Source organism: Gracilinanus agilis, chromosome 2 (genome assembly GCF_016433145.1).
Source record: "Gracilinanus agilis isolate LMUSP501 chromosome 2, AgileGrace, whole genome shotgun sequence".
Taxonomy (NCBI): Eukaryota; Metazoa; Chordata; class Mammalia; order Didelphimorphia; family Didelphidae; genus Gracilinanus; species Gracilinanus agilis.
Genome location: NC_058131.1, coordinates 543,831,936 through 543,904,024, shown reverse-complemented (window position 1 = coordinate 543,904,024; position 72,089 = coordinate 543,831,936). Strand labels below are relative to the sequence as shown.

The 72,089-nt window shown below is 36.6% G+C and overlaps 1 protein-coding gene across 1 annotated transcript; it reads right to left on the bottom strand.

Moving 5' to 3' along the window:
• Positions 1-39,736: 39,736 nt before the first annotated feature.
• On the bottom strand, positions 39,737-65,868 carry LOC123234102 (aromatase). The gene is made up of 8 exons (XM_044660049.1): positions 65,724-65,868; positions 62,523-62,673; positions 50,833-50,987; positions 48,460-48,636; positions 46,523-46,637; positions 43,577-43,827; positions 42,831-43,072; positions 39,737-39,985 (listed from the first exon to the last, which is right to left on the bottom strand). Exons 1-8 carry the CDS (start codon positions 65,866-65,868, stop codon positions 39,737-39,739), a joined length of 1,485 nt encoding a protein of 494 aa, XP_044515984.1.
• Positions 65,869-72,089: the final 6,221 nt, after the last annotated feature.

The following is a 72,089-nucleotide window of genomic DNA, read 5'->3' as shown; positions in this document are numbered from 1 at the left end:
TTATTCCTTGGCCATGAATTTCTTTAAAATATTTTATTTAGACTCTTATTACTTTTAAATCTATCTTTTAGGGGATTTTATTGAATATAATTTGTTGCACTATAATCAGTAAGTAAAGTATTTGACATTTCTGCTTTTCTACTTTTTTTTAATGAAGTCTTTATGCACTAACAGCTGGTCAGTTCTTTTGTAAAGATGCCATGTACAGCAGAAAATTATGTAAATTCTTTTCCATTTCTAATAATTTCCAGAAATTTGATTTTCCTAAAGTCCTATTTAGAGCTTGAAATTTTTTCTTGTTCATCTTTTGATTAAATTTGTCTAGGTTTGAAAATAGTACATTAAATTTCCCTATTATTATGATTTTGTTCTCTAGTTCTCCCTCCAATTCAATTCATTTTTCCTTTAAGTATTTAGATGCTATGCTATTGGGTGAATATATATTAAGTATTGATATCATTTCACAACTTGTGATGCCTTTATGTATAAATGTTTTCCCTGCTTATGTCTTTTTATCTTGCCTATATTTACTATAACCTTATCTGAAATTGTGACTTCTACCTTTGCTTTTTTGAATCCACCTAAAGCATAATGGGTTTTTATCCACTCCCTCTATAGAATCTTTGTTTCTACTTTCTCTCTTATCTTTTTCTGTTTTATGGATGAGTTCATCCCATTTACATTCGCAACTAATATAATATATTATAATATAATATAATATAATATAATATAATATAACATAATATAATATAATACAATATAATATATAATAATAGTATCTTGTTGTATTCTGAATAACAGTATCCTGTTATACTTTTTTTCTCTCTTGATTCTTACCTCCTCTTTACAAGTGAAAAGGTGACAGGAGAGAGGGAGTTTTACTCTTGTGATTTTAGAAATGAAACAACCTATTTCTTTTCTGTTTCAGCTCTTCTTTTGCCCTCATCTTGGCACTCCGACATTCTTATTTTTTCTTATTTTCCTTTAAATCTTCTCTCCTTCTTCTTCTTTCCAAAATTAAAGTTTGTTTTGCTTTTCACTATTTCCTTATNATAACATAACATAATATAATACAATATAATATATAATAATAGTATCTTGTTGTATTCTGAATAACAGTATCCTGTTATACTTTTTTTCTCTCTTGATTCTTACCTCCTCTTTACAAGTGAAAAGGTGACAGGAGAGAGGGAGTTTTACTCTTGTGATTTTAGAAATGAAACAACCTATTTCTTTTCTGTTTCAGCTCTTCTTTTGCCCTCATCTTGGCACTCCGACATTCTTATTTTTTCTTATTTTCCTTTAAATCTTCTCTCCTTCTTCTTCTTTCCAAAATTAAAGTTTGTTTTGCTTTTCACTATTTCCTTATCTATTTTTTTCTCTTTCAGTCCTCTCTTTTCCACTCTCTTGTATCTGCTTCCCCTTTTGAGTTGAATATATTTCCCTTTTGAGTTGAATATATTTCTGTACTGAAATCTCTATATAATATATATGTAGTGGGGAGAGAGGGTAATTTTGTTCACTCTTTCTTTATCAAATTCAGATGAAAGTGGTTCATAAATACCCATCTCCTCAACACTTCCTTTAGGATTATGTATTCTTCACTCCATGTATCTCATTATGCAAAAATGATTTCTCCCCTCATTTCTTCTTTCCTTTCCTTGTAAATGGAACAAAGCCATTCATAGACTCTTTGTCATTTTAACTTTTCTCTGTGTTTCTTAAATATATTAGAGTTCTGAGAAGAATTTGTTTCTTCTTATCTTCCTATTATATCCTATTAACATCTAGTAATGTATCCCCATATATTTCCTTTTCAATGAAACATATTGTTTATTTTTCTATCTTTCTCTTGGAACCTATGTTTCTATTTCAAAATGTCTACCCAGTTCTGACTTTTTCATCAGGAATGCCTAGAAGTCCTTTATTATAATCAAAGATCCATTTTCCTTGCTGTAGAACTAAACTTAGTTTTGATGGCTCAATGATCCTTAGTTGAATGCCTTTATCACTTGCCTTTTCAAATATCATATTCCAAGCACTTCTCTTCTTATAGTAAGAAGTCTTGTGTTATTATAATGGTTCCTTGGTATTTGAAATCCTTATTTTTAAAAAGATTTTTTATAGTATTTTTCCTTTACTCTGGATTTTGACTATGATGTCTGAAGATTTTTTTTTATTTTGGAGTTTCTTTAAGATGACCTAAATAAATTCTTTTCATTTTTACTTTATCTTCTGGTTCTAAGAGTTCTGAGTAGTTTTGATTTATAATTTCTTGAAATATAGCATCCAGACTTTCCCCCTCCCTGCTGGATTATGGTTTTTAGAGAGTCCAATAATTCCTAAATTGTTCAGGTCAGTTTGTGGCTTATCTCATTCACCTCAACATCTAGATTGAAGTGCTTACAGTTGAGTGAAGTTCCCCAACTAAATGGTGTGGATAGGGTCAACTGGTCCTATATGCTTTAGTGTAGTGGCCCAGACTAGGCCAGTCCTTCTGGGGCTGCTCTGGTGCAAAGCTTTGCTTGGGACGCCTCTCTTCCTATTAAGATTTTAGGATCTAGACCAGTGATTCCCAAAGTGGATGCCACCGCCCCCTGTTGGGTGCTGCAGCTATCCAGGGAGGCAGTGATGGCCACAGGTGCATTTATCTTTCCTATTAATTACTATTAAAATTTAAAAAATTAATTTCCAGGGTGCTAAGTAATATTTTTTTTCAGGAAAGGGGGCGGTAGGCCAAAAAAGTTTGGGAACCACTGGTCTAGACTTTGTCTGATGTCCTTCCCCTTTTCTGCCATATTCAGGGGCTATTCCCTTAATCAGTTCTTGCCCAAGCTGTTATGGCCTGCTTGGGTGGATTTTGTTTAGTGTCTTTTCTTTTGCCGCTGGCTCACTAGTGTGTCTTTGGATCTTCTGGGGATGCCCCAAGGCTTGTCTTTCTGGTGGTGCTTCCACAAGGAAGGATCCTGGTGATGTTTGGCTCATCTCAGCTGATGTTTGGCTCAGGCAGGAAAGGTGTTACAGGACCAGCTCATAATGCCCAATCTAGAAGGCTCAGAAATGGTTCTTCCCAGTTTGGCTCTTACAGCCACCAGTTTTAGGGAAGATGTGGTCTGGACTGGAGCACTGCTTAATAGTAGGCTCAGGTATGGAGTGCTAGATACAATCCAAAGGTTTCAGGGGATACCTTTGCTCTGTCCTCTGCTCTTCATTTTTAGCTCATGACCTGTCCCTAATACTCTATTCTGAGATCTCTACAGAACTCTAGTTATTCCTCTTTGAATTCTTGGGTTGAGAAAAGGAATCTAGAGGTGATTTCTTCCTATGTCTTTCTAGAGGGTTGTATCTCTAAGTCTCAATGGAGTGCCTACAAAAGATCTGGGATTCTTTGCATCCTAGGAAGCCACCATCTGCTTTCAATCCCCTCTAAAGTCTATTTTTCTTTTACTACTGTCTACTTCCTTTACCACAAAGCTATCTTTATATTTTGCCTTGGGAACAAGACTTTGATAATGTTTCAGATTTGATTCAGGCCAAATTTAACAAAGATCTGAGAAGTATTAGGAACCACAGGATAAAGATATATAATATAAATGTTACCAGGAGGTACATCCATACCAGCTGCTCTGTCTGATAATAGCTGTCTTATGATACCCAGGATCTGATGTTTTGATAGTAAGCCAAATCTTGGGTTTATTTCATACTCTGGCATCCTGAGCAAAAGAGAGAGATTAGAGTGATAGAGCCTTGAACTCCTCTGCTGATACTAGTTGTTGAATATTTAAAGAGGAAGTTAGCACTAGCTTCAGAAAGCAGCTGTGTGATCTCTGTCCTAAGTGGCCTATAGGTCACTTTGAGGCCTTTGTGGAATTGCCTCGTGTCATGGAGGTCACTTCTTGCCCCTCTGTTTCTGATTCCCACTAACTATATCAGTAAATTTCATTTCATGCGTACCTTGTTTAGCTTAATGGCATATCAAGTTTTGTTATTATACACTTGATAATTTATCCAATCTATATGTCTGCATTTCCTGGAGTTGACTGTAAGCTTCCACTATTTCTGTCAATATTCCAATATGCCAAAACTCCAATGGGAGTTATCTTTGGACATATTCCTTTTAAAGATAGTTATTACAAGCCTCCCCAGCCTTCCTATGGGTATGATTCTTGTCCATAGGCTCCTATAAATTTACCTTAGAGAGTTTGTTCAGTGATTCTTCATACATTTCGATATTGTGGTGATATAGATGGGACAGCTAGGCTATTCATCAATTAGACATCATGCTGGCTACATGACTAGCCCACTTTTTTTTTTCTGGGCATAAAGTTCTTTGGTGGCATCCTTCACACCATTTTTCTTGCATAATTCCTAACTTGTGAAGCATTGTAGTCTGGGATCCTTTCATTTCTTTGTGAATGATCCTTAACTTTAATTCTTCAGAGACCTTAGTATTTTATGAGTCATGGGCCTACAACACCACCAGAATAATATTAGTATAAAAATGATGAGCTTTCATTTGAGAGAAAAGTTTAGGATGATTAAAAGACCTGGGGAATTTTCATCTTTAGTAGAAGAATTTGCAGTTGCCTTTGCTAGGTCACTGTTATTGACTGCTAAAAGATGAGAGAGAGAGAGAGAGAGAGAGAGAGAGACAGAGAGACAGAGACAGAGACAGAGAGACAGAGAGACAGAGAGAGAGAGAGACAGAGAGAGAGAGAGAGAGAGAGAGAGAGAGAGAGAGAGAGAGAGAGAGAAGAGAGAGCAAGGATGAATAAGACTAGAGATGGGCAAAGTGTCCTTGTTCTAGAAAGAGAAGAATATAGATTCTTTAAATTATAGAACACTGATCTTGATTTCAATCCATGTTCCTAAAGGCACTTAGAAAGAGAGAGTGATCATTACAAACCAACATGGTTTCATTAAGAGCAAGTCATGCCAGACTCACCCTGTGAACAGAGGCATTGAAGACACCCATTATGTTGTAAATATTATATGAAAGTGAAAACCATTAGGGCTGACTAAAAGCGATCCCACAGTATTAGACCTGCATAGTTCATTTAACTAAGAGAACAAACAAAGGTCAAAGTCCAAGGTTACTCCCTTCCCCTTGCATTTCTTCCTTCCTTCCTAGGAATGAAAGTGGAGCTCTTTTAGGGGGTGGGGACTGAACCTGGTGGCACGAGAGTAGACTCCACCTCCTGTACCCCATGTATCACCTAGTTCCAGACAGAGGAGAGAGAAAGTAAGTGGAGTGGCCTGAGTGCTAGTTGAGGGGAGTGAGTAAGCATACAGGGGTGGGGAGGTGTGATGGAGAGGGAGAATTGAGCAGCTCCACCAGAGTCTTTCTGCATTTCTAGTAACTAACTCTGCCAGAGATGATGTGAGCTCCCACGGAGAGTTCTCTGCATGACAGCTTTGGCACACATGCCATAGGTTTGCCATCATGACTCTAGGGTGAGAAGACCACAGAGATGGATGGATGTTTCATGGCTCTAAGCCAGGGGTTGGCAGCGTATGGCTCTCTAGCCATATCTGGTTCCACCTCCTGACCTGCCAGTCTGGGCAGAGCCCCAGGATGTGCCCCAGGGGGCTCTTCAGCCCCCACCCCATATTCCAGTGCCTTCCGCCTCCATCTTCCTCCTTCTGCACTCGTTTATGGCTCTCACAGCCAAAAAGGTTGCCGACCCCTGCCCTAAGCACAGAGAGAAGATGGAAGTGTGGGTCAGATAATCCGGATCTAATATAGGTTCAAAAATGGTTTAGATACCAGACTCTCCAAGTAATTATTAATGCATTAGAATCAATTAGAAAGGAGCCTCCATGGATCTGACCCTGGTACTGTTCTGTTCAACATTTCTAAGAGTGACTCAGATGAATTAATAGATGGAATGCTTATCAAATTTGTGGATGACCAAATCTTAGAGGGATGGTCAACATGATAGATGATGGAATCAAGACACAGCTAAAGTCTTGAGCAATAGGTTGTCAACTAAGATGAAATTTCATAAGGATAACTGTAAAGTCCTATGCTTAAATTTGAAAAGCCACTTGCACAACTATAGAATATAGGCCATATGGCTAGTCAAAGGAGAAAAATATCTGAGGTTCTAGAGTCTGTAATTTCAATATAAGTTAACAGCAGGACACAGAAACCAAAGAAATAAGACAGTATTAGGTGATACCAATAAAAGCATTAGATGTAGAACAATGGAGGAGATAGTCCTTTACTTTGCTATGGTCAAACCAGGCATATTGTGTTTAGTTCACATTTTAGGGAAGGAAATGGAAAACCAGAATATCCAGTAGAGGGTAACCAGGATTATGAGGATACTATGGACAATTTTATACAAGGAATGTCTAAAGGAAGAGTCAGATTCAATGAACATGTATTAAGTGTTTACTATGTCCTAGGTACTATGCTAAGTACTGACTTTATGAAGAAAGTCATGATAGTTCCTACCCTTAAGAAGTTCACAATCTAATAAGAGGGGACAAGGTGGGGTAGAACCAAGATGACAGCTTGGTAGCAGTGAAAGCTGAAATTACTCTGATAATCCTTCCAAACCAATCTTTAAAAAGTGCCTCAAAATGGCAGGAATCAAAAACCAACAAGATGGAATGAGGAGACTCTCCCACTGAAACAACTTGAAAAGTAGGCAAAAAGAGTTGATTTTTGGAACCGGAAGCAAAAGTGCACATAGAAGAAGGCTGGCCAACCACTTTCCCACCTATTGTGCCAGGTTCCAAGCCTGAGTATAGGTCAACTTTGGGATCCTGGAACCCTGGCTGCACCAACAACAGACCTCAGACCCCAGACCCCTGAAACCATCCTTCAGTGAGTCCTAGAAGTCCATAGAACTTGACCCTTTCTAGGTCAAGTTTGTGCTGTGAGACAGAACTAGCAACTTGCAGAATTCTCAGTCCACAGGCAAAAAAAAAAGTTTGGCAAAATGAGAAAACAGCAAAAGAAACATCTAACCCTAGATAATTTTTGTGAAAACAAAAAGCAAAGCACAGAGTAAATAGGGGGATGGTGGGATCCAAACAACCACATGCAAAACTTCAAAGAAAAATTGATATTAGTCTCAAGTGCTGGAAGAAATCGAAAAAGAATTAAAAATCAAATAAAATGGATTGAAGAAAGATGGGAAGAAAAATGGGGAAAAGAAATGAAAGCAATGCAAAAAGAAAATAGCAGGTTAAAGAGCAAAATTAGTCAAATAAAAAGAGGCACAAAAATCCAATGAAGAAAAGAGTTCCATGAAAAGTAGAATGAACCAAATAGAAAGGGAGGATCAAAAGATCATGGAAGAAATTCATTCTTAAAAAATCAGAAGTGGACAAATGGAAGCTAATGATTTCACAAGACAGTAAGAAACAATAAAACAAAATCAAAAGAATGAAAAAATAGAAGAAAATATGAAATATCTCATTGAAAAAATAACTGACCTGGAAAATAGATCCAGGAGAGACAATTTAAGAATTATTGGACTACCTGAAAGTCATGATAAAAAAGCCTAAACATCATATCACACGAAATTATCAAAGAAGACTGCCCTGATATTCTTTTTATTTTTATTTTTTAATTTTTAAAATTTTTTTAAAATTTCTTTTTTTTAGAATATTTTTCCATGGTTCCATGATTCATGTTCTTTCCCTCCCCCATAAACCTTCCCACCACTCTCTCCATAGCCAATGTGCAGTTCCACTGGGTTTTACATGTATCATTGATCAAGACCTATTTCCATATTATTGATAGTTGCACTGGAGTGGTCATTTGGAGTCTGCATTCCAAATCATATGCCCCTTAACCCATGTGTTCAAGCAGTTGTTTTTCTTCTGTGTTTCTACTCCCACAGTTCTTCCTCTGAATGTGGATAGCATTCTTTTCTCATAAGTCCCTCAGAATTGTTCTGGATCATTGCATTGCTGCTACTAGAGAAGTCCATTATATTCAGTTGTACCACAGTGTACCGGTCTCTGTGTATAATGTTCTCCTGGTTCTGCTTCTTTCACTCTGCATCAATTCCTGGAGGTCATTCCAATTCACATGGAATTCTTCCAGTTCATTATTCCTTTGAGCCCAATAGTATTCCATCACCAACAGATACCATAATTTGTTCAGCCATTCTCCAATTGAAGGACATGCCTTCATTTTCCAATTTTTTTGCCACCACAAAGAGCACAGCTATAAATATTTTTGTACAAGTCTTTTCCCCTGTGATCTCTTTGGGGTATAAACCCAGTAGTGGTATGGCTGAATCAAAGCTGCCCTGATATTCTTGAACAAGAGGGTAAAATAGAGATTGAAAGAATCCACAGATCACCTCCTGCAATAATTTCCCAAATGACAACTCCCAGGAATGTTATAGCCAAATTCAAGAGTTCCCGGACCAAGGAGAAAATACTGTAAGCAGGCAGAAAGAAACAATTCAAATATATCATGGAACCTCCATCAGTATTATACAGGATCTGGCAGCTTCCACATTTGAATAAATAGAAGGCTTGGAATATAATATTCCAGAAGGCAAGGGAACTGGGCTTACAAATAATAAGAACAAATAATATATACCTGACAAGTGGTTCTCTAACTCTTTGCCTGAATACCTCTCATAGGGCAGTGGTGGGGTGGGGAGACACATGATTCCCTGAATAATCCCATTCTATTTTTGGACAGCTATAATTGCTAGAAAATTTTTTTCCTGATATCAAGCCAAAATTTGCCTCTTGACATCTTTCATCCATTGTCCCTAGTTCTGACCTCTGGAGTCAAACAGGATCAGTCTAATCCCTCTTCCACTATGACAGCCTTTCACATACTTAAAGACAACTCTCTTATACCCCTAATTTCTTCTCTAAATATCTTCTCAAGACTAAACATTTTTAGTTTCTTCAAATAATCTTTTTCTTGCATGAGTTCCAGGCCCTTTGCTCTCCTGGTTGCTTTCCTCTAGATGCTCTCTAATTTATCTATGATCTTCCTGAACTATAGTGCCTAGAAATTAGCACAGTACTCCAGAGATGATCTGACTATCTACAGAACAAAGGCAAAGAGGTCAATGAGCCTAAAAGGTGTCCTCATGTTGGGAAATAAATCTACAGGAGAAAGAGCTATTGGAAAGAGCACTGGACCCGAGGCAGACCTGAGTTAAAATCTAGCCTCTAGCTATGTGATCCTGGACAAGTCATTTGACTTTTATTTGCCTCAATTTCCTTGCCTGTAAAATGGGGATACTAACTGCACAGGGTTGTTGTGAGAATCAAATGAGAAGATATGCATGAAGTACCTTGCCAACTCTAGAGCTCCATATAGATTGATAATAATGATAACAAGAGTTAACATTTACATCATACCTATTTTGTGCTAGGCACCATGCTAAGGATTTTACAAATATTATCCAATTTGATTCTCACAACAACCCTGGGAGATAGGTGCTATTATGATCCTCATTTTATAGATGAAGAGCCATGTCTTTTGACTTGGAGAGTGGCTTTCTCCCTACCCCCTCTGATATAATGCCTCTCACCAAGTTTTCTCTTCTAGGAACAAAGCTGTTGCAATTGCGAGCTACATTTGGTTGGCCCAATTTATCGCAATCTTGCCAGGTGAAGCCACCTATGTAGTCAGAATACGATGGTGTGATGGAAAGAGCTCTGTATTTGGAATCCAGAAGCCAGTGTTTGAATTCCCACTCTGCTATTTGTTAAGTTGGTGAGCTCAGGCAAGCCATTCTCCATTCCTTTGAGTCTCATTTTCTTCATCTATAAAAAGAGAGGACTGAATCACATGGTTTCCAAAGTCTTTTCTAGTTTTAACATTACATAATTCTTGACTCCTTTAGTCAAACACATCAGAAAAACTCAATCTTTAGTATCAGTAGAAATAATTTCATGTATATCTCATCTATTTACATCTACACACCTTTTAATAATGCAGTTCAAAAGAAGAATTATTTGGAAGGCAAACCATAAGACTTTAAATACCTATCAATTGTATATTCATACAAACATGAAAAGGGTGAAAGGCTCTCTGATGATCATTCATGAGTGTTACTCTTAGCTGTTTGGGGGAAGAACTCATTGTGAAGTACATTGAATAATCACTTGTGTCTATGACTAGGCATTTGAACCTGAAAGTCAGTGGTGGGCTTTTAGCCCCTTCAATTGATACAAAACCAAAAGTGAAATAATCCATGCCTTCAGAGAACTTATATTTTATAAAGGGACATAGCATATACTATTATAAATATTTACAAAATAAATGAAAGTGTGCACTCCTACAATTTGGAGGGAGAAGCACTAAGAGATGAGGAATATTGACAAAGAATAAATGTATTTTGGTGCTGGAGCTGAGCTTGGAGGATGTTTGGGATTCTAAGTCACAGAATTGAGGAGGGGATGCTTTCCAACCATGGATGATAGATAGTTCATATATTCAAAGCTATAGAGATGGAAAATGGAATACTGAATGTGAAGAGCAGCCAGAAATCCAGTTTGATTGATTTTAAGAGTGAGTGAAAAGGAGTAATGTACAGTTACACTGGGAAAACAGAAGGAGCCCAGTTGTAAAGGACTTTAAATATTCAAACAGAAGAGTTTATATTTGATCCTAGAAATAAGAGAGAGAGCATGGAATTTATAGGAAATGAGGGTTAGATGGTCAGACATATTCTTCTGGAATATCATTTGGTTGCTGTGTGGATTCTTATAATATTCTTCCTTAAGCAGTGCACAAGTGGCTTTGTGCTCATGGCCTTAGCTAAGACATTTGATTTTGCTAATCAAGTCGGTTTGTCGGAAATATTGTGAAACCTTGTCTTGAAAAGTTTATAGGTGTCTTTTAATTACTCTATGAAGAAATGATGTTGAGAGTGGCAGATGCAGAAGAAATGCCAAATATAATTCCCATAATAAGCATTACCAAGCAAAACTATATTTTTTTCAGTATCTTTGTTACTATTATTATTAAAGAGAAAAGAACGTGGACTCTGGAGTCAGATGATTTGGGTTCAAATCTGTAATATCTGTATGATTTTGGGAAAGTAATTTTATTTTTCTATGGTCTCAAATTCCTCACCTGTGAAATGAAAGGGTTGTATAAGATGACCTCTGAGGATCCTGCCTGCTATTAACTTATGATCCTACGATTATGCCAAAATTCTCATGGACATATTTAGGAACTCCAGAGATTAGAAAGGCTACTGGTAACCAAATGACTTGTTGGAAAAATGGTGGGGAGGGGGACAGTACAAAAAATTTATAATATGCACACACATCCCAAGGAAATCAGGTTCCAAAAGAATGGCCTCATGTTAACCAAAATATTTATAATAATACTTTGTATGGTAGCAAAGAACTGAAAATACCCTTGAGGAATGGCTAAACAAATTGTGGCCTGTAAATGTAAGGAAATAGAATTTTCCTGTAAGAGATGATGACTATGATCAATATAGAGATACATAAGACTTCTATGACCTGATGCAAAATGAATAGGACAAAAATACACAATGAATTACAACAATATAAATAGAAAGATCTATAATAACAAAATAATTGAACTCGATGCTGAGAATTATAATAACCCAATGTGGCTCCATAAGAAGAGGTAGGAGGACATAGTTTGCCATTGATTTTTTGTAGGGGTGGGCATGGAGCATCACACATATCTGATTTTTTTCAACATGTTTAGTTTTGCTAAGACTTTTTTCTTGCTTTTTTCTTCTTTGTTATAAGGGATGACTCCTTGGGAGAGGAAAGGGAAGGAATACATTTAGAAATTCACAGGATGTAAAAATAAAAGATATCTGTGGGCTGGGACAAATAGGTGTCAGCACCTGCAATGTTTGGCCTTGCCTCTTCTTCCCTTGTGTTCTCATTGTAATGTAGAGGTAGAGGTAGAAGTGGAGGAAAAATGTGTTATTAGGTTTCTGGATTAGCCTGGATCATTCAGCTATAGCACCCTTAATTGGTCTGCCCAGAAAGGAGAAAAAATGGTGACGAAGCTGTGAAGACAGAATCAGTCTATTTTAATAGAACCAGATGAGTTTGTTTCCTATTCCCAAAGGTGGCCACTTGAGGTACTGAACAACCCAAATTATAGAATGGGTCCATTTTCCTACAAAAGCCAATGTTTTACTTAATAATAATCCTACTAAGATGGAGGCCTAAAGAAGGATGGGTACATGGAAGATGTAAGTTCAAATATTATGTTTGATACTACCTGTTTGATCTTGGGTAAATCACTTGGCTTCCCTGGGTCTCAATTTCTTCATCCAAAAAATTAGAGAATTGGTCTCTTCCAACTCTATATTCAGTTGAATAGAAAATTATTTTAGCAAGATTATATATACCAATTACAATAATATTATATGAAGTATTACAATATCTCATCATGTTAAAGAATTTAGATTTGGATGGAAGATCATTTAATTCAAAGTAAGTGGGAACTTCCTTGCTTAGCCCATTATAGATAAATGTGTTGTCTCCCTCTAACAAAATGTATGCTCCTTGATGGTAGGGACTATATCGCTTTATGTTTTTGTATCTTCAGTGTGTTGTATGTGGTAAGTGCTTAATACATTCCTTTTCATTCATTCATTTGTTTAATCATTTTACAGATGAAGAAATCGCAACTCAAAGAGATAAAAAGATTTGTCCAAGACCCTTCAAATTATAGGTGACACGGCCAAGATTCAAGCCCATTTCTAGTATACTATCTTGGACATAGTGGAAGAGGTTAAGGGAGAGGTGGTTTCATGGCCTCACTCTTATTTGAACACAATAAAAGATGTTGAACACACACACTCACACACACACACACACACACACGACGTACATACACAGACTATTTTGTAGAAATAACATATTAGACAAAGTAAGGGCAGGGGCAAAGGAAAGGAGAAGTGGGATATAACAAAGGTGTCCTATTGTTAGCTCTCATCAGTTCAAGTGCCGATTGTTAAATTTTCAATGTAAGCATTTACATCTTATATATCAACAAATTATACAAATCAGGATTCAGTTTATTGTTTTGTTGATTTCTAGATTTAGGAAAGGGATGGAAGAAATGCTAATAAAATGATTATAACTAAAAGTGTGTCATACATTTCCCTCACAAGAGCCCATTGGTAAATATTTACCAGTCCAACTCTGGATGTATTTGAGAGTAGAGTTCAGGGAGGGAATAGTCATAAACAAAACAAACTTTAACTATGGAGAGGTAATCATATATGATGCTTTAAAAATTTAAAGAAAGTTTAAGAATCAGAAGTTTGGGTCTGTCTTGATAAAAAGAAGACAGGCAGAAGAACAGAAACAGACCATTATTTATAACATTGATCTGTTTCCTTACTTTCTTCACCTTCTTTTTGTAAACAGAGAAGGTGGGGAAAGGAAATGAGAAAAAATATAAGAGGTTGTAATGGAGGGAAATACATAATTGTAACAGAGAACATGAACTAAATAATGTAAAAGAGGAGAGTAGCAGCATGGATTAGAAAGAAGAATTTAACAAAAGCTTTTTGATAAGAAACACATTTGAAACATAATGATTCACACAAAGTTAAGATGAGAGGCCAGAACAGAATTTATTACACTTCAAGTGAATAAAACAATCAAGAGTAACAATTGCAATTTCATACACAAGGAGAAATAAAATTTAGAACTAAAATAATAGAAGAAATAATTAGGGACATCAATGTTCTCCTTTTAGACCTAGACAAAACTAATAAAAAGCTAAATAAATTATATGATTAGAGTAAGTTATATATGATAGAATTCCAGTGATTACTGAATAGGAATAAAAAGAAATATACACATTTCCAGTTGTTTATGTCATCTTTATGAAAATAAACTGTGCACTAGGGCATAAAACCTCAAACATATTGAAAAACAAAAATATTAAGTACATGCTTTATGGATAACAATGTAACAAAAATTATAATAAAGAAATCATCTTTTAAAAAGGATGCAAATTTAAGTGTATATTAAATAATTTAATACTACAAAAATGGTGGGTAAAAAAACCAAATCAAAGAAATTATAATTACTTCTGTTATTATTTCTTTATAATACTTCATTAAAGAAAATAACAATTTACAAAAACATTTGATATATAGTCAAAACAGTTCTTTGGGGAAATTTTATGTCTCAACACTTTCTTCAATGAAAGAGAGAAAAATAATGAAATATATTACCTACTATATTTATGGGTAGGAGAAAAATTTATTAATAAACAAGAGATAGAGAGCATTGTGAGAAGTAAAAGGGATAATTTTATGACAATAAATTAAAAAGAGGTTGGGAAAATAAATCTAAGGTAGCCAACAGCAGAAGAAAAGCAAAAAATTGGGGAAAACTTTTATAGCCAGTTTCTTGGATAGAAGTGTAATCTTTCAAATACACAAAGAACTTGGTTAAATTTAAAAGAAGATGAGCCATTTCCCAATTGATAAATGATCAAAGGATATGAACAGACAGTTTTGGGATGAAGAAATCCAAGTTATATATAGTCATATTAAAAATGCTCTAAATCATAATTGATTAGAGAAATTTAAAACAAGATCACTCTGAGATATCATCTCATAGCAATCAGAACAGCTAAAATGATAAAAGGGCAAAATGACAAATGTTGGAGGGGATGTGAAAAAATGGAGACATTAATATACTACTGGTAGAATTGTCAACTAATTCAACCATTTTGGAGAGCAATCTGGAATTATGCCCAAAGAATTATAAAATTGTGTATATCCTTTGACCACTAAGGTGATAAGGTGATAAGGAAAAATTATTCCAATATTACACAAACTGTTTATAAAAATAGGCAAAGGGATCTTACCAGACTCCTATGACAAACTATGATCCCAATATCTCAATCTGGGAGAGATAAAGTAGGGAAATAACCACCATTTTCTATTGAATAGTAACATATAAGCATTTAATAAAATGTACAGGTCTATGACTTATTTAAAAAGTTGGTTCAATGTTAGGAAAATTATTATCATAATAGAACACATTTTTGACAAAAATCAGAAAATGATCATTTTTGGAGGGACTGTGGAATTACAAACATTAATGTACTATCAGTGAAGCTATGAAGTAGGTCTAACCAATCCGGAAAACAGTTTGGAAGTAAAAATCACTAAACTGCACATGCATCTACCCAGGAATACTACAACCAAGTTTTTCTCTTCAAAGAGGGGACAGGAAAAAGGAGTGGAGGGAATGATTTACGTATAGTGACACTTTTTGTGTAGCAAAAACTAGAAATGAAGCAGTTTCTAATTACCTGGGGAATGGCTTTAAAAAAATCTGATAAAGGATTGTAATAAGATTTTTTTTTCCTGCAAGAAATGAGGAAAGGGAAGGATTCAGAGAAATATGAAAGGACTTTTATGAACTGATGAAAAGTTAAGAGCAGAACCAAAAGCACTGTTTATATGATGAATACATTACAAAGAAAAACAATTGCAAAAGACTTAAGAATTAGCATTGGGGCAAACTACTACCACTTCAGAAGACTAATGTTGAAACATGTTTTCTATCTCTAGTCTATGAAATTTTTTTTTTTGCTTGATAACTTTTCCTCAAACCTTGACAACTCAGAGAATGAAAATTGATTAGCCTGTTTTCCCTTCATTCACAGAGGTGAGTTAATTATTACTAAATCTTTCAAAGGACACTGACTAGTCAATATTAATAAGGGAGAAAGGCAGCATGGAATAATGCTTTTTTTAGTTTTATTCAAAGATATTTCACGTTCCCAATTACACATAATAACATTTTTTCAACATACATTTTCAAAAATTATATCCAAATAGCCTCCCTTACTCCTCTCTTCCCCACCCTAAGTTGGTAAGAAATCTGATCTGGATTATACGCATATTATCATGCAAAACATGCTTCTAAATTGGTCATTGATATAAAGCCAAAACTCCAAAATAAAACTGTAAAACAACCTTATGGGAAAGATAGTATGTTTTGATCTGCATCTGACTCCAGTTTTCCTAGCAGTTTTTTTGACTAGTGAATTCTTATCCCCAAGGCTGGGATCTTTGAGTTTATCAAACTCTAGGTTTCTAAGGTCATTTATTGTGTATCTATTCTATTCCATTGATCATCATTCTATTTCTTAGCCAATACCAGACTGTTTTGATGATTAGCACTTTATAATATAGTTTGAGATCTGGTACAGCTAGGCCACATTCTTTCACATTTTTTTTATTGATTCCCTTTATATTCTTGACCTTTTGTTCTTTCAGATCAATTTTGTCATTATTTTTTCTAGTTCTATATAATACTCATTTGATAATTTGATTGGTATGGTACTGAATAAGTAAAAAAGTTGAGGTAGGATTGTCATTTTCATCATATTAGCTTGGTCTACCCATGAACAATTAATATTTTTCCAGTTGTTTAAATTTGACTTTATTTGTGTGAAAAGTGTTTTGTAATTGCATTCATATAATTCCTATGCTTATCTTGGCAAGTAGATTCCCAGGTATTTTGTATTGTCTTGGGTTATTTTAAATGGAATTTGTCTTTTTATCTCTTGCTTCTGAACTTTGTTGGTAATATATAGAAAAGATAATGATTTATCTGGGTTTATTTTAAACGTTATTCAAGTTATTATTTTATTAACTTATAAATCATAAAATAACTTATCTTTATGTATTTAATATTATTATTTATTAATTATCTTAACTAGTTTTTAGTTGATTCTCTAGGATTCTCTAAGTATACCAAATATCACCTATAAAGAGTTTAGTTTAGTTTCCTTGTTGCCTACTTTAACCTTTTCAATTTATTTTTCTTCTCTAATTACTACTGCTAGCGTTTCTAGTACAATATTAAATAATTGTGGTGACAATGGACATCCTTGCTTTACTTCTGATCTTATTGGAAGGCTTTTTAACTTATCCCCATTACGGATGATACTTATTGATGGTTTTAGGTAGATACTACTTATCATTTTAAGGAATGGCCCATTTATTTCTATGTATCTAGTTTTTTGCATTAAGAATAGATGCTATATTTTGTTGAAGGCTTTTTCATTATATATTGAGATAATCATGTGATTTCTGTTAGTTTGGTTATTGATATGGTCAATTATGCTGATAGTTTTCCTAATATTAAACCAGCCCTGCATTCCTGATGACAACCTGGCCATAGTGAATCATCTTTGTGATATTTTGCTGTAGTCTCCTTGCTAGTATTTTATTTAAAAATTCTGGATCTCTGTCATTAATGAAATTAGCCTATAATTTTTTTCTATTTTGCTCTTCCTGGCTTATGTAACAGTACCATATTTGTGTCATAAAAAGAATTTTATAGGATTCTTCCTCTGCCTGTTTTCTGAAATAGTTCTTATAGTATAGAGATTATGTTTGATAGAATTCACTTGTGAATCCATCTGGTCCTGGGGATATTTTCTTTGGAAGTTCATTGATAGCTTGTTCAATTTCTTTTGAGATGGAATTATTTAAATATTCTATTTCTTCTTTTGTTAATCTGGGCAATTTGTATTTTTGTAAACATTAATCCATTTCACTAAGATTGTCAAATTTATTGGCATGTAATTGGGCAAAATAGCTCCTAATGAATGTTTGCTTTAACTTCCTCTTCATTGGTGGTGAATTCACCCTTTTCATTTTTGATGCTGGTTATTTGATTTTTTCTTTCCTTTTTAAAATCAAATTTACCAATGCTCTATCTATATTTATTTGTACTTTCATAAAACCAACACCTAGTCTTATTTATTCAGCATAGAATAATAAAATGGAAGAGAGAGTCCCTCTCAGAGTCACAAAGACCTAGGTTCAAATCTTTACTCTGCTACATGTTGGCATTGTGCCCCTTGGCAAATTATTTAACTCAGTACCTCAGCCAATTCTCTAAGATGATAAAGTGCACAGGAAGCCTTAATCTTTATTCCTTTAATATAAACAGAGCTTGCTTACTAACATAAATTAGTTGGTTCTGTGAAAACTTGAGAGGTGAAATCTTACAGAACTCCATTAGTTGCATAGGAACAATTTTATTACTGGGAGACTCTCCCAAGCTATGATCCCGTTAGGATTTTTGCAACATTAGATGGGGTTTGGTTCTAATAAATAAAAAGATGTTTTAGGGGAACCATGTTGTTTATGCTGTTAGAGGGGGTTCGACAGCCACCATTTTCTTTTAAGTAAATTCCTTTTCTTTTTAAGACATTAAGAAAATTCCTTTTCTTTTAAGTAAATAATTCCATGAATGTATTTCATGCTCATATTCAAATGGAAGTTCAAGAACATTTCCCCAAATAAAATAGTTTGGATTACACGTATCTCTGTACAGATAAACAAAGGTTGGCTATTGACTGAAACATAACAGTCAGCTGCTAATACCTAGACGAAGTATTTCTTGAAACGAATTATCTGGGAAAGAGAGACTAAAGTTGCCAGCAGAACAGAGCAGCCCTTGAACTAGCAGAGATGCTGAATTTCTTTTTCTTTGCTGAAACTAACTTTCCTTGGGTGCCACCTGCCGGTCAGTGTTGAGATGAAAAGACTTCCATAAACTCGACCGGAATAAGAACCAAGTGAAATAAAATGTAATAGACTAGCCAGGGAGGCTAGACTTAACTGGAAAACTAGACTAGAATTTTAGTGCTGGAGGGAAGCTTAGAGGCTCTGGTCTAGCGTCTTTTACCTTGTTGTAGGGATGGAAAACTGGGGGGTTCAGACAGATCAAGTGCAATAAAAGAAACCCATCCCCTCCTTGGCCCCCATTCCCAACTGGACACAATCCATATGCCCAATGCCTGGGAAGTGGCTTGAATAAATTGTAGTATATTAATGTGATGGAATATTCCTGCCGCCTCGCGGAAATGGCACCCAGGAGGAGTACAAAGGGATATGGAAAGAGGAAAGTAATGCAGAGAGAGCAGAATCAGAAAAACAATGTATAAGCTTATGGTGACCATAAATCTTTAACAAAAGCAAAATCTAAGATTTTTTCATGGAAAAGCAACACAGAAACAAATTAAAGGTCTCTTGCTTTGTTAGTATTTATCTATGAAGATCTAAAAAAGAAACAAAACCCTTACCTTTTAAGGCAGAAGAAGAGTAAGGACTAGGCAATTGGAATTAAGTGACTTGCCCATGGTCACATGGCTAAGAAGTGTCCGAGGTCAAATTTGAACCCAGGTCCTCCCATCTCCAGGCTTGGTGCTCTATTTACTGTGCTACCTACTTGCCTCCATTTATACAGATTTGTAAAAAAAATTGTATAAAAATAGAACTGTAAATAGTTGGAACTTTATGACTTTTTATATAATCTCAGTTTTGAAATTTTGTTTCTTCTGTTGATGGATAATCAGTTTATAAAACAAATTGTCCCTAAATCCATTGGAATCTACAGGATGTCAAGAAATTTAGAAAATAATCTACAGCCTGGGATTATGTATGATCTGTACCAGTTGAAACTACCAAAATCTCTGAGATCATTCAATTAACAAATACTTATTATTTAAATGTAATACTTATTATATAGTTTATGTATTATATAATAAATACTTATTACATATATCTGACACAACTATGTTCCAGATACTGAGATCATAGAGACTTGGAAATATTGAAGGGACACAAGTAATTTTTTAAAAATGCAACATATTTTATAAATAGAATATATAGTCCTTGAGGGAAGAAATTCTTTTCTTTGTCTTTCTATCCCACCTGTCTAACAGTATCTGGGTCATATTAGGTGCTTAATAAATACATGTTGGGGGCAGCTAGGTGGATAGATAGCCAGGCCTAGAATCAAGAGGACCTAGGTTCAAATATGGCCTTAGATAATTCCTAATTGTGTGAACCTGGGCAAGTCACTTGACCCAAATTGCCTGTCTTTTACTATTCTTCTGCTTTGGAACCAATACTTAGTATTGATTCTAAGAAGAAGGTAAGAGTTAAAAAATACATTTTGTTGATTATTTAATATTAATAATAGTTCATTAACATTTGTATGCAATAAACTTTTCAGAGTGAACATATGATAATTCTATTAAAATTTTAAAGAAAAAAATCTGACCCAAAATTACAAAGAAGAGGCTATTCTGTGCCTATAATTCTTGCTGTGTTAGAAATATCCGGTACTCTTTAGCATTCTCTCAGAGTTAAAGCTAAGGTCCCTGAGACTCGACTCTAATCCTCTTTTCTCATTTTCTGTCTGTCTCAGAGATGCCAAGACACTTCTGTGCCTAATTATGTAATTGCTAGTTGTCCCTTGTGGGGCACAATGCATTTAGTTTCCCTCTCCTTTTCCTCCCATTAGAGTAATTTATCTCCTTAAATATATGTCTTGGCACAGGAATATATAAACCCTAGAAGGGATAAGAAAGTATACAGTGATTCTTGCCATTTGACCATTGAGTGAATGAGGGTCTGTGAGAAATGAAATGATTATGACCCCTATTTTTATTTCCAATCATTATTATTCAGTTTAAAGTGATTCAATAGGAAAATAATTGTATTTTATACTTGTCCATTAATATACATTGAACCAGGTAGTTTAATCAACTAATATTGACACATGTTGCCTTTAAGGATAATTAGATTACATTAAGTAGATTCAGATTCTTTCCTATATTAGTTGTTTTATAAGTACTTACTTAACCACAAAATGCCAGACTAGAGGACCTACAGATTTTTGGCCTGATGAGTTAGGCTAGTGTGGGTGAGTGGAGCCTGATCACCCAAATCCTGCATGATAGAGATGTCCCAATAATGTATATGTCCTAATAATGTGGAAATTCCCTGGTTATTTTAGGTGCTTATCTGCCCTTGGTTGTCCAACTAGGGGAGACATTCTGTCTGCCAGTTGCCCTGTTGTGTTTTGCAGTTGAAAGCTTCTGTTCATCTCTGATCTTTTATCAGGAATGCCTGGCAGTCCTCTCTTGTAATAAAGATCCATTTTTTTTCCTCTGTAAGAAGAAAAAAATTCACTGACCTTTGCTGAGATCACCAATGATATTATGTACCTTACTTTGTACCATCTCGATCCTCTGGGAATAAAGCATTATAAAATCTATGCCCTGGAGAAAGAAGACATCTCAGATCATAGGGAAGATCTGAGGTCTCCTTCATGAAAGGGGGCCAGGCTCCATTAATAAATGGTTATTGGCTTGGAGCTCTGCCTCAGTTGCCTTTATTGCAGATTGGACAAATTTTTTGTTGTACAGTTACTTTGTAGCATCATAAGAGTAGAGAAATTAGAGTTGGAATGGACCTTAAGGCAATCTAATGTGTTCCTCTCATTCTACAAATAAGGAAACTGAGGCCCAGGGAGATTAAATCATCTATTCAAAGTAGTGTCAGAAGTGGGACTTAATGCCAGGGCTTCTGGCTTCTCTTTTCCATGCCATAGATGAAGAGTGGGATAGTGTAGCGATTGAACATTGGCCACAGATTGGAAGTAGATGTGTTTGGAGGGCTGGGTTGCAGGAATAAGTATTTCATACTCATTTATTATTTCAAAATTCTCATCCTAAAGTTTTCAGAACTAAATTCAACATAAACATTAATGGAATACCTACTCTGTGCCAGGTCTCAAGATGAAAAACAACATGGTCTCTGTTGTTATAGAGTTTAATTAACCTAAATTCTAATTTAAATTTAAATTTAAATTAAATTAAATATAAAATTTAACTAAATTTATCTGACATATAAGTGATGATGATGATGATGATGATAACAATAACAATTAACTAACATTTATATAGCACTGTGTCAAACATTGTGTTAAGTGCTTTACAGACATACAAAGAACTATGATATATACACAAATTAGTATGGCTCAAGGAGAAAAGGACAGGGGCAAAGGAATGACCAAAACAAAGCATCCTAAGAAAATCTGAGGAGAGATCACTTACAGCTGTAGAATCAAGGAAGACTTCGTAAAGGAGTTAGCACTGGTTTGTATCCAGGAGAAAGAAAAGGATTGCAACAAGCTGATATGAGAAAGTGATATACCTCAGGTATCACCACCAGGGGGTGATGTCTAGCAAGGTTTGGAGATTTAGGTGACTAAGGAAAGCAAAAAAAAAAGTGACTTTTCTCTTCTTCCTCCCCTCCTTCCTCCTCCTCATCTTCCCTCCGCTTTGGAATCTGGAGTGTAGATCAAGAGTCTTTTTTTAACTCCTTCCTTTAGCTGGCCCAAAGTGTGAGATTCCTTCTTAAATCAATACCTCTAATCTGCCCTTGAGGGAAATCTTTGAATTGCTGAAGAAAGACTTTGGGGGTGGGGTGGTATTTATCTCAGAGAAAATCTAGACACCTTTCTTTACCTAAATCAAACTACTTGTGACTGAATAACCTAGGGTAAATAGTTCTGAGTCCAGTGGTTCATCTCTGTTTTTTAGAAGCTCTTAAATGGGATCAATAAAATAAAATCATAACCTTCATTTAGTTCATCCCCCAAATAGGGGAAAGAAAAACTTATAGCATTTTATTTCTGTATGTCAAAAACTATTCACTGGCTCTTTTCAATGTAATTGCCTCCCACTTCCACACAAAAATTAATAAGAGACAAGAATCACAAAGAAGTTATGACCAATTATAGTTTTATATAAAAATGGCAAGAAGCTTAAAAAACATAGAAATACTTTAATAAATGGTTGTGAAACTTAAGGCAGGGAAGATGAAGTCATTTAAAAAACATTTAAGGGCTTACTATATGTCAGGTGGGACAGCTAGGTGGTACCATGGGCAAAGCACCTGGCCTGGAGTATGGAAGATTTCAGTTCAAATTCAGCCTCAGATACTCACTAGCTGTGTGATCCTTGTCAAGTCACTTAACCCTGTTTGCTTCAGTTTTCTCATTTGCAAATTGAGCTGGAGAAAGAAATAGCAAACCACTGCATTATCTTTGCCAAGAAAACCCCAAATGGGTGCGTAGTCAGACATGATTAAACAACAACAACAAATGTGCCAGATGCTCTGCTAAGTGCTAGAGATATAAAAGGAAAAAAAAATCCCTGCTCTCAAGGAGCTCACAGTCTAATGAAGAGACAATATTCAAACAACTATGAACAATCGATGCATACAAGATGAATTAGGTGTAATTCCCTCTCAGAAGGAAGGCATTAAGATTAAATGAAGGAAGAGTTGAAAAAGTTTTTTACAGTAAGTGAGATTTTAGCTGAGATTTGAAGGAAGTCAAGAAAGCCAGGAAGCAGAAGTGAGAGGGAAAAGTATTTTAGGCAAGGGGGACAGTCAGTGAAAAAGCTGTGCAAAGGGACAAGTGGCAATGGATCATAGAGTACATGGAGGGGAAGAGAGTGTAAGAAAACTGGAAAAATAGGATGGGGCCAGATTATGCAGTTATGAAGGACTTTAAAAGCCATTCAGAGGATTTTATGTTGATCTTAGAGGTAATAGGGAGACATTGGAATTTACTGAGAGTGTAGGGGGAGGAGGCAACATGATTACCACTCTGGTAGTTGAATGGAAATGGGAAAGGAATAAGTATTTATCAAGTGACCACTATGTACCTGGTATTGTGCTAAGCAATTTATAAATTTTATTTCATTTGATCCTTATAACAACCTTTTGAGGGAAGTGCTATTATTATCTCCATTTTACAGAAGAGGAAACTGAGGCAGACAGAGGTTAAGCAACTTGTTGAGAATCACACAGTTATTGAATGTTTGAGTTTGGCTTATGAATTTAGGTCTTCCTGATTTCAATCTCAGAGTTCTAGTCACAGTGGTACACCTATATTGGGGAGAGATTTTCAGCAGAGAGTACAACCAGAATGCAACTACAATAGTCCTTTGTATCAGATGGTAGAGTGGAATTACACAGCAACCAGCAGTTTCAGTCCATTCCAACAATCCATCTCTTCTCAGAGGCTTTAATAAAGGTGAACTGTGAACTGATGCAGAGTGAAATAAGCAGAACCAGAACATTGTATACAGGAACTGAAATGTGGGATGACAAATGCTATAGACTTTGCTATTAACAGCAATACAATGATCCAGGACTATTCTGAGGGACTTAGGAAAAAGAATGCTATCTCCCTCCAGAGAAAAAACTATAGGAGTAGAAATGCAGATGAAAACATATGATTTATCATTTGTTTGTTTGGGTGTATGATTTGGGGGTTGGATTTTATAAGATTATTCATTTACAAAGATGAATAATATGGAAATATATTTTTGAATGATAATTTATTTACAAACCAGATTGATTTGCTTGTCAATTCCTGAAGAGGAGAGGGAAGAAGAGAGGGAGACAACATGAATCATATAACTTTGGAAAATTTGAGTGTAAATTTATTATTAAAATAAATAAAGATAAAACTAAAAAAAAATAAGGATGAGCAGGGAGGTTCTAGTTACATCAACATCCTCTATTTTAATCTCCATTTAAAGCATGGGCTATGTATGGCATTTCTATCTTGATTACTTGATTCTCTAATTGAAACTGAATTTCCCTAGTACTGAATCTCACCCTTAGTCCCTTTAGTTCCACTCTTGCTCAAATCTTATGATCTTTCTCCCGCTATGTGAGGATAGGGAAACACACAGTTTGGTTCCCAGAAGTTTATGCCCCCAAGTTCCTTAGCTATTTTATGGTCTGGATAACATGAAGATGTGGTTAAGTAGGCTTGGGGGGAGAACAACCTGAGTTAATACTTGTGTTACAGTGACTGGCTTGTCTCCCATTGCCTGAAAGCTAGGTATGTTATTTTTTACCCATCTCCCAGGGCTCTCCTATACCCTTAAAGAAGCTGGAGGGTGTCTAGTTTCTGTTATCAGCTCAAGCCTCCATAGATTTGTGTTCCCTCAGTTTTAGGAATCTAAGTAACACAGTCCAAGCACCACCAACACCATAATGTCATTTAACTAACTTGGAATCAAATTATTATTATTTTTCAAGCTGCTATCTTCTGTCTTAAAATGTATACTAAGGCAGAAGAGCAGTAAGGGCTAGGCAACAGGGGTTAAGTGACTTGCCCAGGGTCACATAACTAAGAAGTGTCTGAGGCAACAGATTAGTTTTTAACATAGCAATATTTATTTCAAATGCATACCAAGAAAAAATACTTCTCTTCTCCCAATACCTGAGATGTATAATGCCCCACCTCTTTAACCTGGTGTCATAATTTCTTCTATACACCTTTCAGTGTCTGGGGAAGGGAAGAAGATTAGATATACAATTTAGCTCAGTATCCCTATAGGATGAATGACATCAAATTCCAAGTTCCTGCTTTGGCTTTTCAAGGTTTTCCTAATGGTCTGGCAGCATTAGCAATCCTGGAATCCTGGCTTCAAGGGCACCATGGTTCAAGTTTTGAAGGAATCAATGAAGGAAGGAAGGAAGGGAAAGAGGGAAAGTGGAGATGAAAGTGAAAGTGAAGGAAAGAGGGAGGAAAGGAAGAGGGATGGAGGAAAGAAGGAAAGAAAGGAAGGAGGAAAGGAAGGTGAGGAGGAAAGAAGAAAAGAGAAAAGGAAGGATGAAAAGATGAAAGAAGGAAAGAAAAAAAGAGAAAAAGAAAGGAAGAAAGAAAGAGTATCCAGTATCTTTGCCAAGAAAGCTAAATGGGGTCATGAAAAGATGGAAATGACTCTATAACAACCAAGAATGAGATACACACCACAAGAAGTACAAAGAAGCATGCTGAGAGTTCTGAGGAAAGATGTATCAGGGAAAACTTCATGGAGGAGGTGACATTTGAAATGAACATTGAAATATGGATGGAATTTTGATAGAGATGTAAAGAACAGGCATTATAGGTGGAAAGAACAAAGAAAGAAAGAGAGGAAGGAAGGAAAGAAAGAAAGAAAAAGAAAGAAAGGAAGAGAAGGGGAAGGAGAGGAGGAAAGGGAGAAAGGAAGGAAGAAAGGAAAGAGAGAAGGAATGGGGAGGGAGGGAAGGATAGAAAGGAGGAAAGGGAAGAGAGAAGGAAGAAAAAGAGGAAAGAGTGAAAGGAAGGAGAGAAGAATGGAATGAAAAGAAAGCCCCTCTGCATTTAATTGGAGAGAAATAACACTCACACACACATAGACACAAAAGTATATATGAGGTAATTTCTTAGTTCAGAGTGTAGGGAGGAGATGCTAGTAGCTAGGGGGGATCAGGAAGAACCTCAAATAGGAAGGTAACACTTAGGCTAAGATCTGAAGGAAATTCAGGATTCTAAGAAGCATAGGTGAGGAAGCATTTCAGGTATAGAAAGAATATATTCAATAGCATGGCGTTAGGAGATGGAGTGATATGTGTGAAGAACAGCTGGTAAGCCAGGCAATAGAACTGTGTTTTAGTCCCTGGCTTTCTACTATCTAACAGGGTGATTTTGAGAAGATTCTCTTCAGCTTTGGTTTCTACTTTGTAAAAACAAAAGGGGGCAGAATAGTCTCTAAGCTGCCTCTAACATCTCCTTATCTCTTTCAGGTAATGATTTTTCATACAAGTATTACTTTTTTGCTTGGTTTCCTCTATCATACCTTCTGGTATTTAATTCTGGTCTGAACTTGGACTTGAAACTAGGCTTCTAACTAAGCATTTACTATGTGCAAAACACAGCAAAGATAAGCAAGGCACAACCTCTGCCCTCAAGGAGCTTACACTCTAGTAAGGGAGATGAGAAGAATACACAAATAATTATAGTAGAAGAAAAAAAGGATAAGATAGGGCAGCTAGATGGTGCAGTGGATGAAGTGGATAGGACTTAGAATCAGAAAGACTCATCTCCCTGAGTTTGAATCTGGTCTCAGATATTTACTAGCTATGTGACTCTGGGCAAGTCATTTATTCCTGTTTGCCTCAGTATCCTTATCTATAAAATGAGCTAGAGAAGGAAATGGCAAACCTATCCAGTATCTTTGCCTAGAAAGCCCTAAATGGGGGTCACGAAAAGATGGAAATGACTCTATAACAACCAAGAATGAGATATATGCCACAAGAAGTACAAAGAGGCATGCTGGGATTTCTGAGGAAAGATGTATCAGGGAAAATTTAACGGAGGAGGTGACATTTGAAATGAACATTGAAGTATGGATGGAATTTTGATAGAGATGCAAAGAACAGGCATTATAGGTGGAAAGAACAACATAATGAAAGATGTGGAATCTGTAAAATGTTAGACATATTCAGGACCTAGGGAGCATTTTTCAGTTCAGAATAGCTATAAGGCTGATTAGGTTGGTTAAGGTCATATACTATATAAAAATAGATTGAAGGAATGAGAATTCCTTCAACCCTAGAAGAGAGAAGATTTGGTTGGGCATGGATATGGGAGGAAGAGGGCCTTAACTTCTGTCTTCAAGCACGAAAGGACCATCTAGTGAATAAGGAATAGACAATTTGCCTCAGCTCCAGAGGGCGTAACTAGGAAAAACGAGTGGAAGTTTAACAAAAACAAGTTTAGACTTGATTTAAAGACATTCTTTCAAACAATCAGAGCTATCTCAAAGTGCAGTGGAATGCCTGTGGAAACAGATGGTTTGGCCCCACTGAAGGTCTTCAAGCTAAGACTGGAGGACCATTGGCAGATATGCTATGGATGGGATTATTGTTCAGGTGTTGTTTAAATTAATTGGACTTCAACATACTTTACAACTCTGAGATTTTTTCGAATCTGTAAGTTTATAGGGATATGTAGGGGACTAATGGAAAACAAGACTAGAAAGAAAAAAACCAAGATAGCTTTAATGGAGAATGGAAGAAACAAAGTCATAACTTTTTATTTGTCAATAATTCATTACATTGATCAAAATACAGTCACAGAAACAATAATGGTCATGTATAATGATAGCCATTGAATTCCAAAGAATGGCACTGGGACTCTTAGTATAATAAAATACCATTTTTTTCACTCAAAATTCAAATATTTTTACAATACCCAATCAGAAAAGCACAGTAAAACAGTATAACATCACATATAGGTAATTGGACTCATACCTATCCTAAAACTTCAAAATAATATTTAATTATTTGTAGACTGCTCAGAGGGCTGAGGATAGCATCTTATTTTTTAAAGGAAACAATCTGAGATTGGATTTTATTGTACAGATGAACAATGAACCTTTGGATGTATCTCTACATAAACCCACCCTTTGGACATGGATCAAGATGAAGAAGAAATGTCAACAGTCCACGATAGTGTGAACTTCTTTGATTCTGGTGCCTGGGTAGACAGACCCTTGGATCCAAAACCATTTCATAGGTTATTACTTGGCACAAATTTCCTTTATGGTAGAACACCATGTACAGAATGACACTATCAAAAAACTAAAAGAAACATGTGTCTACCACAGTTAGGCCAATTTCTAGCCCAATTAATTAGGAAGTAATCCATTCTTAAGAATAAACTAATGATCTTAGTTATGTGAGAACAAGGAAAACTTTGATGACATTAATGCATTTTTAGTAGGTTTTTTCACAATTTGCTTATTTATTCAAACTCCAACTTCTTAAGACAAATAAAATGGAAGAAACTATAATTTGAAGACTACTCTGGGACATGTTCATTTGAGTGATTATAGATTAGATTGTTGTCTAGAACAGTGATGGGCAAAACTATGGCCCATGGGCCAGATGTGGGCCCCCTGAAATGGTCTATCCCACAGCAGGACATTATTCCTAATCTGACGAATACAATGAGTAGGATACAATACAATGAAACTTCCAAAGAATTGCCTTAGAAACAAACTGACAGATGAACATTTCCTTTCCTTTGGCCCCCTCTTTAAAAAGTTTGCCCATCACTGGTCTAGAGCAATGGTTCTCAAAGTGTGGTCTGGGAACTTCTAGGAGTCCCTCTAACTCTTTCAGGTAGTCTACAAAGTCAAAACTATTTTCATAAAAGTAATAAGATAGTTTACTTTAATTTCTAACAAGGTAGATATAGGTAGAAATGACCCACAATACAAAAGATCTTTTGCAGGGGAAGTCCTCAGAAATTTTTAAGGGCGTAAAGCAGTGATTCCCAAAGTGGCTGCCACTGCCCCCTGGTGGGTGCTACAGCAATCCAGGGAGGCGGTGATGGCCACAGGTGCATTTATCTTTCCTATTAATTGCTATTAAAATTTAAAAAATTAATTCCCAGGGGGCTAAGTAATATTTTTTCTGGAAAGGGGGTGGTAGGCCAAAAAGGTTTGGGAACCACTGGTGTAAAGAAGTCCTGAGGCAAAACATTTGAGAAACACTGGTCTATAGAATTTAAATATTGTTCCTGGATGATTCAGGACAGAAAACCCACATCTTTTGTATGTTTCAATGTCCATTATTTGGGGTTTGACATTGGTCGCATATCTGATCACACACACACTTGATTAAGCAAACATAAATATGGCATGGGCTAAAATATGCAACAGGTATTGAATAATCAGGTAGATAGGACAGGAGCCACTGGGACTGAAGAACTTCAAGATAATACTTCAGAAGTTTTGAAACAAACTTCTTTAATAATTATAACTTTTTAGAAAAATTAACAGAGATAATTCATCTCTCTGACAGAAAAAAGCAAAATGTTCCACAAAAGAATCATTTCAGTCTAACATTATTTAACGTTTTTGTTTTTTGTTTTGTTTTAGACTAGATTTCCCCATATCACTCAGGTTGTAAAATCAGACCACTCCCTCATCTGATCCCACTTCCAAATGACACAAGAGCTTTGACCTGCTCCGTTTCCAACCTGCTCTAGTTCCACCCCACCCTTGCCAGCTTGATAGCCTCACCTCCTCATTCCAAGGGGATCACTGTGTTAATGCCAAACTTCATGCAGAAATGCCTCACTGTAGTTAAGAGTTTCCAGACTCAAAAGATTCACCAGCTGCAGCTTCCCTGGTAACTGGGATTACAGACTAGATCACTTCATGCAGCTATTTAATGTTTTTAACTTTAGATAACAATAATCCTTATTTGTAGAGTATTTTAATGTTTGCATTCACCTTTTGAGGTAGGTAATGACAGTATTATGATTACTGTTGCATAGATGTGAAAACTGAGACTCTAAGAAGATGTTTATATCTTCAGTAAAGGCTTAGGTGATACCTATATGACTTGACTGAATTAACCCAAAAGATCTGGTGAATCTTTTTTTTCTCAATCTCATTAGACAGACCATTCTAAATGATTCCAAAAAAATCTCTGATCTGGTGCCTTGTAGGATCTCAGTAATAGCCTTCATGTATTTGGAAGGATTTGGTCTGCATAATAACAGAGCAAGAGCCAAATTGCTTGAAAGAGGGCTTGCTCATCATAAATATTTATAATGGAAAGCCTGGATGCTTCTGCAATAAAGTATTTTGAAGATATGTTTCATTTTAAGAGTTTCACCTTTGAAGGTTAATTGTTAGAAAAGAATTCCCAGTTCTGAGCATTGTCTTTGGAGATTTTTAAGGGTGATGTAGCTATTTAGAGTTTTGAGATGAGGGGAGTATGGGCCTCTGAAAAGCAAAGTAAATGACAAAATCTTTTAGGAATCTCTTTAGTCATCTAGTTGTAGTCAATGGATCATGGTAAATTGAACTGAGTAATTTTACTATATTGGATTCTGTTTATTTTGGACACTATCACTGAGACTAACTCTTCTCAGCACCAAGTGAAGGAGGAAACTGGCAATTACACTAACCAACTAGGAAATCCAAGTTGGAAATCCCATTTTCCCCTTCTCAATTAACTAGAAGAAATATTGCATTCATTTGTCTCTCAAATTACCTAAACAATTGTGGCTCATGTTCATTTTATGAACATGACTTAAACCTATTAGGTCAGTTTTTAATAGCTACAACTATCCAGAAAACAGAAAGTAATATATTGTCAGGAGAAGTGTTTCAGGTTTAGAGAATAAGAAAATAGAGCCAATGTTTCCATCTTGGGTTATACTTACACCTAAAGGGTATGAAGGTCTTGTCAAGGAGGCATGGGGAATCTTTCATAAATAATCATAGTATCCTTATGAAATTTTCCCTAAGTAATGGTGTTAGTGAAAATGGTGTAAATGTGTCTATTTTATTTCTTATCTGCAAATGCATGGCAAACTCTAGAATGTATTTCTTTTCATAATGAATAGGGGGTATGGGAAAGTTTCCTGAAAGATAAGGGGAGCAGTAACTATAAAATGTTGGGAGCCCTTGTCATAATTACCTCTTATAAAATCTAGATTGAGTAGCATCTCTGTGAGGAGGAAACATATGTCTATATAAAATTCCCACCATCCTGTAATAATCAAAGGGAAGGAGCTAATTTGATAATAATAATAATAACAATAGCTAGCATTTATATAGAACATACTATGTGCCAGGCACTGTGTTAAGCACTTTACAAATATGATCTCATTTGATACTCCTGGGTTAGCACAAAAACCATGGACAAAACACCAGCAGCATCTGTCCAAAAACACTTTAGCATGCTATAAGAAAGAATGGTAAATGGGAACTTCTGGGAAGAAATAGAGAAACGTTTTAGATTTAGTGATAGAAAGGACTAAAGAGGTCAAGGTTGTCTTTTTATAGATGAAAAAACTGAGTTCTAGACAGGTTGCCTAAGGTCACATAGATAATAGCAGAAGGACAACACCTCTGACTACAAATGCACACTCTTCATTTTATGTACCACATTGTCTTTCATAGAAAAGGTAGATTTCATGAACAGAAAGGAAAAAAATGGCAGAAGGTAGCTAGGGTCAACTAACAGTTACAAAAGAAAACATTGGGGCAATAACTCTTTCTAAGGAAAACATTCAGAACAAACCGCTTCAGAGGAAAAGGCCTTGTCTGAGAGGGTATAGTTAATTCATTGAACAAACATTTATTAAGCACCTACTATATACCAGTGTAGAGGGGGATTGAAGGGGAAGGGGAGAAAGGGAAAGGCCAAAAATAAGGATAACAATTTCATAGAAGAATTCTAAGAAAAATGATGCTGTGGCTAAGTCATTCAGGTACTAGGTACCAGGTGCTGTCCTTGGTGCTGAAGTAGGTTAGCCCTAAGAGACAGATGGAAGTAGTAAGAAGGATATTTTAAGGAAGTTTTAAAGAATTAATGGAATAAAGCACAAATAGAAATAATAACAAGTAATATAAATAGCAAGAGGATGCATAAGGAAGACTATAAAACTGTAAACAAACAACTGGGAAAATAGGAGAAGGGAATGAAAATTTGGAGTTTGTGCTTCAATTAGGGATTGAAATGAGATTAAATATAGGGATTAAAAATCACTTATTTAGGGAAGAACAGTAAATATGTTGATCAGTGTGGCATAGGGGATAGAGGGTTGGCCTTAGAGCCAGGAAGATCTGGGTTCAAGGGTTGTGTCTGACACGTACTAGTTGCGTGACCATGGGCAAATCACTTAATTTCTCAATGCCTCTCAAGCCATTTGAGAAGACTTTAGATTACATAAGGATTTCTGAACTACCTCTTGGTAGAAAGGTTTCCATAAGGGAAGTTTCTTACATGGATAAAAGAATAGGTCTAGAACCCCTCCATATATACACACACATATACCTACATAAACACACATGTCCTATCCAATTAAAAAACATGTGAATCTCTTGTGCATATAAAGTACTTCAAAAATGTAAAACACCATATATATGTCAGTCAATTAGTCAAAAAGCATTTATTAAGTGCTTACTATGTGCCAGGCACTGTAAGGGATAATTACTATGACATCATGTCTACTAAAAGATGGTACTAGCATCAGAGATCTAGCAGGAAGTGTGTGTGGAGGCTAAAAAAATGGTTCAGCAATTTGATCATAGAGTTTTGATATGTGGTCATTGAGATAGCCAAACTTAGGATGTTGGTGTTGATATCTAGATTAGGCTCAAAATGGTGCCAGTTGATGAAGTCAGATGTCCTTCCCCCACCCCAATACTAAGAACAGCTGATCTTGAGACTCTTTAGCACAGATGAACAAATATAAGCAGTTTAGCACTTATCTCCTTTCTCCAGTGCACTGATATAGCTCACTATTAACTGATGGATAAGAAATCCAGAGCCTTGGTTTATTATATTTAATAAGATCATGATATTTAAAACTGGAAGAAACCATTGAAGATCAACTACTTGAGCTCTCTCATTTCACAGATGAGGAAACGGAGGCAGAAAGAGGTTTAAGTGATTTGCTTAATGTTACACAGGTAGCAAGTGGCAAAGCTGGAATTTGAACCTCAGTCCTCTCACTCTAGACTATCCACTACATCATAGTTGATGTTTTTATGCAAGGTTGAGAAAATTGGCTGATGACAGAACCCAGAATTAAGCAATATTATTTAGAGAGGACTACAATCATATGCTTTCAAATTTTAATTCTGACTTATTATGCTAAATAGAACGGGCAAATATTTTTCAGGGGACTCAAGATCAAAGTGTGATATATTAAGAGGTAGAAGGAAACTGAGATTTTATATAGTATAACTCTCTCATTTTATAGATAAGGAAACTGAGACCAAGAGAAATAAAAGTAGCTTGCCAATGAAATACAATGGTAGTAAGTTGTAGTGTTGGGATTTCAATCCAAGTCCTTGACTCCAAATGCAGTACTCATTCTACTCTACAATGTTTTGAAACAGCATCACAACTGAAAATGACATTCATCTTCTCTTTGCACTTGCTCATAAGTGTTGTAACCAGTGCCAGGGCTATGGTTCAGCCGTTCCAATTGTCTTGATTTTTTTTCTTGAATTGGTGGAGTGTTTTCTCTTTTTGTATGGTTTTGCTGATTTGTAAGGGTCTGTAAGCATCTTCTCTAGAAGTAGAAAGGAGGATGCTGGGGTAAAACTATTGAGAGGTTATTGGCAGGGAAATATGCTATTGCCAGCAGAAAGTAGTGACGTGCTCAATGATTTAACTGGTTTGGCCAACTGAAGTGAAGTCATCTGTATTGGTCCTCATTTGTCCCAGCTGAGTTCAATTTATATGTTCTCCTCTTACCTTTCTCCATCCCATTTCCCTTGCAGTTGGATACAAAAGAATACTTTTTGAGATACCATTTGAAATGTCTCATAAGCAAACATTTGTTGTATAAACATGGCTAAGATCACTCTGCAGTAGCAAATAAAGAGGAATATAGAACTTTGTAAACTTATTTTTTAGATCAGAAGGGTGTCATCTGAAAGCTATTATGGCATAATGATGAAAATGCTGGCATAATGATGAAAATGCTGCCTTTGGAGTCAAGAAGACCTGAGCTCAAAGACTGAACTGATAATTACTAGTTGGGTAAATATTGAGAAGTCATTTAATCTCTCCAAGCCTCAGTTCTCTCATCAGTGAAATGGGGGTAGAAATACTCGTGGTATCTATCTTATAGAATATTGTGAAGCTCAAGTGAAATGATGAATATGAAGTGCTTTGGGAACTTTAAAGCATTAGGTAAATGTTAGCTAGTGTTATTATTTGGGTACTATTTGGCTTGAATAATCTTTACACCAGTGGTTCCCAAACTTTTTTGGCCTACCACTCCCTTTCCAGAAAAAATATTACGTAGCCCCCTGGAAATTAAATTTTTTTAATTTTAATAGCAATTAATAGGAAAGATAAATGCACCTGTGGCCATCACCACCCTCCTGGATCGCTGCAGCACCTACCAGGGGGCGGTAGCACTCAATTTGGGAATCACTGAATTAGACCCTTTTCGACTGAAAAAAGTTAGCATGTCCCCTTTTATGACTAAATTCCTACCAAAGCAAACTTGAGAAACATTTTCTCCATGTTTATGAGGATTAAAAGCAGACTATCTAATATTGATTTTCATGTCTGGGAAGGAAATATAATACATCCTTTTGAATATAAGCACCAAATCCTGTAGTACCGAGAATCATTGCTTTAGCTTCCAGGCTTAGAATTGGGGAATATTAGATAATCTAGCACAACTCATAAATAAGCAAGAATTTCCTTAATAATATTGTTAAACAAGTAGTCATTCTATTTCTGTTTGAAGTCTTCCAGCAATAGATTGCTCAGGATTTCCCTTGGCATGTTCTAGGGAATTCCACTTTTTGCCAGCTAATTGTTAGCTAATTATTAATTTACCTTTATATTTAGCTAAGACCTGCCCCTCTATGTCCCTCTATGCCACTCAATGTTACTCATTGCTCTTTGGTCCCAAGAGGACAAGTCTAATCTCTCTTCCCATGACAGTCTTTCCAATACTTGAAAACATTTAGCATGTTCTTGATGTCTTCCTTTCACCATCCTAGTTGCTGCCAGTGTGGGTAAGCTCCAGCTTGTCAGTCACTGTCCTTCCTGAATAAAAGGAAGCCTGGGATTGAAGATAAAATTCCAGAAAAACCAGGGAAGAATATAGTGTGTTTAAAACTTCTCTTTTTTTCTCTAGACATTATGTCTCTTGAATGCAGCCTTGGATCACATTAGCTTTTGTGGCTGCCACATCGCATTGTTGTTGGATACTGAATTTATAAAACCTACTAAAGTCTGCTTAGTTTTTGTTTTTATATGAATTAAATGTCTAGCCATATGTCCCCAACCTTGAACAATTAATTATTTTGAAAATTATTTATACTTTAGTGCCAATGAAAATTTTAATTTTGTTTCTTGAGTGCTGCTTTTGATAAGAGGGAGAGAAAAACAACCTTGGTTATGTGAGTAAGGGGTAAAGAGAAACTATAAGGGGGAAAATGAGCAAAGAAATGTTTTGTAAAGAGTGAGAAAATGCAAATTTCCCAATTTTTATCCAAGACCTGAAACAAGTTTCTTTCTCTAGTTTTTTTTGCTTACTAGTAATAAAATGCCAATTATTGGAGAAAAAGAAATCTATAATCAGTCAATAAGCACTTCATAATAAGTGCCTACTCTGTGCCAGGCTTTGTTCTCATTGTTAGAAGTAAAAAATAGAAAGAATGACATCATCCCTACTCAGCTGCTCATGCTCCTTTAATTTATCAATGTGTGAAAAACCTCAAGAAATGGGTGTATAGATAGAAGTGATTTCAATAAAGTTATAATTTTATGGAAGTAAAATGTTTATATCGAACTATGTCTACCTAATGACAAACACATGATTAATTGGGAAATCCTTGCATTAAAAATTGAACATTTCAGGTTTTACCAAGATGTCTGTTATCCTGACAAAATAAAGAGATGGCACCAATGTTGATCCAGCTATCTTGGTTATAATTAGCTACTGGCGTGTTGGACTGTTGCAAGCACTGGGGATAAATTTAAGGAAATGCATCATCTTGAGACCTGGCTTGCTGACCGTGTGCTGGCATATTAAAATACTATTTTTCTTTTCTGTATCATGATTATCAAAAATCATTAACAATTGGGAATGTCTCCAGTTGTTGGATTATAGCTGAACTAAAGCTGATGATTCACTCTTGAAAACAAGTATTTTAAAATGAATAAAATCACTAACATATTTGAACTTTGAACTTTCACACATATGATTTTATTTGAGACCCTTTGATCCTCTCAACAACTCTCTTTAGGAGTAAGGGAAAGTATCATTATCTCTGTTTTACATAGGAGGAAATTGAAACCACAGATCTTAAGGTCAAATAACTACTAAGGTTCAGAGCTGGTGTATAAAGCAGGTTTTTGGAACTTTAGGGAAAGAAAAGTTTGGAGGATTGATTAGAATTTGCCATATGTTAAGTAGATTATTGTTGAAGAAACTATCTGCTCATGATACAAATGAAAACTTTTGTTGAATAGGAGTGAATTAGGATAAGGATCATTTCTTGTTTTTACACGTTTAGCCATTGACTGGTTTTCTTTGAAGTAAATCTGACTAAAAGTACTGTAGAAAACTAAGCAATTCATTATTTATATCAAATCCAATTTGGAGGGGCTCTCCGGAAATAATAAAGCAATCACTGAGGTTTGTAATGCCACAGATTGATGATGAAGCTACAGTGGAGGCAGGTGACATAGACTTGCAGCCTGGCTTTGCCATTTATTACCTTTTACCTCTCTGGACCTCCGTTTCTTCATTTGTGATATGAGAGCATTGGACTAGAAGACCTCTCAGGTCCATATCTATGTCCATGATCTGACAATGGATAAGGAGAGCCCACTTAGCACCTTCACAACTTATATAGTAAAAGGGGGCAGCAATGTAAAAGGCACTGGCCTAGCTGTCAAAAGACCTGGGTTCGATTCATGCCTCAAAATGACTGGCTATGTGACCATGGGCAAAGTCAGTATTTGACAGGCTTGTTGTAAAGAAAGAATTGTGTAATTTTTATTGTACTATATAAATATCTATTGTATTCTTACAGTGGACCAATCTCTATGCCAAGGAGATAGCACTTTCTATGCTTTCCTAAGTGTGAATAGGAGAATGAAGCTCTTTGAGTGCCAACATGGAAACACAAGATGAAAGATTTATGGCATGCTCAGGGAGACCTGATCTGACCATAGAGAAAGCCCTTACGTGCGTGCATTTCATTGATACTATACACATTCAGATGTTTATGGAATTGATCCCAAAATACAGTCATGGTAAATTCAATGATGGCCATTAAGTTCTTGAAAACATGAGGCAAAATCGAATTTTCAAGCCTTTGGCTCTTAACAGTCTTGAAAAATCAAAGTTCTTTCAAATACCTGGAGCCAGGCCAATGCAGTACATAAGTATTGTCTGGACAGGCAAAGTAGAGCAAAAAGTTGAACAGTCATCTGACAGAGTCAATTTTGATAAGATGGCAACTTCATACTTTTTCCTCCAGTAGGCTTTTGGGCTGCATTATCCATAAAATTGTCTCCAATTTCCATTATAAATGGCTGTGTAAACGTAAGCTCTGTCTAGATTATAGGGCATCACAACATCTGGTCCATTTGTTTTACCGTGACTAGCCTTTAAGGCTCTGCTATATGGCAAGAAACCAGTAGTAAACTGGCTCCAAGCCTGCCTAGCCTGCAATATGTAGATCCAGGGAGAAACCAAGGAAAGATGAGGGCAGTAAGCACTGAGTGAATCTAAGCATGGCAGGCATTCCGTCTGAAATACGCCAAACTCAAATGCTAGCGCTGCCTTTTGAGAGCTGGAATTATTTAGATAACTGTGAATGCATTACTCTGGTTTCAGATATACCCATGTTCTCACAGGCATAAATAAGTGAATGGTTGGCAAATTATCTAGTGAATCTAAGTCATGTAGACAACCTAAACAATTTAAGTCAATAAAACCATCTTTTCTTGAAGTAGCTGGTCCCCATTCTGTGAATTCTCTGGGTAACTGCTTCAACTTTGCACTTTCTGTGGCTCCTGGTATCAGTGAGAGATACTCATTGTGTGAGGTACTATATCATACACTGTAAAAGATGCTGAATGAAGGGAGGAAAGTAAAAACATAATACAGTCCCTGCCCTTTAGGAGTGTACAATCTTTTCCTTTACATATACTAGATCTGTACAATACCAAACTTCAATATGAAAACTGAAAAATTCAGTCAAATGTCAGGATGGTTGATCTGTTTAATGGCAGATATCTGGATATTTACAAATTTCTAGATTTAAACAGTGAACTTTTCAGGTTTTACATGTATGTTTGGTATTATTTAGCTATAGCCATAATGTCTACAGAGTACAAATTCAAGTGGATCTTTAATGATTCCTCAGTTTGATTCCATTTTATACACTCTAAGAACAAATTTTGTTCGTGGCTATACAGTGGCGAAATAAATTACATGACTGCCAAATCTCTACATCATTCTTTGATGTGTAGAAGACCTGAGGTAGGAAAAAAAGTACTGGAATGGCTTCCACTTTAACTCTATTCCCCACTTATTTGCCATCTTAGTTTTGGAAGATGTTGAGAGAGGGGATAAAGAAGCTAGGAAGAAAGTGAGAGATGAGGAAAAGGAGAGTAAATAGTGAAACACTAGGAGGATGAGAGAAAGATTCTGGAATGGTTTATACCAACTCAAGAACCAGAGCCTAGAAGAGTTAGAACTTTTTTCTCCTGCTTCCCTCCAATGTCAAGGAATGGATAGGTGTGTAGACATAAATTAAGTGATTTCAATATAGTTACAATTTTTAATATTTCAGAGTCAACTCTCCATTATCCATACCAGTGTTATACAACATAAGATTTAGATAATTTAAAAAGTCATCATACTGAACTTTGGAATGTAACATGTGATTTTTTCCCCCGTAGTTGACTGACTTTCTACAATGGATAATCAAGAGTTAACTGTGTACAGTTTATGGTTGTATACATACAAAGTCAAATGGTGCATTTCTAAACATTTGCCTATTAAATTTAATCTGTGCAGGAAAAGCTGGATGACTCATGCCCCCAAATCCTTCTCTTTTTTTTTTATCCACAATAGATTTCTTTTGCTCAATTCATCTAGATAGCTGCTTGACTTCTCCAACTCATTTTACTTGGGTCCAGATAGCCTTAAATAATATTTGAAATAGCCATTCAAATGTTCTTAAAAGATAGGGCACCAGAGATCCTGTAGAAATTCAGAAATGAGATTTGCTGGGGGCCTATCCTTCCCAAAGTACACTTGGGGAATCAGTTCCTTAAAAAAGGCTATAGTTTCTCTGTTAACATTTTCACCCCAAACAAAAAAAGTCTTTTTTACTGCAGTCTTTTCCTGGTTTGAAGATGACACAATTCCAGTTTTCTGATGACCTGTAGGTCTTGGACCTGCAAAACATTATAGGCAGCTTAATATTCATCATAAGAATGATACTACCTGGGAAGGGTGGATGTTTGTCAGATGAACTATGGATGAGGACTGTTCTCGAGAAGATGCTGAATAATCATCTTTATTGTTCTTGGCATTTTTCTGTGTTTCTTGGAATAAAAATCATTTCCAGAAAGTCCCTAGTCTCATCTGGATGCAAAGACAAGTCATTTTTTTTCTGAATGCGTTCAAGACAGCATCCTGTCAATGTCTGTACGTGGAACCTCCTCAACACTGTAACAAGGATGACTTTCATCATTACCATGGCAATGTATTTTCCTGCACAGCCACGAGGGCCAAAACCAAATGGTTGAAAATAACGATGAGGAACCTGTGAGAATAAATAGACAATTAGATAAACATATAAAGGCAAATGGTATTTATCTAACACACACTAAAAAATTTGGCTAATCTGATTTGTTGAGGGTTATCTTAATAGAGTACAAATAAGTTTCAAGACCATAGATAGCTCTTTTCTAGTAGCTGAATTGTAGAGAATCAAGATGGCAAAGTTTTTCCTAGTTCATTTTGACTTATCCAATACAGATTCAATACTGGACATCTCTTGCATTTCTTTTCTAGTGAATATTATATTTCATTTTTATTTTACTTATTTCTTTATTTTAAAATCCTTTCCTTTTGTCTTGGAATCAATATTATATATTGGCTCCAAGGCAGAAGAGTGGTAAGGGTTAGGCAATGGGGATTAAGTGACTTGCTCAGGGTCACACAGCAAGGAAGTGTCTGAGGTCAGATTTGAACCCAGGACCTCCTGTCTCTGGGCCTTGCTCTCAATCCACTGAACCACCCAGCTGCCCCCTCTAGTGAATATTTTAAAGCAAAAACAGCATAGTTCATTTCCTAACAATGAATATTAATGAGTATGGCAAGTTTACAGATGCAAGTTGGAAGATGTCTCAGATCCACCACTATTTTCCAAGTCACTAAAGCAGAAATTATTTTTTTTTGAGGCACCAGTCAGCTGAATCATTTTTAAAAGATCAAATATGTAGAATTTAGATCTATGTGATGTCAAATCTTGTAATATTTGGAAAAAATGGACTTTCCTCATTTTTTATCAGGATTGTTGTCACCTTTGAGATAGCAATTGTTCATAAAAAAAGAGTTCAATTAATTCAAAACCCAAATATTTAAATTTGATTATCTGGATATTGTCTAAGTATATACAAGTAGGAGGAGAAGGATAAGTAATCTCATTAGCTGTGTAACTTAGATTAAAGGTAGGCTTTCCTGAAACATGAAATAATTGAATCACAATCTATACAAGTAATTTAGACGGGATGAAAAAATTTGGCCTTTTTCAAATAACACAATTTATTTACATGATAGGAACCTGCTATTCTTAGGGCCATCTAAAGAGCCATGATAAATGGAATGGCCCCAAACTTTTTTTTCCATTGGATGCAGATGAACATGTAAAGCCTATATTCAGGTGTATTCTTTATTAGTACTAACATCTAACAATTTCTGCACAATACCAAAACATCCGTTTAATTTATAGAATCTTTAGATTTTGGACCTAGATAGGAAGGCAGGTGTTTCCTACTAAAATGGTTTCATTTTATAGAAGAGGCAAGAAACTAAGATCCAGAGAGATTAGATGAGTAGTCATATACCTAAGCGGGGCCAGTCAATTAATTCTGTGCAAAAAAAACCACTTGCTTGGCATAATACAAACAAAAACAATACACTGATTAGAATTTTTTACTTTTCAGCCATTTGTGCTGACATACCTGGGGATCATATTGTGCTCTAGAAGAAACATTTGAAGTTGTCTAATTCCACTTGTACCAAATTAAAATATAAGAGATTCTTTGCTGGCTGAATATTGATTCAAAAAATCACAAATTCACATTATATATATTATACTTATATTTATTCTGTGAAATATTTCCCAATTATGCCTTTAATCTGACTGCAGCAACTTTCAGGAGTTTCTCCAGGTTGTGAATGTGAAATCGCTTAACCTCTGTCAGCCTAATTCAGAGATCAAGGCTAACATCATTTTTATAGAAAATGAAACAGCCTCAGGGAGGTTAAATGACTTGTCCAGAGTCATAGTGGGGTAGTAAACAATAGGATTAATATATAAACTAGGTCTCTTTCTTTCACTCTAATTCTCTTTCCATTGTACCACACCACCAAATGGTGCTATAGTGCACGGAATACTGGGCTTAGTGTCAGGAAGAGCCGAGTTCAAACCAAGCCTCAGATACTTACTAGCTATTTACCTTTGGGCAAATCACTTAACCTCTGTCAGACTAATTCAGCTGTAAAATGAGGAATGTAACAGGACATACCTCCCAGGGTTGGTATTGAGAATAAATGAAATACTATTTATAAAGTGTTTTGCACAAAAACAAGCAGGAGGAGCTCAGAAAAACCTGGAAAGACTTACATGAAATGAAGCAGAGTGAAATAAACAGAACCAGGAGAACATTGTACAAAGACAGGAATACTTTGCAAGGAACAACTGTGAATAGCAGCTATTCTTAGCAACACAATGATCCAAACTTATCCTAAAGGACTCACGATAAAAAATGCCATCAACTTCCAGAGAAAAAGAACTGAGTCTGAAACTAGACCGAAGCAAATTTTTTTTCATTTTCCTAATTTTTTTCCATTTGAGTTTCCTTCCACAAAAGGATTAATATGGAAAAAAATTCTGTGACTGCACATGTAAAATCTATATGAGATCTCAAGAGGGATGAGGAGAAGCAGGGGAAAGAGAGAATTAGAAATTCAATATTTTTTGAAAAGTTTTGGAAACTGTTTTCACATGTAATTAGGGAAATAAAAATTTTAAAGTGCTTGGCACATAATAGGAACTTAACAAATTCTTTCTGTAGCAAATTTTTCTTTTTCTTCATTCCCCCATTGCCTTTCCCTTTCCTACTGTATAGATACTATGCAGGCACAACTTAGAGTCAACAGTTATGAAAAAATTGTTGATTTGGGGTGGACTGTAAAGAACAGGGCAGGTTAGACTCTACTCCAAAGAAAGGAAAATATATGGAAAGGAGGAATAAAAAGAGTGATTTTTATTTGGTTTAAAAATGCCTAATCTGAGTATTGAGCATTCTAATTTTTTTCAATTTTATGCTTAAAAGAGAGGTACGTTTTCATTTCTTAAATGCCCAAGAAAGATATCTTACATTCTTTGCAAAGTTTTCAAGAGTAAATTCATTTGGCTTTGGGAAAAACTCAAGTCTATGCATCCTTCCAATATTCAAGATAATATTAGTTCCCCTTTTCACTGGATAGCCGTCAATCACATCATCTTGCAAAGCTTTGCGCATGACCAAGTCCACAACAGGTTGGTATCTCATGCTTTCATAAATGAAACTTTCTACCACTTTTAATTTTTGCACATCACCGATCTTAATGTCTCTCTCACCTGTAGGAATATTACAAAAAGAATAAAAGAAGTTAATGTTATATTATAGCTACTTGAGCTATTGTAGTTACAAAGAGCAGTTTCTGAAGGACTTGACTGAATAATTTTAAAAGTTTATATTACTAATGCATTTTTAAAAGCCTAGATTCTAGGGGGCATTTGTTTCATTAGAAGAATATAAATCATCAAAAAATGGGTTCCTAGCTTATTCTTAAATCTTGTGGACATTTGGCGTTCATGGTTTTATATTCCACCCACTTTACAGTTGGTAACTCCAATATGGTTGCTTTTTAGCATTCATATTATTTCATTCTATCTGGGGAAAAAATAAATTTCCACATCCTAAGATTTCCCTAAAGGGTTTGACCATCAAATGGCAAAAAAGGACTCTCTGGAGAAGTTATTTAAAAGTCATATGTTTAACTTCAAGTTCTTCAGGGGACACTGATAATATCATTTCTAAGCATCACTAATTTAACTGATGCTTTCTTTTATAAACCTTACCAATAACAGTCTGGATTTCCTTCATTACTGCTTCTTCAACCTTTGGGTGCTTTGCAATCAGCAGTAACATGAAATACACAGTGACAGATAGAGTATCTGGAGCAGCAATCAGCATTTCCAGGATGCATTGGTTCACATTCTCACCTGTCAAGTCTCCACGACCCTGGAAAATGCAAAGAGTTGAAAAAAAACAAAAAACAAAAAACCAAACAGTAAAAATCAGTGCTGAGGAAAGTAGGATGAGGTTAACACTCAGAACAAGAATATCAAAAGTATCTGGGAAGGTTTTAAAAAACAAAGACATCCACATTTTCATTATAATTAAACAGTATTAATTATCTATACAAAGCTAGAAGAGAACTGAAAAATTCAGCCATGCAACTGTTATTTCCAGCTACCTAGCTATTTGGTGTTATTCAGATATCCGGCTCTCTAATTTTAGGGTTTGATTTTTTTCCATTTGGTATGGTAACAACTCATCATATTTTTGAATCTTGAAAATGGAAGGCGTGTGTGTGTGTATGTGTGTGCATGTAGACACCCTTATGGGGGAAAAGGACACTATAGGATGTAATCAAGTGAGAATATATAGCATTGTTCATAAGGCAAGGTGACCAGGGCCAGATGGAGTGAGATTTTTCACCAAAGGCTCTTTAGCTTTCAGTACAAAAATGCGTCTTAATGATGGTTGGGAGCAGGGATGTGGATAACCATTGCTGTATCCCAAAGTTTGGCTTTTAGAAAGTAACCAGGTATTTGAACATAGAATTTTCAAATCTTAACATATAATACAAGTGAAAAATATATTCCTTCTGGAGACAGACTGGGTTTAGAACCTGCTTTATGTTTAATCGAGAAGCTTAGCTTCTAGAGGCCTCACTTTCTTCATGTATAAAATAGGAGTGTTGGTCTAGATAATCTCTAAGGTTCCTTCTCTAGATTTATAATCTTGTTAAACGCATCTGTTCCTCGCCTGTTGCAACACAAACTGGGAATGTTTGCCTTCTATGAGTTAATGGTTTATCTAGGCTGGTCTCTGATTATATCTAGATAAGGCAAGAGTAAATAGTCAGTTGGGTCAGTTTATATCACCAGCCAAGTCAGTAAGAAGCAAACCAATTAAATATTTGGTATAGTGTATAAGACATAGCTGGTTGAGTGAAATGTTCCCTTTTGAGCCAGCTACAGAGTCATAATGCTGGACATCGATCCAAATCAAAAGTTTGACCTTATCTTCCTCCTTTCTCTTCCTCCTCCCAGTGCTGGCAGATGATTTGATCTGGGTTATCATGCAAAATATATTTCCATATTGTTCATTTTTGTGAGTAATCTTACAAAAACCAAACCCCAAAACATAACCCAAATAAATACAACTTAGGAAAACTTATGTGGAAATTCAAATGAAAAGTTTGATATCTCCAAAATTTAAAAAGAAATAAAAAGTTTGCACTTAGTTTATTTTTCTTAGTAGAAAGACTTCAATTGTTCCATAAAAGATACTTCTTTAAACTTGTACTCTTCTTCTTTTTAATCTTCCTTTAACCAGACTCCTTTCCTATCTCTTCCCAGGACAATACTAAAAATATGACTCCACCTATATATTTAGATCTCATTATGAAATCCACTGATGCTTCAGCCTGTATGTTGGTCTCAGACATGACTAATTCTAGCCTCACAAGCCCCTAGTGAGACAGACTATTATGAAAGTGCTGATTTAGCGCATATTTAATGAAGATCGAGGGGATTGTAGAATGGACTCTAGCTAGCCACCATGGATGATCCAAGTATCTTTTAAATATTTGAGACTGCCAAGCAGATCCCTAAAGAAGGAGTTTGGCCAGTGGAGATTAGGTAGGAAGGAACAGGTTATGCAGCCTTAGTACTTAGTACCCTTTACCAGGTCTCTGGAGCATGCTCTGCAAGTATGCTCTGATTGCATCAAGTCAATCAAAGATGTGGTAATAAATATATATGTATATGTATATACACATATATATGTATGTATGTATCTTTTGAAGAGAGCTCTGCACTCACAGAGCACATTTTAATAATGGCATAAATTGTCTTAATGATGGGACAAAATTTCAACAATATCTTGTTCTAGACATTCTCACAACGACCACTTTGAAACTCTACTTCTCTATAAACGACAGATATTCACATCTGCATCTTGCCATTAAGCCTTGTTAGTTAAATAATAGACATTCGGGTTTTCACTTTTTTCCCTGGTCAATAGAGTCAAATTCTGTCCTATAGCTATTAGACTGCAGTTGTGAAAATTATAGAAACTATTCATTGGGACCAATACTTGTTTAGAAAAAATAAATCCTTCTGAAGAACCGACAGAAGAATTTTTTTCAGCTCTGTTGCTGAATCAATTTAAGTTGGCTTGCCCTAGCCAACTTTGTTATAGAAATGTAGCCACTTGTATTAGCTAGGAGATAACACNAAGGAACACCAAAAGACATACAAATACAATATTTTCTTCATAGATAAAGTATCACATGATATTGTTTATAGTTTGTAATTTTCTTTTAATTTGAGCTATTTCAGCCTTAGGGAGTACATAAGTCCCTATAAATTGAGTTACTGAAAAATAATTCTGAAGTAATAAAATATTATTTGACTCGGTGGCTCCATTTTTGAGTTAAAAAAGTATTGATTGAGAACAGGGGTTATAGATCTGGCGTTCACAGATTGGGATGTTTTTTATTTGGGTTTTTGTATATGTTAATAACTTTATTTCATGAATATTCCATCTTTGCTTTGTGATCTGGTCCAAGATAGCTAAAATGATATAATTTATTTATAGCACAACTCTTTTATATATATATATATATATATATATATATATGACTGATGAGAAAACTTCTTAGAAAGGCAAACAAAGTTAAAAAAGGAAGAAATCCAACGTTTTCCCAGATTTTCAAAGTTAGTGTTACTTACACAGACTTTTCATACTTTTTGTATAGCCAAGATATCTTAAAGAAGATGTCTGGTTTGAGAAGAAGAGCTTGCCAAGCATCAAAATAGCTCTGTATTTTGACCACAATGGCATTTTCTGAAAATAAAAATGAGAAACCAGTTTAGGCAATATGTGAGCCAAAGAAGGCTACTTTGAACAGAGCATATTCCCCAAAGACTGTCAGATAGCAAGCTCTTAGCAACCCATGGTTCTCTTTAGGCAAAGCACTGTCCATTTTAATAGGAATTTTAGCCAAGTGAGAACCACTACATGATTCAGGTTTTCAATTATTCAGTTTACCGCTCTACATCTCTATGTTGGCTAAATGAACTAGATAACTGCTAGCTCTCTGCTTTGGGTTTTATTGACACAGGCAAGAGTCTCTCATATCACAGGACAAGCCTTCATGGTCACACAATTCAAATTCAATAGTAGTAGGAGGCAAACTCCCGGAATTGTTATCTAACATGAGGAATGGCAAAGGACCACCATTCCTTCTGCTGTTGGGTAACTGCAAAATCTTCACTTCACTTGATGCTGTTAGGTAAACATAGCTACAAACTAGCCAGATCTACACAGCCCAAATTACACAATAACATATGGAAATCCCCCTCCCCCATAATCTCTCTGCCATTATTTGGGTCTCCTGCATTCATGAGACAATTGGCAATACTTCATTTCCTGTTAAATATCCTCTCCAAAGTGAAGCTTTTACCTGAAGTAATTGTCAAGTACTTAACGGAATCTACGGCCATTCAAAATTAGGTAACTCCTATGTAATATAGGCAAACTGGATATGAGGTTCTCTATCTAAGGGAGGTTTGGACGGGAAAATGGCACATAGAATTCAGATTCTCAGAGCTGTATAGAATCTTAGAGGTCATCTAGCACAACCACTATCCCCAGCATAATCCTTTTAGGGACTTCTCCAGCAGGTGGTCATCTGCCTCTACCTTGAAGATCTCCAGTTAAAAAGAATCTGAGGCAGCTCTTTCCAGAGCCTGGAAAGGCCTAGCTTTAATTATTAAAAAGCTTTTAGTTATGTTTAATTGAAATCTGCTTCCCTGTAACTTTAACTAGTCCTCATTCTGACTTTTGGTACAAAGCAGAACAAGTGTAACTCCTTTACTAAGTGATGGCTCTTCAGATCTTTTCAAATAACTATCATCCTCTCTCGTCCCTTCCTCTTTTCCAGGCTAAACATCCCCATTCCTTCAAATTATCCTCTTGAGAGACAGATTTGAGCCCTCTTACTGTTATTGGCCACATGCACATATGTACATAGTCTAACTTGTCAGTATCCTTTCTAAAATATGGTATCATACACTGGACACGATAGTTTGGATGTGGCACAAAAGGCGTCATTCTGGACCCTGCTTCTATTATTACAACCCATGATTGCATTAAGCTTTTTGTTTCTGCTAAAATGTCAAGTAGTACCTAAATATATGGCTTTTGTATATTTTAGAGGAGGATGGGAAGTAGGTATTTGTACATATGCAATCCCAAAATAAAGATATGTAAGAGTTCAACTTGGTTAGCAGAAGGCTGTCTTAACCAACAAACTGAATTGACTTGTTTGTTTTTAGCCTTTGATCAAAATGTTATCAGTCTTGAATTGAACTTTTACTGTGTAAAGAGCAATATTCCAGACCGGAATAGAGGTGTAAAATAAATAGAAGACATAGTTGCCTTCTTAGAAAACCTCATGCTCTTATATGGGAAACAAAACATTGATACTTGGAAAAACAAAACCCATAAGATCAGGTAAATACAGAATCAAGAGCAAATTCATAAACTGAACATGTTTACAGGAGTATTCTATCTCTCCCTTCTCCTTGCAGAGAGAGGGAAGAATCTGGCTTGCTCATCAACAAAAGGACAAAATGTAATGTGACAAAAATAAGATTTTCAGTACCATCCAGAGGGATACCCAAGAAGAGAACATTGGAGGTGTCCAACATAATGCGTCTCATGAGGTTCAGCACATTGACATAACCCAGTTCATTGGTGACATCTTCCAGTTTGTCCAGATGAATTACAGTTGAGTTAACACAAACAGCCACCATGCGCACAAGACCTGGCCCAGACAAAGCTAAAAAGTACACACAAATAAAACAGTCAATAAACCAGTATTAAAATGGAAATAATTTAGTTAGGTGATTGCCACAGTCCAGAAGGAGAACTAATGACTGATTGCCAGTTACTTAATGCCTTGAGCATATCTGGATTTTTTTGCCTGTGTTTTAAAGAGTTTGAAACACTGGTTAAGACAGAATCTTTTGGCTCACTTACAGTGGTCTGAGACAAACATGGATTTATTGAAGTGGAAGATGTTTAAATGCTTAACATTTGCTCCAAAAAGCTGGATTTAGTCAGACAGAAGGAAGTTGAGAGTGGAGTAAGAAAATGGTGCATTCTATCAATGTGATAGATAATCAGAGTCTTGGGTGTTCCAGGGAAAAAAATTTCCTTAGAAGCAAGAATTCTGGCCAATTTGCTGAATCACTCCCTCCCTCAGCTTCACTTTACTACAGGAGACATAGCCAGATGCCAGACAGATCACCCAAATGCCACAAATGAATGTTCTACTGGAGCAGAAAATAGCCATGAAACTGTCCCCTTCAGGGATGAAAGATAGCTTCATCAAGATATGCAGTTGACTTTCAGTGATCATTTAAAAATACCAAATGCATCAGTTTAATTTCAACAGGCAATGTGAATTCACTTGATCTCACAGACAATTAGGTGTGGTCCAGTTTTGTGGACTGTTTACAACCTACTTGTCTCTTTTAGGCCTAAGGAAGAAACGTCAAAAAGAGTCTGATTAATCTTAAAATCTGATTAGCTCTTAAGTGCCTGGAAAATTGTTGTCAAAGACTAACTTCTCCTAATAAGTCTGAGTAAATAGTATTGGATTTGGAATCAGAGGCCTTGGGTTTGAAAATCCCTGCTGTAACTTATTACAGATATGATTTTAGGCAAACCTCTTAAATTTTCTGGGCCTCCCTTTCCTCATCTTAGAAATGAAGACATTGGATCAGGTGACTTCTATAACCCTTACAACTTTGTATTTATGATCCTTTGATTCTTTTTGACTTGGATAATCCTGGTAAGGGGGAGTGATTATCATAAGGAAAATAAAGAAAATATGCCTCCCCCCATCATTTACCTAGATCAGTGTAGCCCTCATAGAGATTTATTTTCTCTAATGTATGTCAGATCTAGAAGAAAGCAAGGCTTTCGGATTGCTGTAGTAGTTTCATAATTTAATTGCCATTTGGATGAACATCTGGGTGAGGGGCTCATTTAACACTTGTGCACTTTTTTTCTCCTATTCTATGTCATGCAAATGAGCTGTCATCTCCTATATAGTCTAGCTAACCGGGGAAACAACTATTTGGCAGAATACCTTTCAGTTATGCCTATACAATAATGGAACATGAGAATAATCATACAAGCTCAGATCTGTGGTCTGTCTAGAGCACTGTTTAGTCTTAGAGGCATTGAAGAATGAATTTTACAAAGATATACTTGTCTTTCTTTAATGTTTACCTCAAAGGTTAGTAATGTATACTCAGAACATCCCAATTTACTCTGAAATATCATATCAACCCAGTGGCAGAAGCACTGGATTGGAAATTCCTAGGCCTGGGCTCAGGAGATGACTGTGCCACATTTGAGGTTTTTGTGGGGAAGGGAGAATTTATGTGATTTCACAGATAATGGGGACGATCAGTGAGGAACCTTCTCTCCCAATGTAGAGTAGCATCTTCTTTGCAATTTATAGTCTTAGAAATTTGCCTGTTGGCATTCAGATAATCAGTATCTTGCCCAGAATCACACAACTAAGATATCTCAAAGGCAGCAATTAAACCAAGAAAGGACATATCTCTTAACCTCTTTGGTTTTCAGTTTCATCCTATGTAATATGAAGAAGTTAGATTATATCACCTGTAATATCCCTTAGCTCTATGACTTCTGTGATCTTCCACGAATCTATCACTGTTAAAACATTTTATCAGTTTGCTCAACCTGCTGTTTGGCATCATATTGAGAAAACTTTTTAGTGACAAATAGTTTTAGATTGAAGTAACTATGCAGAGACTCTGTCTTTTCTCTGTCTCATGAAGGAGCCATTCTGATCCAAAGAGAAGAAGAAATCTCAGATTGGCAATTTAGTTCACAAAAGATTAGTCCACAAGATTTAAAACATGAGAAGAGTTGTCAAAATTAACCCACAAAAGGAAAAATAGAAAGTAAGGATATAAGTCCAGAATAACTTGATTACCTTTTGTAAAGAAAGGTCGAATAGCTTTCCAGAGAGCTGGATTGTTATTAAATATAACACCATTTTCATGCATTCCAATACACTGTAACCCAAGTTTGCTTCCAAACCTAGAAATATAGTGACTATGTTTCATTATGTGAAACATACTTGAAGACCTGAAGAGAAAGAGAAAAAAAAGAAAATCTTTAATATTAGGAAATGCTCTTTAACAAATATAAATAATCTTACAAATATAAACCGATTTATACATGTACTCTCTGGCCCAAACAGTCTTTTATACAACTGTCAAAATGATTTTCCTTAAGCCCAAGCCTGATCATGTCACTCCCCTACTCAATATACTCCAGTGGTTCCTTATTGCTTCATAAATAAAAGATAAACTCTTCAGTCTGGCTTTTAAAGCATTTAATAATCCAGCCTATACCCATCTTTATAGACTCATTATATGTTACTTACTTCATATATCTTATGGTCCAGCCAAGGTCCCTTTCTTCCTCAGATATAGCAATCTTGGTCCCATCTTCATGACTTTGTCCTATACATTTTTTGGTACTTTGTATATTCCATAACTGGAATGAACTTCCTCCTTACCTCCATGTCATAGATTTCTGTTTTTCCTTCAAGTCAGAGCTCAAACACCACCTTCTACATAAAGCCCTTCCTGATCCCCTCTAGTTTCTTAGTGACCTTTCCCTCAAACTACCTTGTATTTAATTATCATGTATTTATTTGGTAAATAGTTATATGTGTACATTTTCCCCCTTTGAAAGAATAGTAGTGAGAGTAAGAATTGTGTTTTTTTTTATGTATCTGTATATCCAGCAACTTGCATAGTGTCTGGATCATAGTAGGCTCTAAATAATTGCTTCTGACTGATTGATATGGAAGGTTCGGCTAGCTTATTAGAACACACCAAGAAAATGTTTTATGATGCCAGGTAACTCTAAAAGGATGTAAAGAGCTAGGGAAACAATATGGTTTAGTGAAAAGAACAATAAAATGGAATATAAAAGTGCCTTGATTTATAGCTGTGCTCTTTGTGGTGGCAAAAAATTGGAAAATGAGGGGATACCCTTCCATTGGGGAATGGCTGAACAAATTGTGGTATCTGTTGGTGATGGAATACTATTGTGCTGAAAGGAATGATAAACTGGAGGAATTCCATGTGAACTGGAATGACCTCCAGGAACTGACACAGAGTGAAAGGAGCAGAACCAAGAGAACCTTATACACAGAGACGATTACACTGTGGAACAATCGAATGTAATGGACTTCTCTACTAGCAGCAATGCAATGATACAGGACAATTCTGAGTGACATATGAGAAAGAACACTATCCACATCCAGAGGAAGAACTGTGGGAGTAGAAACACAGAAGAAAAACAATTGCTTGATCACATGGTTCGTAGGAGATATGATTGGGGATATATATACATATATATGATTGGGGATCTCTAGATGAACACCTTAGTGTAAATATTAATAATATTTGATCAATAGGTCTTGATCAATGACACATGTAAAATCCAGTGGAATTGCTCATTGACTATAGGAGATGTATGGGAGGAGGGGAGGGAAAGAACATGAATCATGTACCATGGTTAAAAAAAAATTCTTAATTAATTAATTAAACTTTAAAAATAAAAAAATAAATGGATCGATTAAAAAAAGTGCCTTGAGCTCATCCCAGGACATTTTTGTGGTTAAAACATCAAACCTAACCAAACCAAATCTCTCAGAATGCTCCCTGCTAGGTGTAGAATGGTGTCTTGCCTCCCTTAAAAGTTTCTGACAGATTATAGACAACCCAGAAGATTCTCTGGTCTTTTCTTTTTCTTATTCATTCTAGTTCTTCTTTTTAACCCTGCCAGACTCAATCACCATCACTGACTCAAAGGTTCACTCTACTCATCTCAAAGAAAGAGAAGAACTTGAAATCCAATACTACAGGATTCACAAAACTAACCTCTCCTAACTCCTGTAAATACCAACACCTACACATGTCTCCCCATTTCTACACTAACAACCCTATTCTACCATAAGAGTGGAACAGTGCACAGATCTTGGTGTGGCTAAGACCTCACTGTCTGTCTTCTACCAAAAGTTGTCCCCCTAATATGACCATCCACCATGCATCGTTTCTAGTTTTTTTTTTTTCCCAGTTTGGTTAAGATAGATTTTAAAGAAAGACAAAGATAGGTAGAAAGTAAGAGAAGGGGAAGAGGAGGCCTTTGCCATTGTTGCAGTGGAAATCATTATTTCAGACTCTCAAGGTTGGAAGATAGTCAAGGAATTTTTCCTCATTTCCTTGGCAACTTGCTCTACCTACTGGCTCACAAGCCGAGTTGGAACTATGCTGGTAGCTAAGTCTCATTAGCTATGGTTGACAAGGACAAGTTGTGTGGTTCCCACTGTGATCAGTTGGTTATAGAGTATTCTCCCATAGTTCAGGAGGTGATTCATGATATTGATGCTCACGACCATTACAATAATGGAAGCTTCGATGGTCAATCTCTTGCAGCAAAGTGAAAAAAAACAAAACAGAGCAAGGCCATTAACTTAGTTAGGTTTTGTTCTGTTTTTAATGTAGACCATTGTTTCCCCAATTGTTTTCCAAACCCCAAATTCCAACATTCACCAACTAGTCATACTTAGGTGAAATCTCTCCATAATGAAGAAATTGAGAGTAAAAATAAATTATTGTGGACAAGAAGTAATCTAAGAAGGCTCCTTGAGAGTAGGAATGTTTCATTCTTTGTATTTACATCCCCAGGGCTTAGTACAATGACTAGTGCATGCAGGACTTAATAAATACTTGTTGATTGACTGACTGATAGATGGAGAAGATCTGTGGGAGAAGTCAGTCAAATTGTAGGTGTGTAACTACTCTGCTCTGACTGAATCAATAAATCAATCACTCAACAAACATTTATTAAGTACTTACTATATTTAACAGCGTTGCCATGGATGAAGGCTAAAGGATAGGACTCTGCCACACATCAGACTAAATGAGCTGGCAGACCCAGTCCTCAGCCCACTCCCTCAGCCCCCATAGAGCAAGCTCATAGAAGAATTACCAGAGATGGGGTCAGTGTTAGCAAAAAGCAGTCAGTTCTTCTACTGGACGAGACACAGCAAATGGAATTAGAGCATGGACTGCTTTCCATGATCAAACTAAAAGTGAAGAAGGGGGTGGTGATTCATACATTGTGGGAAAGGGTAGAGTTTGTGTGTGTGTATGCATGTGTGTGTGTGCATGCACATGCTTGCACACACATATATTTACCATATGTCCTAGGAGTTAATTCCTTAGCAATATCTTACATATAGATTTTTATTTTAGTCTTTTATGGTTATTTTGGCTGAAGAGGCGTAGACTATTTTTGTTGAGAACAAATATCAATCATAAGATACTGATTCTACCTGAACATTTTTTAGAAATAAACAGAATTTAAAGAATAGAGTTAACCCCTCCTCACAGCATTCATTATCCTTAGGACAGTGCCAGTTTCAATATTAATAAGAATGCTATTGATAATACTAGCTAGCATTTATATAATGCTTAAAGATTTGCCAAGCATTTTATTATCTTGTTTGAACCTCACGACAGTCTTCTGATGTAGGTGCTATTACTATCCCCATTTTACAGATGAGGAAACTGCAGCTGATATAGGCTAAATGACATTAGATGATGTCTATACAAATAGTTATCTACGTCTTTCAATAGCCGTTGTTGAATCATACACATGGACACAATGTAAATTGAGTTTTTAAATCTAAATTATACTGTTTCTTGTCTAAGCATGAATTTAAATATGTGTTACAGGGGGCAGCTGGGTAGCTCAGTGGATTGAGAGCCAGTCCTAGAGACGGGAGGTCCTAGGTTCAAATCTGGCCTCAGCCACTTCCAAGCTGTGTGACCCTGGACAAGTCACTTAACCCCCATTGCCTAGCCCTTACCACTCTTCTACCTCACTCCAAGATGGAAGGTAAAGGTTTAAAAACAAACAAACAAACAAATAAATAAATATGTGTTACAAGCCTTAACAATTTCATTCTGTTTAACCACAATGAAATGCCTTACTTAAATATTTGAACAGCTAGCAGAATAAAGGAAAACAAGATTATTCTTACATAAATTTTTGAAGGTTCCCATTACCTCAAGTCTAAATACTGATGAAGCAAAAAAGAAAGCATAAAGATTTCCTCTTTGAGTCAAAGTACTGCATGCTAAAGACAATATTCTCCTGCCTTCATCCCAAATAAACTACTGCAATGGTGGTCATCTTCTTATATCCTTGAGTGCCCAAACTGTAACCTTCACACCACATGTGAGTCCCCCCTGCCCTTATCCCAGACAGGGGATGGAGGAAGCATTCTCATTGGGCTTCTGGGCAGAGGGCAAGTGATGTGAGAAATGTCCTCAGGCATTCATGGAGAGAGGGAGGGGAGAAGCCCCCTTTGGCACACCTGCCATAGGTTCAACAACATGGACTTAATGCATTAAATAATAACAGAGTTTTGTAAAGGTTTTTTTTCCTTCTCTTTAAAAAACAAATAAAGATTTAAAAAACTCTTCTAGTTTATTCTAGTGTCTTCTTTCAATGTAAACAGTGCAGCAAACAGCACAAAATGATTGGCTTAGATGGAAGAGCCACCTTATGGTAAGTCTGAAAACCTCAAATCACAGAGATTGGAGATCCCAGGTTTGCTTGCTATCTGCCCCCAATATTTCTTTTAATTAAAGCAGAAATTTGGTGGTGAATTTCCTGCCCTCAAAAAAAAACAACAACTCTGAAATACACACACACAAAAGCAAAGGTATGGAACACAGCAATAACATTTTAAGGCACTTTCTGAATACATAACCTTTTCTTTTGCTGATATCTCTGTAACTTTTACATTTGCTTAAACTAAATTGTTCTGTGTAACTTTGCCAGGGAATTGTTGATCATTTTTTTGAATTTTTCTCCTTTTTAAAATTTAGAATTCTTTTCCATGGTTACATGATTCCTTATCCCTGCTCCTCCCCATCCTCTTTTCTCCCCACTCCTGAAGCCGACAAGCAGTTCCAAAGGGATATATATATATATATATATATCAATGCTCAAAGCCTATTTCCATGTTATTCATATCTGCAGTAGAGAGATCCTTTAACATCAAAACTCCAAACCTATCCCTATCACATTATGTGATTGATTGAATTGTTGATCATTTAAAAAAACTAATTATTTGTGTTTCCTTGTCAGTAAATTGTACTGCTGTTGGAAAATAATGTCCAATAGAGGGAGCTAACATCTCAAAAATCCTGAGCTAGAAACAAAAAATAAGAGCAAAGAATAAAAAAGAGAGATTTTAAGATTACAGAGTTAGAGCTGGAAGGGACCTTTTAGATGCTAGTTCAACCTACTCATTTTACAGATAACAAAAAACCACACAGCCCAGTCTGGGAAAAGAGCTTGTCCAAGATCACATGGGTTCTAAGCGCTGGAGTCCACATTTGAACTGAGGTCTTCCAAGTCCACACTTAATGCTCTTTCTACAAAAGGAACTGCCTCTGGAGCCAGAAGACCTGGATTTGACACCTGCCTCTAATGCATATCACCATCTATATGTCCTGGGCAAGTCACTGAAGCTCCCTCAGGCCCAGCTTTCCTCATTGGGTAAAATGAGGAGATAAAATTAGATGGTCCCTGAGATTCCTTTTAGCTATTACCCAATTTTTGTTGTACACACACACACACACACACACACACACACACACACACACAGAACTTCTTTCAGTGGAAGAGAGTACTTAACAATGTCATGGGCAAAATTCTTGAAATGAAAGCATTTAACCTGTTTGGATCATGTGTTTATGGTCTAGCTCTACTGATCACCAGATGCCCAGTTCCACTCACATGACATCATTTCTGGTCTTGTGTCTTTGCACAGGGTGTTCTTTATTTTATTTTATTATTTCATTAATTTATTTATTTACTCATTTATTTACTTATTTATTCATTTGTTTATTTGTTTATTTATTTGTTTATTTTAAACCCTTACCTTCCATCTTGGAGTCAATACTACACATTGGTTCCAAGGCAGAAGAGCAGTAAGGGACAGGCAATGGGGGTTAAGTGACTTGCCTAGGGTGACACAGCTGATAAGTGTCTGAGGCCAGATTTGAACCCAGGATCTCTCAAATCTAGGTCTGGCTCTCAATCCACTGAGCTACCCAGCTGCCCCCACAGGGTATTCTTTATGCCTTGACACTCTCCTTTCTCACACTCAAACCTTGGAGTCTCTGTTTCCTATGAGAATTGACTCCAATGCTACCTTCTTGGGGAGCCCTCTCCTATTCCCCCAACTTCCAGTTCTTTCTCCTCTAAGGACTGTATATACCCTCCTAGACAGTCAGCATGTGCCTAGCCAATGTAGACAGCCAGTCAATAAACTTTTATGAAGTGCCTTCAACATGCCACACGTATAAATACACACATGTTGTCTACCCTGTTAGAATGTAAACACCTGGAGGTTGAGGACTGATTCACTTTTGGCTTCCTATCACAGATACTTAGCACGGAGATTGGCACAGAATAGGAACTGAATAAATATCTGTTGATTGATTGATTTTTAAAAATAATCTGACAATTTGATTGTCATGAAGATATTGGTATGGAAGGACAACAAGATATCATACATAGCATGTTAGACTTGGAATCAGGAAGTCTTGGAATCAGATGCTGCTTCTGATAATTACTAGTGGTGTGAGACCCTGGACAGGGCAGCCAGGTAGAGCAGCAGAAAGACTGCTAGGCCTGGAGTCAGGAAGATCTGAGTTCAAATCCATCCATAGTTAGATAGATAGATTTTTTAAAAACTCCAACCTTCTGTCTTCAAATTGAGATTAAGTCTCAGTCCCAAGGCAGAAAAGCAGAACAGGCTAAGCCCATGTTGGTGAAGCTATGGCCCGGGTGCCGGGGCGGCATGGAGGGGGCTACTCCGTCACCCCTCTCCACTGTCCGAGGACATTTTTTGCATGCCCCACCTCTCTGACCAGCTACCTGATGTGAGCACTTCCTCCCTCTGCTGTCTGTGGTAATGAGGAGGCAGCTTGACGTTGCACTTTGGGCACACAATCTCGAAAACATTCACCAACACTGGGCTAAACAAAGGGGGTTAAGCAACTGACCCAAGGCCACACAGCTAGGACATGTCTGAGGTCATATTTGAACCCAGAGCCAGGTCTGACTCTCTATACACTGAGCCACCCAGCTGCCCCCCACCCTTAGATATTTATAAACTATGTGACCCTGGGCAAGTCCCTTAACTTCAGCTTCGGATTCCTCATTTGTAAAATAGGGATAATAGCACTTATCAGTCTGGATTATTGTGAGGATACAATGAGATATTTGTAAAGTACTTTGCAAACCTTAAAGTATTACACATAAATAAATGCTAGAGATCCATAGCCAGCTAGGTAGCAGAGGCCATAGAGCACTGGGTCCAGAGTCAGTAAGATAGACCTGAGTTCAAATCTAGTCTTATGTACTTTCGAGTTGTATAATCTTGGACAAATCACTTAACCTCTGAGGTTTACTCAACTGTAAAATGGTGATAAAGCACTTACATCCCAGAGTTGTTATGGAGAACATAGTGCGAAAATGTTTGTAAAGCACTTGGCACAGAGTAGGCATTGGATAAATGTCTGTTCTTTCACTTAACCTCTCACAACTTCATTCAACTTTCTGACTTAAATATTTCATGGACATATTGTAATCTGCATTGGTGAAGGTAATTTCCACACCAGGAACTTTAAGCAATCCCCAAGTGCCCTATCTCCCAACCCTCAACCTTGCCCTTACAATATACAAAGCCTGTGGAATCAGCCTTCTTTCTTTATAATCTCAATATATTTCTAATTAGATTGGGAAGGAGATCCACTTAGCAATAAATGATCAGATCAACCTGGTATATTTACGGTCATCCAAAATCAATTCTAAGCCTACCTTATGGCCCTTTATTTGATACATCTGTCTTTCTGTAAAGACAGAAGAGGTTTCCAGAAAATATTTCCATTTCATATCTTAAATCTATAGCAAGTTGGGACTAATTTGAACTGGGTAATTGGTTCCCTACAACTTTAGCCCTAATTTCCATGTAACAACAGTGACTATAATCTTCAAACTTTTCAGAAGACAAAAAAAAAAAACAAAACCCAAATCTTTTGGTGTCAAAAGGGGATCTTTTCAAGAGGTACTAGCAGTTCTGGATAAGATTTGAAGGATAGACAGGGGGAAAAAGGGATTGGGAAAAATACTTTCTACCCAGGAAGAGTCTGCCTTCAACAGACTTCAACAAGGTCTGAATAACTGTGAAGAAGTTAAAATTAACTCATTGTACTTGGGGAAAATTTTCAGCAAAGAGGACAAGGAAGGAAATGGAGAGGCTGGGGATGGGACAGGAAAGTTGTGAAGATATCACTACTTGAATAAGCTACCCTGGCTTAATTATGGTTCAAAGGAGCATAGATTGAGATCTAGAATGATCATCTAGTCCAAATTCTACTTTTTACCAATAAGGACATTGTGTATCACAGAGGTTAAATGATTAGTCTGAAGTTACAGGAGAAGTAAGGACTTCTGGGGGAAATTTGGTGGCTCAGTGGATTGAGAGTCATGCTTGGAGAAAGGAGGTTCTGGGTTTAAATCTGTCCTCAGATACATCCTAGCTGTGTGACCCTGAGTAAGTCATTTAACCCACTTGGTCTGACCCTTACTACTCTTCTCCTTGGAGCAATATATAGTATCAATTCTAAGACAGAAGGTAACTGTTAAAAAATAAAAAAGAAAAGTAAGGACTTCCTTGTCATTAACAGAATTCTTCTTCTAATAATGATGTATAAATTATTTCTCAAAAAGTTCCTTTAGAAGAAATAAAACTGTGATGCCTGCAAGTTCTTCTCTTCTAAAAGATTACAGAACCGTCTGCAATCAACTTTAATAAAAATCCCAGATGAGGAAGAGGTTTACTCAGGGAATAAATGCTTGGCTTGCCTTGGTCTTGAATCTACTAGTAGTTGGGCTAATACTTCCCTCAGAGACCCTTCTTTTTTCTATCAATTTCCAAGGTCTGCTGCTAACCCATAACTCTATTTTTAACTGAACTGTTTTAAAAGTTTGATTGAGTTCATCAGTAAGAAAGCTTCTCCAGAGTAAAACTGAGGGGTAGGTAATTCTACTTTAGCCAGGGTTACCTGTCTAGAAGCTCCCATAGACATTCTAAATTCAGATCCTGGTACCTTCATTTTTTAGAAAGACCTTCTTTCTATGAAAGACCCTTGGCATCAGTTCAACCAAGACAGATTTGTATTGTAACACTATTTCTATTTCCTCTAGCCCTTGGGAACTTGTTAGATAACATCAACTTAAGCCAGAAACTCTTGAGAGAATGCAGCCATTCCACCTGTTTTGTGAGGGGAAAGGGTGGCAGAATAGGCAAAAACCCAGGTGGGACAGGCAAGGCATTGGATAGGTGAGAATGACTACATGGTGAGTGGCAGGAGATTGAGCAGGCCATAGTTAATGACTTCATCTGCCAGCCAAGATGCCAAACAGTGAAGGAGGCATTCTTAAGACAGCTGATTGCGTAAGTAGGCAAAATACTGGCTTTCTAAATGAGTATAAATTAAGCTGTTAAGGTAGAAAATTAGTTTGACCTTGTTGACCAGAACTCTGTCCAAGGATGGAAAAAAATTGGCAAAAGTCAAACAGTATGTTTTGGTTCTTAAGGTGCTTTAGGGTGACCATTTGCATTAAGCCACATAAACATTATCTAATGGACATTTCTGAATGTTCTACACCCCCACCTGAATATAAAAGAAAAAAATCCAAATATTCAAATACTTGTGGACCAAGATCAAACATCTGGGTACTTTATAATCCCTGCCTTCACACATGCATTTACAGTTTTCTTCCAAATAACCAGTTCAAGATAGAGCTAAATTCCAGCTCTACAATTCAGTGGTTCATTTAGTAACAATTTATTAATTGATGATCTTGATCTGGAAAAGTGAACACAATTTGCAAAAATTGCTTTATTTATTTATTTTTACAGATGTATTATTTCATGGGCATAAGAAACTTTCTCAAAATAGGAATCATTATTTGTATTGCAACTGATAGTCTGGGAGAGTTTTAGTTTCAGAAGTTTAGTGACTATCATCCTTCTTGGAATAATATTTTAAAGTGCATGATAATAATAGCTACCATTTCCAGAATGCTTTGAGGTTTGCAAAATGCTTTTTATAGCTATTGTTTTACTTATCCTCACAAAAACTCTGGTGGCGGTGGGGGACGTAACTTCTATCCTCATTGGCAACTGAGACAGGAAGAGGTTAAGTGACTTGCCCAGAGATATATAGCTAGTAAATGTTTGAGGATGGATGATTTTGAACTCGGATCTTCATGACACCAGGTCTCCTACTCTATCTACTGTGCCACCTAGCTACCATGACATTTTAAAGGTAGATAAAATATATTATAAAGGAAACCATGTATATTGAAACAAAATTATTAAAATATTTTTTTAAAAGTTCATAAAATCCAAGTTAAGAACTCTTGGATTAGGTGATATCTAAGGTCCCTTTCAGTTCTCCATCTGTGATGACTTGTTTTTACATCACATGTAAATTCCAGCCCACCTCTTCAAACAGAACCTTGCTATTTTCTAGGGTGTGATGTGAAACCTCAGCCTTAACATTTTGTTCTTCCCTCACTGTTAGTGGTTTGGACCACATTTTCATATGGCCATTTATAGTGTGCAATTCTTTGGAAAGCTTTCTATAACACTTGACTAGACAGTGATCCATTCTGCTCTGGATAGTTCCAATTGTTAGGAAATTTTTCCTTACAGGTAGCCTAAATCTATTTCTTTGCAACTTCCATTGTTCCCAGTTCTGCCCCCTGGGAAGAGTGTCATTGTGAATGTTTTGTTCTATATTAAATCAGAAAGAACACTGTGCCCCTTTTAATGTAGTTTAAAATCTCGTTAACTTATTTTGGCTGCCCTTTCACAGACAAAATCTGATGAGTGTTAGAAAGATAATTTGGACATTGTGAGTCTCTCAAATTTTTTTTTCCTCAAGAATTTGTTTTTTTCTAGATTTCCTCAGGATTTTGTCTACTCATCAGTTGGACCACGTACAATCCTGTTTTCCCCATAAGCAACTTAACTGTAAAATAAAACTGGCTGGTTTTTCTGTGATCTGTCCATTTGGCAGGAGAGTTGAACAAAACTGGAAATACATTAAGCACTCACCTCAAGCAAACTGGACCAGCCAGATTTGTTTTTGTTATAGTCCAACAATACAGTTAACTCAGTTTTCAAAATTAGCTTTAAAAACCCTCATTAATATCTGTATTATATATCCACAAATCCCCTGTCAAGATTTACTGGGGATCTACTCACGTTCCCAATTGTTTTGCCTATAAAGGCATCAATTTGAGCAAAACTTGAATTATTTAGTGTCTCTATATTGTTCGAGTATATCAGACAACTGCCTAATTGTATACCCTATTTTGCTTGTGATTATGAAGTTTAGAGATTTTTTATTAAAATAAAATGATTAAATAACTATCATTCACAATAAAAGCCCAGGCCAAAGCTTTATAATGTGCTTTCCTAAAAGATTTAAAAATATTTACTTGCTTATAATGAGTGTCTCCTCTCCACAGATCCATACTCTCATGAATTCACCATACATCTTGTTGTAATAGTTACAGGCACTGCCTATTCCCATCCACAGAAATCTGCCATGTGAAAGGAGGGGGCCAATTCCCATACAGTAACCAGGACCTAGAAAAAAATATTCAAAATATAATCACCATCTTAGTCCACATTCAAAACCAGAAGCTGGTTTTTTTATCATGCAATTCTTTTACATCTAAATTCTAATGCAAATTCTTGAGTTCCTATGAAGATATTTAAACAGTATTATAGTACTTTGAAGAATTTTCCCCCTTCAGAAATAAAGGATAATTAAGTAGATGAAGCAGTTCAATTTAGTGCCAGTCCCACCAAAGCCTAAATGGTCTCAGTGTATGTGTCTAGTATGAATTTCTTATTTTGGTTAACTTTGTCTATTAGCAGATCAGGTAACAAATACAGAAACCTTGGTGAAAGAAAGATAATTAAACCATTGTAGTTGTCTAAGTATACATTCCAAATCTGGCTTTTGTGTAAAAAAAAAAAGATAACTGAGTTAATTTTGGAGTAACTATTTTACAAATTCTTGAACTGATGGAGCAGATAAGACTTAGAAATGATAATGTTTATTAAAGTATGCTATTTCACTTCTGAAAACTGTTTCATTGGGAAAGGAGACTTTTATGCTAAACAAAGTAAGCCAAACAATTGGACAATTTTCCAAAGCCTGATCAATGTTAATATCAAGGCTAGCTAATATGGATAATATGGGTCCAGTGGTCTATTCCCACCCCCTCAAGAACAGAAGTTTTGGCCCAAAGAATTCAAAGAATTGACTCAATTCCCCACTTTACATTGCTTATGCAAATACATCCAGAGAATTGCAAAGGCATTTAATTAATCAAACTGATGAAAACATTTATATGTTGTTTGTCTAGAAGCACCAAAATAAGTGATCTGAATTTAACTAGTAGTAAAAAGACTTTAAAATTTTTTTGAGATAGTTTTGTGATTCTATTATAAAATAACTTTTTCTAATTTTCTCTCTTTTAATCTCAATCTATAAATGAAGTTGCATTTATTAGGAAGGGAGTTATGAAACATCCTTTCCATCTCCAGCCAAAGTGAAGTTGAGATTTTTAGCATTAAATATACATTCACAAAACCATAAAATTGTGGAGCTGCATGATCATCTAGTCTTAGCCCTCCATATAGCAAATGAGGAAACAGAGGCCCTGAGATGTAAAGGTTCTTACCTGAGGTCACATAGCTAAGACCTGGGATTAGAACCAAGGTTGTCTAATTCCAAGTTTGATGCCTTTTTTTAAAAAAACAATTTGGACAATATATATTTCGGTCTAAATTATCTGAACTAGCTCTCTAGTTCTCAATTCCCAAAATAACTATCAATATTTAGTTTTTTGAATGGCTAGGTTAGCCACAAAGACAAGACCTCTTCCCCCAAATTCCCCCATCCCTGGCTGGCTGTCATTTTATATCAGATAAAGCATAAAGAAACAAAATGACCATTTTATATATGTGAATTTTTAAAAATAAGGAATCAACATGTGATTGTTTTCCCATAGAAAATTTTTTATAACAGCACAAATCTTTGATGTTACATTTGAACCAGTTCACATAGTTCTGACAAAGAACTGAGCAACAAGTTTTCAGGAGGTTTTCACATAGGTAATTATTTTGTAACATGAACAATAATAAATTCTGAAAGTATTTTTAGAATTAGATTTATGTATATGTTTTTAGAAGGTAAGATTTCCATTCACTTACTCTCTAGGGAATCATTTTAGACTATTTCTGGATGAAAAATCTATTAAAATACCGGGATATTTTCATCTACATGATTTGGTAACATCTGGAGATAGGGAAAGAAATGACTTAAATCCTACATTTTTCACTTTTCATACTAATGTTTGAGGGTGTTTTTAAAATAACCTTAATATTTACTTGGGAAAATTGCCTAAAATTTAAAAATGAAGAGATATAGCTAAAGAAAGGCAGAGTTTAATTCAGCAAACCAAGTAAACTAGGAATTCATAGACTGAAAGTAATAATCCCAATGAGATCTAACTCACCAGTAGTCTCACAGAAACATCAGGCAGACAGATGATTAAAACTTTTTGGCCACTCTAATGATTAATTGTATACCAACTGATCAAATTATGCTTTTGCCCAAATCAGCTGTTAAACTAGCTTAGTGTACCAGGCTGAGTCAAACAGAACCAGGAATGATTTAGATAATTCAGGGGGAAATATTCCATAATTATTTAGCTACTTTTGCAATACTAGGTATTTTCTTCTGGCTATGCAACCGAGGCTTTCAAAAGCTTAATAAACATGTTTATGAACCACAATTATAGACAAAACTTGACATAGTTTGTGAAAGTCCTACCATAAGAAGTTTTAGCTGAAAACTGAAGCCATAAATACTCACAGAAAATCATCTGAGCATCCCCAAAACAACAGCTTTTGCAGGGCTTGTGACTTGTAAAATCTGGATAATCATCTCAATTTTCTAGTTTTCTTTCCCTATGGATTTCATTGTGGTGGCTGATAGCAGAACTTGAGGCGGGAAATTAAAGGAATGGAAACAATTCCTTCCCTCCCTTCTCTACCCCAGCACTCATCCAGCCTTGACCACTAAGCCCGACCACCCTCTTAAGAAAGAGGAGAGAAGAGAGAGTAGGGTAGAGGGAGAAGAGGGAGGGAGGTTAGAGCCAAAGTGGGAGGGAAAGTTGAAAGAGCTGCTGAAAGCTGTCCAGAGTATACCTGCTAAGAAAAAGTGGAATGCAATGAAAGCTGTCATTAAAAAAGAAAAAAACAACTAAAATTCAATTTCCCAACATCTCCTCTCTACATTTCACCTTAAGCTTCAGTTTAAGAGGATACGCTGTACCTTAGAAAAGCAGCTGAAGTGTAGAACTGAGGCAATCGTACAAATGGTTTTAAAGAGCTAGATGGACTTTAAAATGTCCTGACACAATTGAAATAAAAACAAAAATCTGGTTTGGATTATTTAGAAAACAACTCCAATGATACAGTTCACTAGCAGAGCCCTAGCTGTAGGTTTCACACTATGCTATTGGCCATTACGTTATCGTGCAAGATTTTCTTTATCTCTGTTGCTCAAACAGACTTTTATTCTAAGACACTAAAAGAAATACTTTCCATCTCCATTTTACCTGGTATTAAGGAAGTATCTTCATAACTCCAAACCAAGAGGAGAAAGCAGGTGAGGAGGAGGATAGGCATAGTAGCAGCTGGCATTGCCTCAGGTACCATGCCAGTGAGGTTGTAATGCATTGGATTGAGCATTTCCAGGATCATCTTGTCCTTCTTGCCTTCCAGGAATATTATTTAAAAACCTACAGAATGGACAGAAGCAATGGAGAAATCCAGTATAGCTTTGAGCTACAACTCACATTCCCCCTGCAAAGTATCCTATAGTATAGACATCCCCGCCAAATGCTAGCTTTGATTTATAATATGATTGGACACTTAGACAAGACAAATTTGTGGTTAAAAGTCAAAACAAGGGTGCAGAAGATAGACTCTTTGGCTTGAAATAATTTCTGACCTTGATAGTCTCTCAGGTTCTTTTAGACACTTGACCTGATAAGACTTTGATATCTTTAAAATTGCCCTTGAGTTAGAAGAGTGACGTGCACACCAGTGAGGGCACCAAATTTCTAACCAAAATAAAAGGAGATGAAGTTCATACCAGAGATTGAGTCATCTCATGAGCTCAGTTGAAGGTTCTATTTTGAAAATCTGCCTTTCAAAACAAAAACCAAACCCTCTCCCTCCATTTCTTTGTTCAAGCCCCATTCTACAAACTGTGAACTTCCAAGATAAGATGCTATTTCTTAGGATACTGAAGGAGTTTTGTTCATGGCCTTCAGATAATTTAATTCTAACTTAATTCTACAGTCCTCACTTGGAAAAATCTCTTGGCTTCAATGGGGTCCAACATCTTCATGACATTACTGAATCTTAAGCAATACCAACAGGAGCCACTAGCAGGTCCAAGTCTTAGAAAACAAAGAAAGGGGGTTGGGGGGAAAGGAAGAAGAAGAGAAGGATGAGAAAAGGCTGGTTATATTCTGGGAAATGGTAAGATGCCAACCATTGTCTTACAGGCCACTCAGTGAAATCAATGCTGCATGCCCTCTCTACTAGAGCAACCACATTTTATTTTTACTTTTGAGTTGTTCTGGTTACTCATTGGTCTACCACTCAATCTGTCTTTTCAAAAGAAGTTAATGCCAAACATGCTATGAGAAATTAATGTTAGAGGCCTCTTTGTAAGAGGCTCAGCTGCTTAGATCTTTGTAATGAGGAAAGATACAAAATTAAGGTCTGTAGCATTTTCTCAGTGGCATATGGCATATACTACAATGTTTGACCTATCCCAACTTGGGTGATTAGGAGTAACTGGCATAGACTTGGGCAACAGCTATGGAATAACAAAAAATATTCATAAAATCTCAAAAATCCATGTTTGTATACTCTAAACCATCTGGATTGCTTGAAATATACATATTTTTAAAAAATCAATGCTTTCATTCATTCATTCTATGAATATGTATTGAATACTTATTATAAACAAGGCATTGCGCTCTGCCTCAATCTAGGATCATGTATTTAGTACTGAAGGGGATCTTAGATGTTATCTGGTCTACAGATAAGATTCTGAGGCCCAGAAAAGTTAAGATTATGCAGTTTATAAAGCTGACTTTTGAACTCATGTTGTTTCACTCCAAATCTAGCAAAATTTCCATAGTTTAAGGCAGGGCATGTTTTTTCCCCCAACAAGAACTCACCAACATGCATCACGTACAGGAAATTAAATATATGATGGCAAAGAAACTCTGGAACCATCATTATAACTAATTACTTGTATGATCAGGGTTTGGTTTTTGTGGTTGTTTTATTTTGTTTGTATGTTCTAAGGTGAAATTGTAGCTGGTTTGGAATAATTTCTTTGTGGCACTGTGACAGTGTAGATTTTGTTGTTGCCATGATTCTAAATGCAATTGGATGGGGAAAAATACAAAAGGAGAGTGGAGAACAATAAAATTAGGTTCCCACTTGATGTCATTGATTTCATATAAATTTCAGTTTTAGTTCCTGGAATAGAGATAAAAGTTAGGGGCAAGAGGATCTTTTTTCCCCTCCTTTCCTACAATGTTTCTATGTGCTTTCTCACATCATCAAGGTGCCTGGATAGTGTCACTTTTAAGGCAAAACTATTAAGGAATATAGGTTTCTTTGACATCTCTCTAACCCAACCCTTCCTCTTTCTAACTTTCTTATTTCTGTTAAGTGTACACCATCCACCCAATGAGTCACCCAGGGTTGAAACCTTGATGTCATGCTAGACTCCTCACTCAAACTCACCTTCCAATTTATGGTCAGATCTTGTTAGTTTTATTTTGCCAAAGTGACTTTCCTAAAACTCAAGTCTGACCATATCAACCCAGTTAACCCTCCTCAATAAATGCTAGTGACTCCCTATTACTTCTAAAATCAAATATAAAATCCTGTGTGGCATTTAAATCCCTTCACTGCCTGGATTCTTCCTAAAGTCTTCTTACACTTTACTCATTTTCAATGGAGGAATCCTCTCCAATCTGTCTATATGAGAATACTTGCTGCTCCTCATGTGTGACATCCCATCTTCCGCCTCTGTGCATTTTCACTGACTGTCTCCCATGACTGGAAGGCTTTCCCTCATCTCCTCTATCTTCTAGCTTCCCTGACTTTCTTCCAAACTCAGTTCAAATCCAACCATCTACAGGAGCCCTTTAATCCCACCCCATCCCCTACCCCTAGTCTCTTCCCTTTAAGAATACCTTCCATTTACACTGCATGTATGTACCTGGTTGTTTTATGTTGTCACCCCTTTTAGGATGTCAGCTCCTTGAGAAGAGGGACCGTATTTTGCCTTTTCTTTTGTCTCCAGAACTTGGTACAGTTCTTGACACATAGTAAGGGCTTAATAGATGCTTTCAGGCATCTCTCCTCTTAGTTTAATTTCTCATATCTACCAGGCCTACTTTAGCATTCCATTCCTTAAAGCCTGAATTTTCATTTTTAAAGTAATTCCATATAAAGTGTTAGTTGCTAACTTAGGGCAGAAAGTGCTGTATTTCCAAAGGTTTTTGCATTTAGACTAGGGATTCCTAAAGGCAGACAAGCCTTCCCAAAAGGAGAACAAATTAATAAGGAAGGGAGAATATTTGGGGACAGAGAAGGACTTCCTTGATACCCATAATATCATGTAAATAGTTAAGGCCAGCCTCATGCCTGGACACCACTAGAGAGATGTATTGTGTGTAGCAGAGTATTTCAAAATCTCTCTGGTGTCTCCCAAATATTAATCAATAAAGTCAGTCACTATCTTATTTGTGTCAATCAGATGTTACTAAAGTGATTCACTAGCACAATATAAATTAAAGGCAATATGTAAATTTCAATGGTCATTACCTATATGGATAAAAGACATCAAAAAGTAAAAAGGAAGAAGAATCCTGACAAAAGCAGCATAAATTCTGAATGTACACAGAGGGGGGGAAAAGTCACATATGGAAAGGAACTTCTTTTTTATTCTTTTTTTTTTTTAATCCTTATTCTCTTAGTATCAATTCTAATACAGAAGAACAGCAAGGGCTAGGCAGCTGAGGTTAAGTGACTAGCCCAGGGGCACACAGCTAGGAAGTACCTGAGATGAGATTTGAACCTAGGTCTCCCAACTCTCAGCCTGGCACTCCATCTACTGAGCCAACCAGATGCCTCCTTTTCTTTCCCCTATCTGTCCGTATGGGAGGGAACTTGTAGTCAGCCCCTCGTTTTAGAAATGAGAAAATGAAGTTCAGAAGTTTAGATACTTTTCCAAAGTCACATAGCTAGTAAGTCAGTAGAGCAGAGATATGAAATTAGATCTTCTTAGTCCAAATATACATATTTAAAAACCCTTACCTTTTATGTTAGAAATCAATATTGGGTGTTAGTTCCAAGGCAGAAGAATGGTAAGGGCTAAGCAATGGGGGTTAAGTGACTTGCCCAGGGTCACACGGTTAGGAAGTATCTGAGGTCAAATTTGAACCCAGGACCTCCCTTCTCTGAACCTGGCTCTCAATCCACTGGGCCACCCAGCTGCCCCTACATTGTTCTTTCCATAGTTGCCAGGCTGCTTCCAAATCCTCAATAGGAAAACATGATGAAATGTTTTCAAACAAGACTATGATGAAAGGACTCTAACAATCCAGATGATAGGTAAAAAGGTATAGAAAAAATAATTTTGTTCTCCCCCCATAGTTAAATAACCAATAAGTGGAATAATATGAAGGGGGCTGGAATTGGATTCAGGAGGCCTGGATTCAAATCCTGGTTCTGTTATTCACTTTTACGCCACTCTTCTGGATTTCATTTTCTCACCTATAAAATGAGGGGGTTGGACTAGATAGCCTAGAAGGTCTCTTCTAACTTGAGATGTATTAACAATAAAATAGTCTGAATACTTATGTCCCAAATTCGATTCAACAAAAATTAATTTGGTGCCCACTAAGTATGAGGATTTGAGCATTTAAGAGACTTTTGGTAAACTCCAGGCTCAGGAAAGGATCAGGAGATCCTAAATTCAAATCCTTTCCCTGATAAATACCAGCTGTGTGATTCTGGCCCAGCCACCTGATCTCTGAGTGCACCAGACAACTCTTTAAGATCATTAATAGTAGAGAAGGTACTTAACGGAATCAATCAATCATTCAGCATTTTAATTTTTAATTTTTAATTTATTTTTAAAACCCTTACCTTCCATCTTGGAATTCCAAGGCAGAGAGAGGAGGGGTAAGGGCTAAGCCATGAGAGTTAAGTGACTTGCCCAGGATCACACCAGCAAGGCAGTATCTGAAGCCACATTTAAACCCAGGACCTCCCATCTCTAGGCCTGGCTCTCAATCCACTGAGCCACCCTATTCAGCATTTTTCAATGCCTGCTATGTGCCAGGCTCTGTGCTTTGTGCTAAGTATTTATTTTACTAATGATGATGAAAGTCACAGGTCTATTTAAACACAACTCTAACCTCATTTCCCCTCTCACTTGTCTCTGAATACTTTCAAATTTCACTTATACAAAAAAATAAATACTGGCGTCTGTTCGTCAGATGTCGGGCTTGCCCTTTAGCTGGGTAACATGACCTCACCTTGCAGCAGCCCAACCACGGTGGCACCAGCGGGAGGCCCTGGGAAAAGCCCTGGCTCTGGAGTCAAGGAAGCTGCCTTCCCGTCTCACCTCGGACACTTGGGATGGGGAAATGGCATCGTGGACAGACGGGGCTGTCCGAGTCCGGAAAGCCTGAGTTCCGATTCTGCCTCTTCCACTGCTGATGTGATCCTGGCCAAGTCACTCACTCTCTGTCTTCTTCAGTTTTGTTCATCTGAGCCATGGGGATGGGGAGGGTCATAATGGCACCATCCTCGGGGGCCGTTTGAAGCTGCCCCGGCCCCGGTCACTCACAGGGCACAGACCCCAAGGCCCCACCCTGAAATGACCCCGGAGGCCCCAGAGCCTTGCTGGGCAGGGGCATCCTGGCCAGGCCCCGAGCCCCGGCTAAGGGAGGATGGAGAGGGGGAGGCCTCTGGGTCCATCTGGCCTTCCCTGCTCCTCGTCCGTCCCCTTTTGGGTCCCCCCGGCTGCAGAGGAACAGCGCCCTCACCAGTCAGGTTCTCCCTCCCCATAGCGGCCCCTCCCCTCTCCACATCCACACACACTGGTGCCTCCCCTCTGCCACCCCCTAGGAATGTTGACCCAGAACTGGAAGGGGTCCTAGAGGCCGGCAAGCCCGCATTAAAGAAGGGGAAACGAAGGCCCGGAGCCATTGAATGACGGGCCCAGGACTACCCCCCTCAGAATTCAAACCCAGGTCCTTGGCAGCCTGCCCTGCCTTCCGCTTGGACCTGGAGTCCTTCGACTCCCACTTCAGAGCTCTGGCCCCGCTGCCCTCCCTACAGGGCAGGATTCGGCCAGAGGCACCCAACACCCGCCTGCCCTTCCTCACGGCTTTGCAGATGTGGAAAGAATGGATGAGATCTGGGCTACGAAGCTGGCAGAATTTACAATCAAACTTTCTGACCCCAAATCTAGCACTTATCCTGCTATAGCAGGGCATCTGCTCTGGGGCCCTTCCGTCCGGCATTCCAGGCACAAACCATTCATTTCTTCTGATACAAGGAAACCCTTGTGTCCATTTGTGCCAGACCCTCAGCGTCCCCTCGGATCCTGTGGATGGACCTGCTGGCTGCCATTTATGGGACTGTTTAACTAAGCTCACTGCTGAGAGGCCAGGACTTCCAGAATTTGGATAACCTACATGGAGGGTCTTAACATGCTCTTGAATTCATTGCTTCCTTGGCCTGGGCCTCATTGCTATCCAGACACTTAAAAGATATAGGCCTGTCAATATTATTAAAATAATATGAATATAAATTAAAATATATTATATTTATTTTATTATAAATATATTAGAAAATATATAACACATAAT

What these genes read in the sequence shown, in the direction of transcription:
- LOC123234102 (XM_044660049.1), bottom strand. Translation starts at nt 65,868, where the DNA reads ATGATCCTGGAAATGCTCAATCCAATGCATTACAACCTCACTGGCATG. An exon ending in GAGACACTCATTATAAGCAA is followed by an intron (nt 50,988 to 62,522) that starts GTAAATATTTTT and finishes CTTTCTCTTCAG; the next exon opens with GTCTTCAAGTATGTTTCACA. An exon ending in CTTGGGTATCCCTCTGGATG is followed by an intron (nt 46,638 to 48,459) that starts GTACTGAAAATC and finishes TTTTATTTTCAG; the next exon opens with AAAATGCCATTGTGGTCAAA.